At 33.9% G+C, this 72,089-nt stretch overlaps 1 long non-coding RNA gene across 1 annotated transcript; it reads left to right on the plus strand.

The window, feature by feature from the left end:
• The first annotated feature begins 10,385 nt into the window (after positions 1-10,385).
• LOC148956815 (uncharacterized) lies at positions 10,386-44,440 on the plus strand. Its single transcript, XR_016141608.1, has 2 exons — positions 10,386-10,617; positions 44,246-44,440. It is a non-coding gene; the product is annotated as an uncharacterized LOC148956815 (long non-coding RNA).
• Positions 44,441-72,089: the final 27,649 nt, after the last annotated feature.

Consider the following 72,089-nt stretch of genomic DNA (forward strand, 5'->3'; position numbering starts at 1 on the left):
CCATGCGCCTCTAAAAATGGTCCTTTTGGATGCCATACACGGAGTGGATAAGCCAAGGACGCCAATTCACGAAAATGTTGGGGGGACAAGGTTTCTGTTTATCTCCATTTTTAAATGGAGATACAAAAAAAAAAGAATGACTAATATTACATTTACCAGTTGTTGAGTTCAAAATATAGTCTTTGATACAAATGAAAATAAATGGCTTGACTTCCCTTGCTTCGAGCACTGGTTTTAGATTGTGGAGATTTTAATTCTAGGATATCGCGTAAAGAAAACGATTCTAACGTGTTTATGCTCAAGTGGTTCCATTCGTTATCATTTCTCAGGTTTTGGAGTGTCTTGTATGTCCCAGAAATCAGTACAAATGCCTGATTAAAGTTGCTCTGTCTACCAATTTACAATTTTTTCCATTATATGCAAAGTTGAGACAAGGGTTGCGTTGATTTTGCCCAGTAGTCCTTTTGGTTCACACGCTGCCTTGCTGTCGGACCTATTAGACACTGTGGCTAACACAGCAACAGCACAATTGCTCAATATTTGGTCACCACCTTGGAAATAGAACTGACTGCGTAAAACCAGCGAGTCTTGACGGCCCTCTCAAGATCCAAGATTTTGTGCCCGCTCAGTTTTTGACTGAACCCTACTCAGAGGCGTTTAGGTGTTAAATTCCAATTAATAGGCACGTAACGCTTGAAACTTCCGAAGTAGGGTTTTTTCATACGCTGAATCGAACGGTATGATTTTGATTAAAGTTCTATGACTTCTAATGGAGATACAAAAAAAAGAATGACTAATATTACATTTACCAGTTGTTGAGTTCAAAATATAGTCTTTGATACAAATGTAAATAAATGGCTTGACTTCCCTTGCTTCGAGCACTGGTTTTAGATTGTGGAGATTTTAATTCTAGGATATCGCGTAAAGAAAACGATTCTAACGTGTTTATGCTCAAGTGGTTCCATTCGTTATCATTTCTCAGGTTTTGGAGTGTCTTGTATGTCCCAGAAATCAGTACAAATGCCTGATTAAAGTTGCTCTGTCTACCAATTTACAATTTTTTCCATTATGTGCAAAGTTGAGACAAGGGTTGCGTTGATTTTGCCCAGTAGTCCTTTTGGTTCACACGCTGCCTTGCTGTCGGACCTATTAGACACTGTGGCTAACACAGCAACAGCACAATTGCTCAATATTTGGTCACCACCTTGGAAATAGAACTGACTGCGTAAAACCAGCGAGTCTTGACGGCCCTCTCAAGATCCAAGATTTTGTGCCCGCTCAGTTTTTGACTGAACCCTACTCAGAGGCGTTTAGGTGTTAAATTCCAATTAATAGGCACGTAACGCTTGAAACTTCCGAAGTAGGGTTTTTTCATACGCTGAATCGAACGGTATGATTTTGATTAAAGTTCTATGACTTCTAGGGGGAGTTTGATTGGTAAAACTAGAGTGACAAAAACATTTTTCTTGGGTTGATCTAGGTTCACTTAGAGTCGCGCACTAAGCTATGTCTAGCGATAAACTTATTAGAGTGACAAAAAACATTTTTCATGGGTTGATCTAGGTTCACTTAGAGTCGCGCGACTCTAAGTGAACCAAGATCAACCCAAGAAAAATGTTTTTTGACCTTTTTGGTCAAAAAACATTTTTTTGCCTTTTTTTTTTTTTTTGACTTTTTTTGACTCAATAGTGTCCCTGTGTTCTTCAAAGTAAAAAAGTGTCCAAAAGCCTTTAACTCAACTCTCGTGCAACTGAACCCCTTTTGTATAAGTTTCAAATATTTTATATTATTATAATGAATACATCGAAGAGTCATATTTTGCCTTTTTGCTTAAAAGGATCCTTTCTAAATATAATACTGCTAGGAACTTAGTTTTCAGCAATTTATAACGGTAATGGAATTGATCCTTAGCTTTAAATTACATGATCAGATACCTTTTGATCCTAAGCTTTAAATTACTTGAATAGATATCTTAGCGTTTTAAAGATGAAATTTGAGTTGCATATGCTTGAGTGAGTCGCATATGCTTGAGATATTAGGCGTTTTGAATCTGATAAGAACAAAAAATTCTTGTTTTAGATGTTAATGTATTCAGTTTCTTTAGTATATAATGTAGTTTCAATTTGGATTTTTAAACAGTTTTGAATGCCCATTCTATCAATATAAGTTCAAAAATGTATGGCGTTTTTGATTGTGAGTACATTGGGGTGAAGAAATCAGCGTGTGGTGTGATTTTTGAGTGCTCATTTCTACTGATGACTACTGATCTTCAAGAGGTCTCTTGTTATCACTGGTTTATAAACTATAATATGTATGCGTACAATGAAGAGAGCTGGCGGAGTACACTTTACTTTATAAACAAAATGGGTTTGTATAATAGAACGATTCATCCATCGTATAACAACGGGAAGGATTTATCCCATGTTCAGGAGGAAGTTAGAGAGATATGCTGTTTTTTTGGCGTAACTGCACTGTATGCAAAAGGGAATGTACCCTCCAACAAACTTTTAATTGAGAAATGCAAGTCAGATATACCATTATTCAACCTAAAAGATTTTGGTTGTGAGAAATTTCCGGGTAAGATACATAACCCCGAGGATGAAGTTCGATTTTTTAGTAAATGGGTACCAATACATATTCCTTCTCGGAATATGTTTGTCAGATATTCTAAGAAGAAGACGAAGCAAGTCCCTAATATAGATTGGAATCATACTGAGTGGACGACAAACAATGATGAATTATTACAATAGTCATCACACTCATGACTAACCAACGGTCTTTTTAAAGACCACCAATTCTATAAACACTTCGTAACTATGGTAATATAAATCTTTTAGTTTCAATGTTTGAAGCTAGCTTCAGCTGAAGCTTAGGATAGTAGCGGACATCCTACTGTAGGGCTCATTTGAATGACAATTAAAAGTTCTAGTGCTCTGTTTAAGTGACAAAAAAAAAAAAAAACTGAAAGGGTAACTATGCTCCATTCAATGTTCAATTTCCCCAAAGTTACACAATCCAAATTTTTAGAAAGCTATTTTGTTCAGCATAGTCGAAATATCTAATATCTATGTTAGTCTTGTGTGTGTGTGTGTGTGTGTGTGTGTGTGTGTGTGTGTGTGTGTTTTTGTGTGTGTGTGTGAGTGTGTGTGTGTGTGTGTGTGTGTGTGTGTGTGTGTGTGTGTGAGTGTGTGTGTGTGTGTGTGTGTGTGTGTGTGTGATGTGTGTGTGTGTGTGTGTGTGTGTGTGTGTGTGTGTGTGTGTGTGTGTGTGTGTGTGTGTGTGTGTGTGTGTGTGTGTGTGTGTGTGTGTGTGTGTGTGTGTGTGTGTGTGTGTGTGTGTGTGTGTGTGTGTGTGTGTGTGTGTGTGTGTGTGTGTGTGTGTGTGTGTGTGTGTGTGTGTGTGTGTGTGTGTGTGTGTGTGTGTGTGTGTGTGTGTGTGTGTGTGTGTGTGTGTGTGTGTGTGTGTGTGTGTGTGTGTGTGTGTGTGTGTGTGTGTGTGTGTGTGTGTGTGTGTGTGTGTGTGTGTGTGTGTGTGTGTGTGTGTGTGTGTGTGTGTGTGTGTGTGTGTGTGTGTGTGTGTGTGTGTGTGTGTGTGTGTGTGTGTGTGTGTGTGTGTGTGTGTGTGTGTGTGTGTGTGTGTGTGTGTGTGTGTGTGTGTGTGTGTGTGTGTGTGTGTGTGTGTGTGTGTGTGTGTGTGTGTGTGTGTGTGTGTGTGTGTGTGTGTGTGTGTGTGTGTGTGTGTGTGTGTGTGTGTGTGTGTGTGTGTGTGTGTGTGTGTGTGTGTGTGTGTGTGTGTGTGTGTGTGTGTGTGTGTGTGTGTGTGTGTGTGTGTGTGTGTGTGTGTGTGTGTGTGTGTGTGTGTGTGTGTGTGTGTGTGTGTGTGTGTGTGTGTGTGTGTGTGTGTGTGTGTGTGTGTGTGTGTGTGTGTGTGTGTGTGTGTGTGTGTGTGTGTGTGTGTGTGTGTGTGTGTGTGTGTGTGTGTGTGTGTGTGTGTGTGAGCCGTTACCAAAGCCTAAAAGTAAAGTACAAATTAAAAGCAGTCAAAAAAAAAAAGAAAATAAAGACATTTGGTTTTGATTTTGGAAAATGTCCAAAAAGTGTCCTTTTTTTTCAAAAAGTTGCCTTTTTTGACTCAATAGTGTCCAAGTGTCCTTCAAAGTAAAAAAGTGTCCAAAAGCCACTAAAAGTGTCCATTTGGCATCCCAGCTAATTGGTTTTTTCCAAATTTTTAAAGAAAATACGCAATTGAAAAGGGGATTTTGCACCCAACTTATTTTAATTTCTGCTCGTTTTGAGTTTGACTCAATTATTTCCTACAAGTCAAGTTAGAATGAAAATCAAGAAATTAGTATATTTTAAGTTTAAAATGAAAAGTATTCATATGAAAGAAAATTAAATTGGGAATACATAAGGAATTTGCTCGTTTTGAGTTTGCTTTAATTATTTCCTACAAGTTGAGTTAGAATGAAAATATTCGCAAGTTTTTTTTTATTTATTTATTTATTTATTTATGTAAAAGATCTAAAGTCTGTCTCATCCTTAACTCCTTACTCTTTATTGTGAAGTTGGCTTTTTTCCAAATTTTTAAAGAAATTTGGGGGTCCCTCCCTTGTATACAAAGTAGCTTCAATCTGTTATGAGTTTTAAACTTGCTCCTTACTTTAGTTGAAAAATCTTTTATATTTGTTTAATTACAATGATCTCTGTTTCCATTTCAGGAAATAAAAAATGACAGAAAGATGTTTCATTAGCCTCGCTGAAATACCTGGAATTCGGAGACAATTGAAGTCCTCTAGAGTAGTGATAAACAAATTAACAGAAAGTGAGTTAAAGTCCTGTGCTCTGCTGGCATCAGGATCTTTAAATCCTCGTTATGACGAATTGGACTTTCATTCCAAGTGTGAAATAAGCGAACCAAAGAAGGAAATTCCACTTGATATGAAAGATGAAGCACTTATAGGAAAAGTAGAAAAGAAAACCCAGTAAAAGCTGAAAAGAAAACTTAGAAACTCTGAGGCTACGGAAACGACGTGGTCGGTTGAAAAAGGAAAGATAGATGGTAATGAAGGAGACAGAAGCCCTGTAAAGAACCTGAGGCTAAAAATAAGTTCCACAAGCGATACATCTTCAATGGCACATTCTAAAAAACCGTATTCCAATATCGGATAAACCTCTTGAAACAGAAATCTTGCCAGTTAATTCTACTTGTATAAGTGAAGTAGATTTGTCTAATATTTGTTCAATCAAAGTTTAACATGAATGGGAAGTTATATTTTTTATGTACCCAAAAATATCGTAGGAATTTGCCAGTGAGAAATGGGTTGAATTTGTTTACTTTTTAATTTTCTTTTAGAAGAGATTAAACTTTGTTAAGATTATTTGCTTATGGTTTCTTTTTTTCAATTCGAAGTGTTTCTTTTAAAAGAATCTTTTCATAGGTGACATTGAGCGACACGACTTAATAGTAACCGAAACTCTAAAAACCAATATCCCTACTTTGGAAGTTTCAAACTCCTATCTGCAAAAATGTGGAATTAATTTCTTGAAGTAATTGATACTTAATGAAGAAAAAGGTGAAAATTATAGGTTTTATGAAATTGATCATAAGACTTAAATTATTCTATCAGATACATTGGCACTTTAAGATGAAATTTGACCCGCGTATGCTTGTGGGTATTAAGCGTTTACAAAGCTCCTGGTTAATACAAAAAATCGCGAAGACTAAAAAAGTTCAACTTCATAGCAATGTCTCTTGTAAGCGTCAAATCAATTAAGTATCTGAGCTTATTCTTTGTATTGTTAATGCAAGCACCCCATTCTTTAATTACCCATGAGGCATTCTTAACCATCGCAATACCTTTACGCATGTATCTTTTCGCAAAAAATTCGCAAATCTCGCAAACTAAAGCTGGTGATTATGACGACCACAGAGTAACTTCGCTAATCCATGGGTTGGGATGGGGGGATCGGAGTCCTTTGGGGGTGTGGTAGGGGACCTCACAACACTGTTCAAATGGAACTTGTGTATTATAACGACCACTGACCCCATGTAACTGAACCCCTGTATAACCGAAACCCCGTACAACTGAACCTCCGTGCTACTCGATCCCATTTAACTAATCCCCGTGTAACTGAATCCGTATGTAACTGAACTCTCGTGCAAGTCAACCCTCGTGCAACTCAACTCCCTCAAAACACTTTTCAGCCATTTCTTGTTAATTTTTTATTTCTAAACTATTTAAAATTGACAACACTGTGCAAATCATCATTTGTGTATTATACAATACACATTCATTCCATCTCCTCCAAAACACTTTTCGGTCATTTCTTGTTAAAATTATCCAATCGCTAATTACCCCTTTTTTTCTCCACCTTCAAATGTTCCTTTAGTCATTGCCCAGTTAACACTAAGATGTAAATTGAGTAATCCTCTCGCAATAACAAACCTAACCAGATTATACCCACTTAACCAGATCAAGAATGGCGGAAAGGTGTAATGACCTGTAGAATAGGACTACCAGAAAAAACCTGTTTGTACGGGGGCGCAAGCAAAATGGTACCTCTTAGTCTACTGGAACCTAGTTGTCCTCCAATCTTTTTTGTTACTTAAAAAGGGTACTAGAACTTTTTCTTGGGCCGAACACTTTTCTCGTGCCTCATTTGAGCAGTATATATATTTCTTAAGGTTTCATTTATATAACACAAATATGTAAAATGTCGACAATGGTCAGTTCCCTCTGGAGGGGGGAGAAATGGAAATTGGTATTCCAAACTGTCTCTCTCGGAGGCACGTTACGGCTCTGGCTGCATTGCTGGGAGCTTTATTCAACTAACTTAACTTCTTTCCAAGATCGGAAAAATTCATAGTCTAGAATTTTACTGATTTCTTTTTTTTTAGCACAAACAACCCCTTCCCGAAAAAAAAGTCCTTTAATATTTTAAATAAAGTATTGAAGAGAATATGGAAAGCGATAATTGTTACGTTATTGTCCACTTTTTCGTATAATCTAAAATAATATCTATATCTACAATTAAATTGCTCTTTTCATACTCTGTAAAAGTTATACTATCTGCAGTTTAAACCACGGAAGCCTATATCATCAAAGACTTGCTGAGGTATCACAAAATAAACTAAAGGCGAAATATATCATTAGGTGGGAACTACACCGTAAGAACAGCAACTATAAGATTTAGAAATAGCTTCAATTAAGGATTCTAATGACGTTTGTATAGCGTGTTTTGTTTGTTTGTTTGTATTGAGGTTTGTTTGTATCAGAAAATCCATGAATAGTATAAAATTTTGCCCATATATATATATGTAATCGTTGGGGAAATGTGGGGGTAGGGAGTAAAAGGAGATTGAACTGTTTTATGAATCATATAGCCTAAGTAAGCTTTTTTAGATTTCTTTTTCTTTTCAGAATTGTATAATGTTTCATTGTGGAGGAACCAGGCACTAGAATGGAACCAAAACAATATATTTTTTTAATTTAATATAATAAAACTGCGGCACTATAAATTAATACAGTATTCATGATTTCTTTTTTCCGGAGGGGGATGTTTACAAAAATAAAAATAGAAAGTGATTTAAATAGACTTTTTAATCTATTTACGAGTCTAAAATAAATTCCAGAGAGGGGGGGCGGGGAGAGGTAAAACAGTTCATAGTAGCTAAAAGTGTAAAAATACGCCTTGACTTACTTGACTTGTGTCTCGGACGTCCTCAAGGCTCGCGTTGAGGACGCGACGATATATATATATATATATATATATATATATATATATATATATATATATATATATATATATATATTATATATATATATATATATATATATATATATATATATATATATGTGTGTGTGTGTGTGTTATATATATATATATATATATATATATATATATATATATATATATATATATATATATATATATATATATATATATATATATATATATATATATATATATATATATATATATATATATATATGACGATATATATCTCAGGGAGGCGGGAGTGGGGTTAAAGTATAATAGGTCTGTATGCAAAATGTGTTAGGTACAGTTATTCTGCATATCATGATGTAAGAATTGTTTTCTTACTTCACACTGTCCAAATACTTGAAGATACTCCTCATTCAAACTCAAGGGACCATATGTTTTAGCAGTCTTTCTTAAAGAATTGTAAAAAATTTCAAACTTTGCCATAAAGAGCGAAGCTGAGGAAGGGATAACCCCCCTCACAAACAAAATAAGTTTCAGTCGGTTTTCTATTGTGAAATTACTCCTTACTTTCAGTTGCATATACTTGCTCTTGATATTAAATTTCTGACCGTATTTTAAATCTTGCTAGGAAATTCTCCTTCCTCGTAGAAAATTTTCCCTGTAGACCCCCCCCCCCCCGAGAAAATTCATCCTTCAATGGTCCAATAGTCAAATTTGATATGATATTAAAGAAATTCCAATCTACTGTTGAAGTCTAAACCCTTTTTATTAATATAACCTATTTGCGTCGAAAATTACATTTTTTCCAAACTTCACAAACTTTACAGTAAAGAGTAAGGAGCAAAGGAGGAGACAGCCACCTTCATATAAAGAATAATTTGTTCAAATAGGTTTCAAATCTTGTCCATGCTTTCAGTCAAAAAGCTCTTTTTTTTATTTCTGATTGTTCTGATTGTTGTCCAAATCATACCCAGGCCTAACCAAGGTATAATTTGAGGTACCTGTCCCTTAACTCCCTGATTAAGTGCTTTTAAAGTGTGCAAATCAATAACTGCAAGTGTATTAGTATCGTCCTACGTTTAAATTTACAATTTATAACTCTTTTTTTTCCATTAGCAAAACGCTTAAAATACCAATGTAATTACCATCAAAAGTATTACTACTGTCATAGCAAAGAATTCGCTTCACTATTTATCGTACTGTTTTACTTTCATACTTATGCACTCGTAGTGCCAACCATTGTCTGCGGTTGCAGATAAAAGTTCTTTTTTTTTAAATTAATTAATTTTTTTGCGAGAGATTATGGTTTCGTGCAGACAGGAGTTCTTACATCCTTCCCTCTGGGGTTTGATGTTTCCTATAACACCAATATTTAAAAACATATATAATCAATCCCATAATCATTAAAGCAGTTATGAAATATCCCCAAGTTCAGGCTAATAAGCCTTTATAATAAGTGGTTCTTTCCACTACCGTCTAGGTTTGTATTTTTTTCCGGGGAGTAATTTATTGTTCATTTCTTAGTAACACGAGTTTGCAAATATATTTATAGTTCTATGCACTATGATGCGCAAAAAAATCACCCTACGTCTATGCGCTAAGCACTAAGTGTGCTCATTAAATTAGTTACACGTGCTCGAGGGTTGTCAAAAACCTGAGACAAGTTTTTTTTTGCATAATACTAGGTTTAACTGTAGTAATTCACATATTCAAGGTTTATTCTTTTCTAAAAGAATATATATCTTTTTTTTCAAAATTATATTCAACAATAGCTAAATTTGTAGTTTGAAAATCAGTTTGAAAAAGCTTGAGATGGAATTTTCTGACTTTTTGCCTTCTTGTTGTGCCCTCACCTCAGTAATGTCTATTTGGTTCTTGATCACCTTAAAAAGAGTCTGGTAGGCCCTACATCAGTTTCCCTTGTGATTCTGCTTAGTGTAACAGGTGTATGAAGATCAAGAGGCAATCCAAAATATTATGTATAACTACACTTTTTATTTTTAGCTACAATTTACCCATAGGCTCTTCCCTTTAGTGAAAAGGTGGTTGTTTTCCAAGGAATATATCCTTATCTCCATATTTCTTTTTTTTACGTACGGTAGTTTTTTTTTCATACATATAAGCGAACATAAAAGTTTTCGCTTTAAATTCCCAACTTTAATTTGTCTTCTCTTAAATTTCGACTTAAAATTGTGTACTTTTGTCACCCAATTCTTTTACTTCGCTTCCGTCTGGCTATATTTTTAACTTAGACGATATGTCTAATTTTTGCAACCTGTATTTGTCTGAAATTATTTAAGTTTCTCCGTCCAAAAGTGTTTGTATTCTAAAAGCATTGTATTTTCCAGTTGATTTTTAGAGCACTTTTAGTTAAGTTTTGCGCCGCATTTTTAGCCCTCATTTGTTCATAAAAATGCAATTTTTACGATATACTGGTTTCAAATTTTATTCTAGATTTAATTACGATCCTTTTTGCCAAAGAAAGAAAGAAAATAATCCCATTGGCAAGGCTGAATAGCTTTGAATACGTTTTTACTTAGTCTGTGGTTTACTGATAAGCTTGAATTTGGTAGAATTACTAGAATGAATCTATGCTCATTACGGCGAGTTTTTTTCTGTTGTGAAAGGTTATGTTTTATTCTTAAATAAAAAGTGGATATTTTTAGTTTCTGTTAGGGTTTGACGTCTTGGGATTTGGGTGTTTGGGTTGGCACAGGTAAAAACCAATTGTTTAAACTAGGGATCTCCTGTGCCAATTCGTTTTCTCAGATCCAATACATCGCTAGAGTTAAAATTATTATCTTGAACAATGAACTGTGGTTTGCTTGTGACGATGGGGTTAATTTTTGGCTGATTTTTAATGGATTTTGTTGTTGGCTTTTACCTCCAGGTAAGTTTTTTTTCTTAGGTTATAATTTTTTTTTCGCGTTTCGTTTCCTTTACCTAGCATTCTTTTTGCTTTCTAAGCTTATTCTAAGTTTTGCTTAAACCTTTATAGCGCTTCTTTAAAATTTCTTCTTTTTTTTCTTTTTACCATTTGTAACTAATAAAAAAAATATTATATTAGACTATGACTCATTACAATAAGATTACAGCTAGCTTGTACATGTAGTGCACTTAATGTAAACTCTTGCTGTTTTTCTTATTAATATTATTTTTCAAAATTCTCAAAAAAAAACAGATTTTTTTTTTTTTAAATTATTCCCCAAAATAATTCTTTTCAAAATACATACTAAACGAATTGCCTTTTAATGCGGATTTCAAATATTTATAATTTAATTAGTTTAACTACACCTATTAAAAGTTACAAGTCAACTATTAACGCCACTGTGTAAGTGTTCCTGTGCTAAAGTTTTTGTTGGCTTCCTAGACACGATCTATTTGTAGACTAATTGGGATATCAGGGACTATTGGCTTCACTCTATTTGATTTCTACTGTCAGACCGTATTTATCTGATATACACTATCTGATATTTGACTAAACTGTACTGATTTATAATTAGACTAGACTTCAGGATGGTTTGTTATTGAGTAACCGTAAAAGCGGACCAGAATTATCAATATTAGCTATCCCAAAAGGATGCATTACCTTTTCTGTTTATCCTATTGTGGGCTTATATTCCTTGTAAGCAAGCATAACAGTTTTCATACACTGGTAGCTTTACATCTATATGGCTCAAAAGCAGCCATGGTTTAAAATTCAAATTTGAACTTTGTTCTGACTCATTTCGCGCAGCTAATTCGGAATTTGAACTTTTTATAACACCATTATTCAAATGAAGGTCCTCTGTGTAGGGAAAGGAGGCCCTTTTAAGACCTATATCCATGCTTCCATTTTCTGTGATTAACGGTTTCTTTCACCGAATTTCTCGCCTTATGCAGAGTTCCCATCAGAGCTGGGTAACAACTCTTTTTTGCTTCCTTCGGCGACTTTTGCTAAGCTTCCACATTTGTTTTCTTACTTATAACGTTACTTTTCTCGTTTTTTTCATCCCTTTCCTCAAGTACTTTAATTATATATATTTATATATCTTTTCCTTCCCTTTGCTTGTGAAACTACATAACTAACCTAGTATTTGTTAGCTTTAACAAAGGTAAATCTATTGCTTATTACGTCGTAAGATGCCATATTTTCGAAGCATCTCTAATCCTAAAACACTCGCAAATGGCAGCTTCTAACCTATGATTGTTTGGACCACAATTTATGTGCTTTCTTTACTAAATTGTAGCAATGTTATCCTTGAACAATAAGTCTAGCCTCTACCTGTAGTATGGCTGACTTAGGACCCTATTCGCTACTATTATGTCTAAAATTCTTTTATTTCTACCAACGTTTCATCGGTCCAATTAGAATTTTTTTTCTTTACGTATTATGTTTTATTTTATTCTTTTAATTCGCGGTACAAATACTTTATTATTTAGGTATATACGGCCCTACTACCCTGCAGTTATTACTAACACTAATAAAACTACTAACAATACGCATACTTCTAATTGCTAAATACTGAATACTATTTTTTTTTTCATTTTACAATTCTTGATTGAGGCTTTTCTCCATTTTTTTTATTGTACCCAACTCTTTGGAGGGATAAAAATCGATTTCTAATAGCCAAAGTTCGAGCAAAGCTGCTTGAAGTTTTGCTAATTCGAGCACCGCTAAAAGTGAAGTCCATTTACCTTCCTCTTTTGACAAAGCCATTTTATTTCAATCTACTATTTTTATCTAGCCTTCTCGACCCAGTTTTTCTAGCGACCACCAGTTGTTGTGAAGTATTATTTATGGTATTTGGGGGTTGTAGTCGTAGATGCCTTAATACTTCCTTTATAAGGGAGATAAACTCGGGCCCTAAGTTAATTAAACTTTTGGTAGCGTGCCTTAGGCTATGACCGAACCAATGAGGCGTACCGACTGGGGATGTTCGAGAGGCTAAAAATAGATCGTAGAGAGGTCGTCTAAAATACAATACTGTTATTCATTTACCATATAATAATCGGATATAATCTGTCTACTGGGACTGGCTGTCCCAAGTAGCCCACAAGTCTCAATAAAACAACAATAAAATATAAATAAGATACTTAGACACTTACAATGATAAGACAAAGTCCAAGGTATTTCTAATGAGAAAATAAACGGGCAGAGGTTCACCCGGCAAGTCAAAAGCTCTGCCTTCAGTCTCAAAAATCGGGGTATATATATGAAAAACCTAACCACGTCCTTCCGGTAAATTGACGCATTTAGCCAGGAAATTGGTTATTGAGCAAGTTCCCTCCAAGCCCAAACATTCCACGATTTGTGTCCTTATTTTAAAAAGTGGTATTTTGAAAACTTTATATTTGCGTCATATATATTTTTACTAATTTAATAATTAACTCAATTAGAAAGCTTTACCACATAAATGTATTGAAATACTTCATATAAATAGAAAAAGATAATAACACCACTTAAAATTACTGAAAACTAAGTTCCTTGCAGTATTTTTCACCCAAAGAAATTGCCTGGTGGGGTTGATGATGACCTGCCTTGCTTTTTCCACCTCTCTGCTGGTAGAAATCGGAACGTAACATTTTAGCTGTATAGAGAAAAAATTTAATTAATTCCTAGTTTTATAACGTTTAATCCTTTTCTTTCTTGTCACAATGGGTTCTTATTAAACATATCTGCTTTAAAGCTTATAAATAAACAAACAAATAAATCTTATAATGAGTAAAAATTAAATTGAAAATTCAATTTCAACTGAAAAAGAACTGAAATTACTTTAACAGAAGCTTGGCTACAGCCTTTTTCCCTCCGCAGGATTGATGGCCATGCGCTGGCATGATATATTCTGGGTCCCTTTAAGGCACATGTTTTCAAACGGTAGGATACGTTTCTCCAGTTGGTAGGTTAGTAACCACATTGGTATTCATGAGACCAAGTTTTAAGGGCATAGATTGTTTTTTCCTGTGCCTGACTGGTTTCAACTTTTAAATGTCACTTTCTCCATACTCTGTATCTTAGTGACATATACTTTACGTCCCACTGTTTTGGTCTTTTCAAACAGTTCGTGGTAACGTGGTAACGAACTCTAGGTAAGGAGCGACCCGGCTCAATAGTAACCGAAACTCTAAAAACCGGAATTTTGAGACAAGTAGATACATCAAAATAATTGGATTTTAATGCTGATTTCAAATATATAAGTTTCACCAAGTTTAGTTTTACCTATCGTGTTTCTTTGTTTGTTTGTTTGTTGTTGTTTTTTTCCAGTGGTGGTTATATCGATCCAGTAGTCCTAGATTATCGGGAGAGTGCTCATTGGAACGAAAATTTAAAGTTCTAGTGCCCTTTATAAGTGACCAAAAAAATTGGAGGGCAACCTTGCCCCCTCTCATGCTAATTCTTTTCCTGAAGTCACCCAATCAAAATTCTAATACAGCCATTTTGTTCAGCATAGTTCAAAATCTAATAAATATGTCTTTGAAGATGACTTAAATCCCCACAGTTTCCGGGGGAAGGGCTGCAAGTTATGAACTTTGCCCATCGTTTACATATAGTATTGGTTATTGGGAAGTATATAGACGTTTTCAGGAGGGTTTTTTTCTGGTGGGAGGGTCGGAAGTGGGGGTTACTTGTGAAGATCTTTCCATGGAGGATGTTTCCTTGGGGGAAGGGATATTTCTATGAAGGGATGCCTGATTTCCTGGCATTATTTAAAAAAAGATTAGAAATTAAATTAAAAAAACAAGTTTTTTCAACAGAAAGTAAGGAGCAACATTAAAAGTTAAAACGAACAGAAATTATTTCGTATATGAGGGGGTTCACCCCCTAGTCAATACCTCTTTCTTTACGCTAAATTTTTTTTTTTAGTACTTTCAAAAGAGCTATCTATTCTAATTAAACCTTTGTGATTCAGGGGTTTTTGATTCGAACAAAATTTGAACTTTAGCGTAAAGAGCGAGATATTCACTAGGGGTTGAGCCCCTTCATATACGTAATAATTTTTGTCCGTTTTAATTTTTAAGGCTGCTCCTTATTGTCAGTTGAAAAAATTTTTTTTTTTAGTTTAATCATCTACAGCGTCGAGTAGCAATGCTTCTTCGAGAAAAACAAAGCTTTCAGCTGTGTCCAGATCAAAGATCTGTTGGCTGCTAATTTTCTCTCCTTATCCTAAAGACTGTTGCAGAATGTTGTCCATTACAATAACAAATAGGCACGGTAATAGGATACATACTTGTTTGCGCCCTTATCTAAAAAAAACGCGTGTCCTCATTTTTTGTGCACACACAACATTCATTATTTCCATAGAGATCGGTTTTCATTTTAAGTAGATTATCACGTAGATTATCACGTATTTCGTGATGTTTCCACATCTTCCATAAAGCGTGTCCAATGGCATAGATAATTTTTGTCCCATTCCTGGATTCTCCAACCGCCAGTCTAAGAATGAAAGAAAACATCATAGGAAGATTTACCAAGTCGAAACTTGTGTTGTTCTTTCCTGAGGTATCAGTTTTAGACTATTCTTAGGCATTACAATATGACTGTGGCTAGTGTTTTAGTTGGCACAAATGTTAAGTTGATGCCTCTCTAGTTGAAACATATTAGCACATCACCCTTCTTGGAGAGTTTGCCTAGTATGTCGCTGATACAACCTTTTAAGATTTTTCCGTTATCCCACATGACCACTAGGAGAACAGTCCAAACATATATAAAGGCTCGAAAGGATTCCTTCTGCAGGTCTTCCATAATCCCATTACCATCGAATCCAGACGCAAGTTCATTTAAAAAAAAATTCAGAGCTTTTGTCACTCTTTCGGTGCTGGAGGGGGGTCGTGGGTAGCACTTACGTTAATTTGTAAGAAAAGTATATCCTGTACTTTTTCTGGAACATCAGGTCAGAGTCTGTTAAGAATTACTCTAAATGTAAAACCCATCTCACGTTATCTTTCTGTTGGTCTGAGATTATATTTCCATTTTCATCTTTTATAAGGAATGACCAATTTGTTTTCCTTCAAACTATTTGTTTGTTAGTCGATAGATCAATTTTGAGTCTGCTTTCTTAATAGCTTCTTCACCAAGGGCTGTTTCTTTCTTGATCACCGTTCTGTTCTCTTAAGTAGCATATCGTTTCACTCCCTTGTCCTCTTTTTTTGTGACGGGGATGTAACTGGGCTTTTTATTCAGAGTGCGAAGTATTCTGAATAGGTATTTGTGTCCCCTTGCACTTACTGATGTGTTTTTAGGTGTTATCCAATATCCATTATTCTTTTTTTCGTTTCTTGAAGCGAAGGATTGCCTTAACAACATCGTGATAGACACTCTTGACTGAGGTCCACAAGTTTTCAACATTAGAGGCATCAGCTCCGTCAAGCAGGTTTAACGCTTCGAATCTGTTGTGTAGTAATGTGCAGACGTTTTTACGGATGTCATGATCCTTCAACTAATCGGTGTTGTATTCTTTTTGTGTCGTAACATAAGCTTTTTGCTTCTGAGCTTTGAGTGTAATTTTGTTTTGGTTATCATCAAGATGCGATCCGAGTTGACATCCGCTCCTCGAAAGCCCTAACGTCGAATAGGCATTTTTTAACGTCTAGATTTTAGGGAATGGTAAATCTTTTTCTTTGTTCGGCCGTTGGGGACACCCCTGAGTACTTGTAAATTTTTTGTGTTCGAACAAACTCCAAACTAGCAGTGTTCCAATTTCGTTTATCTCCAATGCCGTGTGGGTCCAGAATTTCAGACCACTACTGGCGCTTTGCATCAACTTTAGCATTAGGTCGCCAGCTGCACACGGTACAACATGCCTGAGAATATATTTGGCGGCTGTTTACAGAACTGTAAGAAAACAACTTTCTCTTCATCATCAGCTTAGTTGTTCGGAACATAGCAGGCGACAATAATCATTTTGGCATGTTTAGATGTGAAGTGGGTGGTTATTTTACGTTCTGTCAATTGGGTTCCAATTTGTTATTGCTTTGCGTGCAAGTGGTGACATAAAAAGTCCCACTCCAGTAAGGTGGACGGAAGAGTGATTGCTCAAAACCATAGCATATTCACCACCAAACTTCCCTAATCAATTTCCGTCCACCTTTTTTCACTTATTTCACTAATCTCACCTCTTCATTAAATTGATCTGTCTAGTTTATCGTTTTCATATTCTGAAAGCCCGTCTTTAAATTCTATTTCTCAATCAAAAATTTGGTCTCAGGGCATGTGAGTGTTTTTTAGGGGCTGTGTCTTGAATGATGTATCTGGGCTGTTGTAGACATTTTGGTTGCAGGTGTTTTCCCTGAGGGTTGCCGCTCAAGATATTGGGTGTAGTTTGTAAGCCCAGAGCCTAACCCTCCTCATTTGCGAACTTTTGATTAGGATCGTCTTGCTCCCCCAGCCTATGTGAGGCAAGGATCCTTACATGGCCTTTAATACCGGGAAAAAGAAAAAAATGTAATTAAGGCTTTTGACACCTCAAAATCTAAATTATTTATAGGTTAACTTTGAAAATTATTCTGCTATATTTAAAAAGAGAAGTTTGATCTAAATCGAACTAGGTAACATTAGACATCTTGAGATTTGCTAGACAAATCGAGTTGAAACTTTCAGGTGTGTTGGAGGGAGGATGTTAAACTAACTCAATAGATTATTATGCGTTCAGGTTTCAAAGGAAAGTAAAGAGTAATGTGGAAACCTAAAATGAGCAGATATAAAGCATCCTAGGGACCTCCACAGCCACCTCTTAAGACAAATCCAATTTATTTTTTTTTTATTCTGAGCATTTTAGGTTAACTCTACAATGCAACCTTCCTCCTAAAAAAAAAGAAATGTGTTTCAAAGTGCAGTTTCTAAAAATTGTATTCTCGTCTGATTCAATACATAATCAAAAATACTATAAAATTTATAGTTTAACCTTAAAACTCAGTATTTATGCTTCAACTTTAAAAAAAACTCTTCTTCTCGTCTTAACGAGTAAAAGTAAAATCCTCGGGGGACCTCCGAAGCAATCACTACGGGTAAACCCCCAATTATGTTTTATGCTGTTTTTTTCGGCAAACAAATCAACCTTCTCCAAGTATATTTTCTCTAAGAATATTTTTAAATTCGTAATTTTTCTAATTTAATAGATAACCCCAAATGCTATTATATTTTATTTTAACTTTAAAATTCAATATTTATGCTTACAAAATCTTAGCAAAGGCAACGCTGTAGCGTTGCCTATAGTAAAGGCCATACGGCTCCAATGTTTTATTATTTATTTATCATTATTTTTTTATCCAGAGGCACTTCATATGAAAGGGGTCGTCGTAGAAACTTCAAAGGGGGCTCATTCGATTGGAAATCGATATTACTAGTGCCCTTATTAATAGTCTAAAATGATAGGAGGGCAACTAGCCCCCCCACGCCCATCATTCCCCCAAACACATCCAATCAAAGTTTTGAGATAGCCATTTTGTTCACTAGTTGATTTCAAGATAGAAAATATATTTTTGAGGAGGACACTCCCCCATAACCCTCAGGGCAAGGGTTTTAAGTTATGCCCTGGGGGCATATAATTTTTTATAGAAGGCGTTGTCGTAGAAACTTCAAAACTGGCTCATTCAATTGAAAATTCAAAGGGTTAGTGCCCTTTTTAATAGTCGAAAGTGATTGGAGGGCAAATAGCCCCCCCCCCCCGCCCATCATTTCCCCAAATACATCCAATCAAAATTTTGAGATAGCCATTTTGTTCAGCGTAGTTGATTCCAGATAGAAAATATGTTTTTGAGGAGGACACTCCCCCACAATCCTCAGGGAAAGCCTCCTCTCCACGTCCATCAATCCCCCAAACACATCCAATAAAAATTTTGAGATAGCCATTTTGTTCAGCGTAGTTGATTCCCAGATAGAAAATATATTTTGAGGAGGATACTCCCCCACAACCCTCAGGGCAAGGGTTTTAAGTTATGCCCTGGGGGCACATAAGGTTTTTATAGAAGGCGTTGTCGTAAAAATTTCAAAAAAGGCTCATTCGATTAGAAATTCAAAGGGCTAGTGCCCTTTTTAATAGTCGAAACTGATTGGAGGAAAACTAGCCCTCTCCCCACGCCCATCATTCCCCCAAACACATCCAATCAAAATTTTAAGATAGCCATTTTGTTCAGCGAAGTTGATTTCGAGATAGAAAATATGTTTTTAAGGAGGATACCCCCCCCCCCCCACAACCCTCAGGGCAAGGGTTTTAAGTTATGCCCCGAGGGCATATAAAGTTTTTATAGAAGGCGTTGTCGTAAAAACTTCAAAAAGGGCTCATTCGATTAGAAATTCAAAGAGCTAGTGCCCTTTTTAATAGTCGAAAGTGATTTGAGGGAAACTAGCCGCCCCCCCCCACGCCCACCTTTTCCCCAAAGACGTCCAATCAAAATTTTCAGATACCCATTTTATTAAACGTAGTTCTAAGATCTGGAAATTAGGTCTTAGAGGATGACAACTCCCCCAAGGCCCTCACGGCAAGGGTTGTAAGTTATTTCCTCAGAGCATATTAGGTTTTGTTCAGACAGCGCCGTTGTAGAAACTTCAAAAAGGGCTCAATCAATTTAAAATGTAAGGGGATTGTTCCCTTTTTAATAGTCAAAAGTAATTCTAAGGCAACTGACACCCCTTCCACGCTCACCATTTCCCCAAACACATCCAATCAAAATTCTGGCATAGCCATTTTGTTCAACGTAGTTGAAAGTTCTGGAAATTAATGCAGAACACTCCCCCCACGGTCTTCGGGGGCAAGGTTTATAAGTTATGCCCTGGGGGCATATATGGTTCTTATGGAAGGAATGTTCGGATAAACTTCAGAGTGGGCTCATTTGAATGGAAATTGAAAGTTATAGTTCAATTTTTAAGCGTCAAAATGTATTGGAGGGTAACCAGCTTCCCCCCCCCCCAAACCCTTTTTTCCCAAATGCATCCAATAAAAATTTCAAGATAGCTATTTTGTTAAAAATAGTCCAAAGATCATATAACAAAATTCCGGTGTTGACACAACCCCGCAGGGGCCGGGGGCGGGTGCTGTTGCTTATGCCTGGTGGTCGAATGTGGGTCTTGTGATTGAGATTCTCGTACTAACCACCATGGGAGCTCGCCTGTATTCATACTGAAAGTGTTAGCTCACTTTTAAGATTTAAACGAGTTTGGAGGGCCCCTATCCCTACCCCTTCCACGCCCTTTTTTCCTCAAGCCCATCACATAAGAACTTTGAGATAGCTTTTTTTAAAAATAGTTTAAAGACAATATAACGGAAACTCAGGGGTCAACAGAGCCCCCCAGGGCCCAAGGGCAGGTGTTGTAAGTTATGCCCTTGGGGAATATATGGTTCTGATTCAAAAGATGCTCGTAAAAAATCCAGAAATAGTTCATTTGATTGTAACTTGAATGATCTACGTAAGTTTTTTCCATTGAAGTGAGATTGGAAAGCAACTAGCCCACCCAAGCCCACATTCCCCCAAATACATCCAACAAGCATTTTGAGGTAGATATAAAGTTAACAATTTAACAGAATTACGTTAAAAAAAACTCAGGTGTCATCACAACCCCCCAAGACCTGGGGGCAGGAGTTGTAAGTTATGCCCTGGGGCATATGTTGTTCGTATGAAAAGGATGTTCGTATAAACTTCAGAGAGGGCTCATTTGATTGGATATTGAAAGTTCGAGCTCACTTTTTAATAGTCAAAAGAGATCCGAGGGCAGCTATACCCCAACCCATCTGATGAAAATTTTGAGATAGACATCTTGTTAAAAATAGTTCAAAGGTCGATAAAGATAAAATACAGTGTCAATATAACTCCCCAGGGCACAGGGGAAGGCGTATGCCCTAAGGGCATCTATGGTTCTTATGAGGGGATGCTCGTATAAACTTCATAGAGGGCTCATTTGATTGGAAGTTGAAAGTTCTAGTTCACTTTTTAAGAGCCAAGAGAGTTAAACTAGCCCCCCCCCCCACGCTCTTTTCCCCCAAATCAGTCCCTTACAAATTTTGAGATAGTCAGTATTTTGGAAACTTTTCAAAAATTAGATAACAAAAACACCGCCCAGAGCCCGTGGGATAGGCGTTGTAAGTGTTGTCCTGGGGGCGTTTACGGTTCTCATGAAAGGGATGCTCGTATAAACTTCAGAGGGGGCTCATTTGATTGGAAATTGAAAGTTCTAGTTCACTTTTTAAGAGTCAAAAGATAACCGAGGGCAACTGGCCCCCCCCCAGACACCCATTTTTCCCCAAGCCTATCTCATAAAATTTTTATATAAGCCATTTTATTAAAAATAGTTCAAAGGCCAGATAAGAAAAATCCTTTGTTAAAGGAACCCGCCGGGCCCGGAAGAGGGCGTTGTAAGTAAGGCTCTGGGGCACATATAGTTCTTAATGATGGAATGCTCGTATCAGCTTAAGAAAGTATTGATTTGACTGGAAATTGAAAATTGTAGTTTACTTTTTAAGAGTCAAAAGAGATCGGAGGGCAACTAGCCCCACCCCTCCTCCACGCCCTAAATGCATCAGATAAAAATTTTGAGATGGACATTTTGTTAAAAATGGTTCAAAGTTCTGATAACAAAAAACTCTGGTGTCAACACAGCCCCCAGGGCATGGGGGTAGGCGTTGTAAGTTATGCCCTGGGGGCATATATGGTTGTTATGGAAGGGATGCTCGTATAAAATTCCTAGGTGGCTCATTTCATTGGAAATTGAAAGTTGTAATTCACTTTTTAAGAGTCAAAAGTGATTGGAGTGCAGCTAGCCTCCCCCTGCACTCCATTTATTTTTTTTTCCCAGAGGCACTTCATATAGAAGGGGTCGCCGTATAAACTTCAAAAGGGGCTCATTCGGTTGGAAATCAAGAGTTCTAGAGCCCTTTTTAAGAGTCAAAAGTGATAAGAGGGAAAATGGCCCCCCAAGCACTTTTTCCCCAAATACATCTGATAAAAGATTTGAGGTAGCCATTTTGTTAAAAAATAGTTGAAAGATCATATAACAAAAACTCCTTTACGTGTGGTCATTTCGTTAAAAATAGTTCAAAGATCTGATAAGAAAAATTCCTGTGTAAAAATCTCCCCCCTCAGGGCCGAGGAAGGCATTGTAAGTATTGCTCTGAGGGCATATATGGTTCTTATGGAAGGTATGCTCGCATAAACTTGAGAGAGGGTTCATTTGAAGGGAAATTAAAAGTTGTAGTTCATTTTGTCAGAGTGAGGAAGATCAGAGGGCACTTAGCCCCTCCCATCTTCAACATCTTTGGGTGTATCGGCTGGATACAACAAGCCTACACAACTGACTTGTTACCATTTTGTTAAAAAATGGTTAAACCATAATATATTAAAAATCCAGGGTAAACATAACCCCCCCGGACCCCGGGATCGGCGTCGTCCTGTCTGCTCTGGGTATATATATGGTTCTTCCAGACGGGATACTTGTATAAACTTCAGAGAGGGCTCATTTGATTAAAAATAGAAAATTCTAGTTCAATTCTAAAGAGTCAAAAGCGAACGAAGCTTAATCTAGTCCCCCACGCCCTTTTTCCCCGAACCCATCCGATAAAAGTTTTGAGATAGCAATTTTGTTAAAGATAGTTCAAACATCAGATAATAAGAACTCCGAGGTCGACACAAACCCATTTTTTTACTTTGACATTGTTACTTTGACATCAGTTTTGATACTTTGACGAACATTTGATTTTTTTTTTAAGTTTGATTTTGAAACAAGGAATTTTTAAAAATTTGAAACTTTTTGCAGTCAAAAACGAACAAAAATCAATTAAAAAAAAACTTTCCAAAAAATAAGTTTTTAAAAGAAAAGTAAAGGCAATTTTAAACTTAAGCTCAGCAGATACAAATACCTTTTAAAATTCAAACTCAAAACGACCAGAAATTACTATTAAAGAATACCTGAAACCCAAAACGAACAGAAATTAAATAAGCAATCATAGCAAAAACATACAACAAGTAATTACATAAATGAATAAATAGATCTTAAAGCGAGTAATGCTTTGATTGAATATGAATATCAAGCTTAAAATAAAAAAAAAAATATTTTCCTATTCAAGTGCAAATGAAACTTAAAACGAATAAAAATTAAATAAACAATCAATGCAAACAAACATACAATAGATATTAATGTAAATTAATAAATAAACCTTAAAACGAGTGAAACTTAAATTGAATATGCAAATCAAGCTTGAAATTAACAAAAATCACCACAGACAAGGGTTTGGGTTTGACCTCCTTCTCTCATTGTAAAAGTCTAAAACCTACTGCGTCATTGGCGCTTTATGGAAAATCAATTTTATCACAAATATTTTCTTTTGTACTTAATATTGAAAATAAACATTAAAATTATAGCAAAATTTTGAACTGATGAGCTTTCAGCAATTAGCATCATTATACATAAAATATTCAGTTTAATTTATTAGTTCTTTTTAAAGTTGCTAAAGACGAATATAGTTTCCCTACAGACAAGTGTTTGGGTACTGCCTCCTTTCCTAACTGTAAATAAAAACCAAAAGCCTAATGCGTCCTTGGCGCTTAACTGAAAACGGATTATATTACAAATATTTTCTTTTCCAGTTCTTACAGTATTGAAAATAAAATCCATTTACAGTGAAATAAATTCTTGAACTGATGGATCTTTTAACAATTAATATCATTATTCATCAAATATTCAATTTGATGTTGTTTACACTTCCCAAGACTGTTCAAGATGCATATAGTTTTCAGTAAAGCGCCAATGACGCAATAGGCTTTATACTTTTACAGTGAGAAAAGGAGGTCATACCCAAACTCTTGTTTGTGGTAATTTTTGTTCGTTTCAAGCTTGATTTGCATATTCAATTTAAGTTTCACTCGTTTTAAGATTTATTTACTAATTTAAGTAGAAGGGCCTTATTGAGTCGTGACCCTACACCATATATGGGCATAGACTCCGACGCCCACACCAAATAAGGGCATAGCCTCCCTAGGGAGAACACGTGGTTAATGGGGTCAATGACCTCTTTTTCCAAGGTCGATTTGTTTGTTGTTTCTATGTGTAATAACTCCGGAACGAAGGTTGCACATGCGCATTGAATTCTAACGGGAACAATGTTATTGATCTAGAACTCGAGGGGGAAGTGAATTTCCGAGAACTTGATTGCATAATCGATCGTGAATGTCATAGTGTCCAGAAATAGTATTTGTTGTTGTTGCTCGAGCCAAATGTTATGACTTTCCAGGAAACAGTTAGATCACGTGTTTCCTTCTCAGCCAATCAGCGAGTCGGTTACATCCCCCTTCTCAGCCAATCAGAGGGCTGGTTACATAGTAGCGGTGGAGGGAATATAAAGAAAGGATTTTTTGTTATAGTTTTATTAGTCTGTGAATAGAATTCACTAAGTTTTTAGTTAACAGTATAATAACATGAGTGAACAAGTTGAGTTAGAAATATCCTTTTATTGCAACTGTTCTATTTGTAAAGGACATTTTCATGATTTTGAGTATTCACATGAACCTACTGAATGTTTAGATAGCTTAGAGGCAGAGACAGATGAGCAGAATCTGGAGGAAACGAGAAGAAAAATTATATGTGACATGGAGAGAAATTTATACCGATTGCAAGTAAGCTCAGATAAAAGAAGGATGGTTATGATAGAAAAGGAGGATCAAAAGAAGAGACTGGTAAAGGAGGACTTTCTCTATAGTGTAAAAGACAGCAGTGAAAACCCAAAGAAAAATGTGTATAGTGCAAGATATAACTCGGATTATTATGATGATTATGCTCCAAGAGAAGAGAAAAAGTGGCCCTTTAAGAGACAACATAAGACGTTATTCTATGGAATGGATTTTAAACAACGAAAACCGTGGTGGAAGAGTTCTCATAGATCATTTAACGATAAATCCCATTTTTGTTATGTATAATGAGTTTTATATTGTAATCATACAATAAATTTATTTCTGCTATTTTTATTTTCTCCTACTAGATATGTATAGAATAAGGACACCAGCAGAGACTTCTGTACATGAAGATTTTAGTTTGATTAGATCACCCAATGAGTACTATCAATCCCCAGTCTAGTTTTCTATTAAAGATAAAAAATAAATCATTCTTCTAATCATTTACTCATTTGAAAAATCAATATTTACAACGCTTTTTAAATATATGACCTCATCATCCTCCACTAACTCGTCCTCAATGGTAATTTCTTCAATGAGATGACGGTATTATAAGTAGTTGAATGCTATCATCATCATCATTGTATGTTTCGATATTACTCAGAGTGGGCTTATTAGCATATAGACGATCACCATCTTCGACACACAGTCTACCTGAGGGTCCCCGCCTCACCAAATCATCTGATGTATACGATAGTCCAGATGATGTATAATGAACTTCTACCACGTCGTCATCATTATCTGAACTAACAATCTCAGATTTACACAAAAGAAGCTCCTCACTTTCCGTGAGCTCCCACTCGCTCCATACATCCTAAAAAGATTGAGAACACTATGATCAAAAGCTCTGTGGAAAGGTATAGTCTTCATGAATATACTGAGGGATGTTCTATAAATGTAATAAACAGGGTTTACTTATTATTTTTCATTTTATCTGTAATTTGTATGTCTAAAATTCATCAATTAGCCAGTTGTGGGTTTTTTTTTTATTATTATTTTTTAAATAAGGAGCGAGATTTAATGTCATTTATAGAAGCCTGTGTGAGATTTAATGTCTGTGATAAAACCAGGAAAAAAAACCTTTCCAAGAACTTTGTTTTTCAAAGAAAAATAAAGAGCTACGATATTAAATCAAAGAGAGCAGAAATAAAGTTGAATAATTACTTAAACGTAAATTTTCTGTAAACATACTTCTAATTAATCACTCCTAAAAAGGTAAGTATAGACCGCTCATCCTCTATGGTGGGGGGGGGGGGCCTGCACAGATGTGTCCTTCTCGGTCGACTAGGTGCTGTAGTGAGTTGTTTTTAATAGGAGTACATTATTTTTGAAGATTTAAATGAATCAGATTAGTTAAACAAAGCTTAGAAATAAAAATTCTATTAACAGTTAATTTTGTACCGACTACATAAATATTTAAGACCAAGTGTACCACGATGCACCATTATGGTCTGAGAAATTCAAAAAACTCAAACTCAATACATAGTTTTCGATAATTTCAAGTCGATTACTATCTAAGAATTTTATCTCTACAACACTTAGACCTTCCTTAGGTTGAAGTGCTGTTTTACACCACAAAATGGTAGAAAATCCCGCTTTACTTGAGTACATTATACGTTTTGCCTCTTACAATTTGCCCCATTAGCTTAATATGTTATCTCGTGAGAAAAAAAACTATCAAATAAACATGCAGACTAAACTTGATGAAACTTATATATTTGAAATCAGCATTTAAAGCTGATTCCTTGATGTATCTATTGGTATCAAAATTCCGTTTTCTAGAGTTTCGGATACCATTGAGCTGGCTCGCTCCTTACTTACACTTCGTTACCACTAAATGTTTTATTGATTAAAAAAAAATTTCCACAAAATAAGTTTTTCAAAGAAAAGTAAAGAGCTACTACATTAAATCAAAGATGAGCAGAAATAAACTTAAATAATTGTTCAAACGTAAACTTATGACCAATGCCATACTAGTTAAAGTGACAAAAACTCTTTCCCACAAGAGGACACTTTTCGAGTAAAAGTAAAGAGCTACTAAACCAAAGATATGATGAAATAATAACGAATAATTGTTCAAACTTAAATTTTCTGTATTACGGGAATAGTTTATTTTCGAACCATTATATCTACCAAAGGTACAATACCTAAGTGTTTTCGATAATTTCAAGTCAATTACTATCTAAGAATTTTATTTCTACAACACTTAGACCTTCCTTAGGTTGAAGTGCTGTTTTATACTACAAAATGGTAGAAAATCCCGTTTTACTTGAGTACATTATACGTTTTGCCTCTTACAATTTGCCTCATTAGCTTGATATGTTATCACGTGAGAAAAAAAACTATCAAATAAACACGCAGACTAAACTTGATGAAACTTGTATATTTGAAATCACCATTTAAAGTTGATTCCTTGATGTATCTATTGGTATCAAAATTCCGTTTTCTAGAGTTTCAGATACCATTGAGCTGGCTCGCTCCTTACTTACACTTCGTTACCACGAAATGTTTTATTAATTAAAAAAAACTTTCCACAAAATAAGTTTTTCAAAGAAAAGTAAAGAGCTACTACATTAAATCAAAGATGAGCAGAAATAAACTTAAATAATTGTTCAAACGTAAACTTATGTCCAATGCCATACTAGTTAAAGTGACAAAAACTCTTTCCCACAAGAGGACACTTTTTGAGTAAAAGTAAAGAGCTACCAGACTAAACCAAAGATATGATGAAATAATAGCGAATAATTGTTCAAACTTAAAATTTCTGTATTACGGGGATAATTTATTTTCGAACCATTATATCTACCAAAGGTACAATACCTAAGTGTTTTCGATAATTTCAAGTCAATTACTATCTAAGAATTTTATTTCTACAACACTTAGACCTTCCTTAGGTTGAAGTGCTGTTTTACACTACAAAATGGTAGAAAATCCCGCTTTACTTGAGTACATTATACGTTTTGCCTCTTACAATTTGCCCCATTAACTTAATATGTTATCTCGTGAGAAAAAACTATGAAATAAACACGCAGACTAAACTTGATGAAACTTATATATTTGAAATCAGCATTTAAAGCTGATTCCTTGATGTATCTATTGGTATCAAATTCCGTTTTCTAGAGTTTCGGATACCATTGAGCTGGCTCGCTCCTTACTTACACTTCGTTACCACGAAATGTTTTATTAATTAAAAAAAACTTTCCACAAAATAAGTTTTTCAAAGAAAAGTAAAGAGCTACTACATTAAATCAAAGATGAGCAGAAATAAACTTAAATAATTGTTCAAACGTAAACTTATGACCAATGCCATACTAGTTAAAGTGACAAAAACTCTTTCCCACAAGAGGACACTTTTTGAGTAAAAGTAAAGAGCTACCAGACTAAACCAAAGATATGATGAAATAATAGCGAATAATTGTTCAAACTTAAATTTTCTGTATTACGGGGATAATTTATTTTCGAACCATTATATCTACCAAAGGTACAATACCTAAGTGTTTTCGATAATTTCAAGTCGATTACTATCTAAGAATTTTATTTCTACAACACTTAGACCTTCCTTAGGTTGAAGTGCTGTTTTACGCCACAAAATGCTAGAAAATACCGCTTTACTTGAGTACATTATACGTTCTGCCTCTTACAATTTGCCCCATTAGCTTAATATGTTATCTCGTGAGAAAAAAAAAACTATCAAATAAACACGCAGACTAAACTTGATGAAACTTATATATTTGAAATCAGCATTTAAAGTTGATTCCTTGATGTATCTATTGGTATCAAAATTCTGTTTTCTAGAGTTTCGGATACCATTGAGCTGGCTCGCTCCTTACTTACACTTCGTTACCACGAAATGTTTTATTAATTAAAAAAACTTTCCACAAAATAAGTTTTTCAAAGAAAAGTAAATAGCTACTACATTAAATCAAAGATGAGCAGAAATAAACTTAAATAATTGTTCAAACGTAAACTTATGACCAATGCCATACTAGTTAAAGTGACAAAAACTCTTTCCCACAAGAGGACACTTTTCAACTAAAAGTAAAGAGCTACTAAATCAAAGATATGATGAAATAATAACGAATAATTGTTCAAACTTAAATTTTCTGTATTACGGGAATGCTTTATTTTCGAACCATTATATCTACCAAAGGTTCAATACATAAGTTAAACTAAGAGGTTTCAATTTCAGGAAAAAATTACATTTTGACAACATTTGACAATTTACCAAATTTAAAGTTTTGTTTAGTTTCAAAATGTTTTCTGTCACTCATCATCTTTTAATCATTCACAAACAATACTAAATAAAACCACTTCCCACGGTTTATTGATTTTAAATTATTAAGAAGACTATTATTTCATTTAAATATACATTTTACATTTTTAATTTTCATGCTTTTGATAAGTATCTTGTCCTTTTGGTGTAAATTGCAGCTGAAGGCTTATCGCAAAATCACTGTTTCAAGTTTTTTCATAATTAATGGATACGAATTAGAACCATGGGAACGTATTTTCGTCGTATTTTGCTTATTTTCGTTGGAAAAAAAAAACACTGAAAAACCATATTAAGAGCTATATTTATGAGTCTTTCACTGAAAATTCCTTTTTCGTACCAAGTCCTGACCCCCCTAATTAAAGGATATAAATTAGAACCATGGGAACGTAATTTCGACGTATTATGCTTATTTTCGTTGGAAAAAAACACTTTTCGAGTAAAAGTAAAGAGCTATCAGACTAAACCAAAGATATGATGAAATAATAACGAATAATTGTTCAAACTTACATTTTTTTTAATATCTCTGATACAAACTTTTACAGTGTTGAAAAATAGTGAAAAAGAAAAAACATTGGAAGAAATAGATAGGTAGGTAAAAATGCTCACATTTTTATATCCCGGCTGCACTTGGATGCCATATGGCCCGGGTAGCGCGTGTTGGAGGGCGGACGGGGTGGCGGCGCTATGTTCTTGTGCAGCTGGGCCAACAATGTTATGGGCTTGCATAGATGAGCCAGCAGGGTTCTCCGTCCTTATGGCCCACTCTCTCTTTAACTTTCTGACAGGCTGCATTGGGGCTGCCTCGTCATCTCTGGCTTTCTTGGAAGGAGGGGGCACGCATTCTTCATAATTTGCCTTAAAAAAGAAGAGAAAAAAGTTAGTATGATAAATAATTTCCCCCCTTATTACAGAAAGAAAGTTAGTACCCTCATCCATATAATTTTGTATTTTGCATTTCCCACAAGAGGACACTTTTCGAGTAAAAGTAAAGAGCTACCAGACTAAACCAAAGATATGATGAAATAATAACGAATAATTGTTCAAACTTAAATTTTCTGTATTACGGGAATGGTTTATTTTCGAACCATTATATCTACCAAAGGTTCAATACCTGAGTTAAACTAAGAGGTTTCAGTTTCAAGAAAAAATTACATTTTGACAACATTTGACAATTTACCAAATTTAAAGTTTTGTTTAGTTTCAAAATGTTTTCTGTCACTCATCATCTTTTAATCATTCACAAACAATACTAAAGAAAACCACTTCCCACGGTTTATTGATTTTAAATTATTAAGAAGGCTATTATTTCATTGAAATATACATTTTACATTTTTTAATTTTCATGCTTTTGATAAGTATCTTGTCCTTTTGGTGTAAATTGCAGCTGAAGGCTTACCGCAAAATCACTGTTTCAAGTTTTTTCATAATTAAAGGATATGAATTAGAACCAAGGGAATGCATTTTCATCTTATTTTGCTTATTTTCATTACAAAACACACTGAAAAGACATATTATTGAACTCACATCAAACATTGCAGGGCTTGCATTTGAAGAACCTTCCATTATTTTCTATCTTGTCCTCTATTTCAGCATATACTGACTTTTAAAGCTTTTCAAAGCTCTTAAATATACTTACCTAACGGTTATTTATTTACGAAATTGTGCAAACTGTTGATTTAGAACAATTTTTACCTTTCTATATATCAATTAACACTCACTAGAATTGCCACTTTTCACTCGCGGAGAATGGTTTCGAAACAATACTTCTTACATCGCATAGACTAATTGCGTCAAACGAGACATCTTCAATGCAGATTAATTAATTGTTACGTTCGATTTTGTTTTGGACATAGGAGAGCATCAAAGGGAAGTGAGAATTTCTGTAAAACTATCAAAGATTGATCAACTCGGTGATTTCACACTTCTTGTGTAATCAGAAAGAAAAAAGAAGAAAAATTGATAAAAGATATTTTGAAATATGTCCCAAAATCAGAGCTATTACAACTTAAATGACGCGAGGGGGCGTGAAAACTATGGTTTTTAACTTTGATATGTAAGACTAGACAGAAAAGTCTATAGGAGTGGGGCTGCCACCCGCCTCAACCCTCGCTCTCGAAATCCCCACCACCCTCGTCCCCCCAACTCAAATTTTCCAGAGTATTTTAAAATCTCCCCTACCCCCCAAACTCAAAATTTTCTAGTAACGAATTTTCATCGTATTTAAATTTTTTCGTTGGAAAACATGCTTGCCGAAAATATAAAAAAAACGGAACTTTAGTAGCTAGTACGTATTTTCATCGTATTTTTTATAGTTTCGATGGAAAACACACTGAAAAGCCATATTAAGAGCTATATTAGGAATAACTGGTTAGGTTAGGTTAGGTTACCCTCGCTCTTGAAATCCCCCCCACCCCCCATCACCCCAAACTCAATATATATATATATATAAACTGTAAAAAAAAACGGAACTTTAGTAGCTAGTACATATTTACATCATATTTTAAATACTTTCGTTGGAAAACACACTGAAAAGCCATACTAAGAGCTATATTTGTGAGGTTAGGTTAGATTAGGTTAAGTGACCGATCCCCACCCCAGGGGCCACAGGCCGAAGGCGGCACAGTCGGGGTATCCATCCCCAGGATAGGTTAGGTTAGGTTAAGTGGTCTTAACCTAACCCAGGTTAGGTTACCTAACCTAACTAGGGTTAGCAGGTTAGGTTAGGTTAGGTTCGGTTAAGTGGCCGAACCTAACATAGGTTAGGTTAGGTTAAGTGGTCTTAACCTAACCCAGGTTAGGTTACCTAACCTAACTAGGGTTAGCAGGTTAGGTTAGGTTCGGTTAAGTGGCCGGCCACTTAACCGAACCTAACCTAACCTAACCTGCTAACCCTAGTTAGGTTAGGTAACCTAACCTAACCTGGGTTAGGTTAAGACCACTTAACCTAACCTAACCTATGTTAGGTTCGGCCACTTAACCGAACCTAACCTAACCTAACCTGCTAACCCTAGTTAGGTTAGGTAACCTAACCTAACCTGGGTTAGGTTAAGACCACTTAACCTAACCTAACCTATCCTTGGGGTGGATACCCCGACTGGGCCGCCTTCGGCCTGTGGCCCCTGGGGTGGGGATCGGCCACTTAACCTAATCTAACCTAACCTAACAAATATAGCTCTTAGTATGGCTTTTCACTGTGTTTTCCAACGAAAATATTTAAAATACGATGTAAATATGTACTAGCTACTAAAGTTCCGTTTTTTTTATAGTTTATATATATATATATTGAGTTTGGGGTGAGGGGGGTGTGGGGGCTTTCAAGAGCGAGGGTAACCTAACCTAACCTGTTATTCCTAATATAGCTCTTAATATGGCTTTTCAGTGTGTTTTCCATCGAAACTATAAAAAATACGATGAAAATACGTACTAGCTACTAAAGTTCCGTTTTTTTTATAGTTTCAGCAAGCAGGTTTTACAACGAAAATATTTAAATAAAATTAAAATTAGTAACTAGAATTTTTTGTGGGTGGGGGGCCGGGGAGAGTTTAAAATACTCTGGAAAATTTGAGTTTGGGGGAAGGGGGTGGTGGGGATTTCGAGAGCGAGGGTTGAGGCGGGTGGCATCCCCACTCCTATAGACTTCTCTGTCTAGTCTTGCATATCAAAGTTAAAAACCATAGTTTTCACGCCCCCTCGCGTCATTTAAGTTGTAATAGCTCTGATTTTGGGGCATATTTCAAAATATCTTTTATCAATTTTTTCTTCTTTTTCTTTCTGTTTGCACAAGAAGTGTGAAATCACCGAGTTGATCAATCTTTGATAGTTTTACAGAAATTCTCACTCCCCTTTGATGCTCTCCTATGTCCAAAACAAAATCAAACGTAACAATTAATTAATCTGCATTGAAGATGTCTCGTTTGACGTAAATAGTCTATGCAATGTAAGAAGTATTGTTTTGAAACCATTCTCCGCGAGTGAAAAGTGGCAATTCTAGTGAGTGTTAATTGATATATAGAAAGGTAATTATTGTTCTAAATCAACAGTTTGCACAATTTCGTAAATAAATAACCGTTAGGTAAGTATATTTAAGAGCTTTGAAAAGCTTTAAAAGTCAGTATATGCTGAAATAGAGGACAAGATAGAAAATAATGGAAGGTTCTTCAAATGCAAGCCCTGCAATGTTTGATGTGAGTTCAATAATATGTCTTTTCAGTGTGTTTTCCAATGAAAATAAGCAAAATAAGATGAAAATGCATTCCCTTGGTTCTAATTCATATCCTTTAATTATGAAAAAACTTGAAACAGTGATTTTGCGGTAAGCCTTCAGCTGCAATTTACACCAAAAGGACAAGATACTTATCAAAAGCATGAAAATTAAAAAATGTAAAATGTATATTTCAATGAAATAATAGCCTTCTTAATAATTTAAAATCAATAAACCGTGGGAAGTGGTTTTCTTTAGTATTGTTTGTGAATGATTAAAAGATGATGAGTGACAGAAAACATTTTGAAACTAAACAAAACTTTAATTTTGGTAAATTGTCAAATGTTATCAAAATGTAATTTTTTCCTGAAATTGAAACCTCTTAGTTTAACTCAGGTATTGAATCTTTGGTAGATATAATGGTTTAAAAATAAACTATTCCCGTAATACAGAAAATTTAAGTTTGAACAATTATTCGTTATTATTTCATCATATCTTTGGTTTAGTCTGGTAGCTCTTTACTTTTACTCGAAAAGTGTCCTCTAGTGGGAAATGCAAAATACAAAATTATATGGATGAGGGTACTAACTTTCTTTCTGTAAAAAGGGGGAAATTATTTATCATACTAACTTTTTTCTCTTCTTTTTTAAGGCCAATTGTGAGGAATGCGTGCCCCCTCCTTCCAAGAAAGCAAGAGATGACGAGGCAGCCCCAATGCAGCCTGGTAGAAAGTTAAAGAGAGAGTGGGCGGAGAACCCTGCTGGCTCATCTATGCAAGCCCATAACATTGTTGGCCCAGCTGCACAAGAACATAGCGCCGCCACCCCGTCCGCCCTCCAACACGCGCTACCCGGACCATATGGCACCCAAGTGCAGCCGGGATATAAAAAATGTGAGCATTTTTACCTACCTATCTATTTCTTCCAATGTTTTTTCTTTTTCACTATTTTTCAACACTGTAAAAGTTTGTCTCAGAGATATTAAAAAAAATGTAAGTTTGAACTATTATTCGTTATTATTTCATCATATCTTTGGTTTAGTCTGATAGCTCTTTACTTTTACTCGAAAAGTGTTTTTTTCCAACGAAAATAAGCATAATAAGTCGAAATTACGTTCCCATGGTTCTAAATTATATCCATTAATTAGGGGGGTCAGGACTTGGTACGAAAAAGGAATTTTCAGTTAAAGACTCAAAAATATAGCTCTTAATATGGTTTTTCAGTGTTTTTTTTTCCAACGAAAATAAGCAAAATACGAAGAAAATACGTTCCCATGGTTCTAATTCGTATCCATTAATTATGAAAAAACTTGAAACAGTGATTTTGCGATAAGCCTTCAGCTGCAATTTACACCAAAAGGACAAGATACTTATCAAAAGCATGAAAATTAAAAATGTAAAATGTATATTTCAATGAAATAATAGTCTTCTTAATATCTTAAAATCAATAAACCGTGGGAAGTGGTTTTCTTTAGTATTGTTTGTGAATGATTAAAAGATGGTGAGTGACAGAAAACATTTTGAAACTAAACAAAACTTTAAATTTGGTAAATTGTCAAATGTTGTCAAAATGTAATTTTTTCCTGAAATTGAAACCTCTTAGTTTAACTTATGTATTGAACCTTTGGTAGATATAATGGTTCGAAAATAAAGCATTCCCGTAATACAGAAAATTTAAGTTTGAACAATTATTCGTTATTATTTCATCATATCTTTGATTTAGTAGCTCTTTACTTTTAGTCGAAAAGTGTCCTCTTGTGGGAAAGAGTTTTTGTCACTTTAACTAGTATGGCATTGGTCATAAGTTTACGTTTGAACAATTATTTAACTTTATTTCTGCTCATCTTTGATTTAATGTAGTAGCTCTTTACTTTTCTTTGAAAAACTTATTTTGTGGAAAGTTTTTTTAATTAATAAAACATTTCGTGGTAACGAAGTGTAAGTAAGGAGCGACCCAGCTCAAGGGTATCCGAAACTCTAGAAAACGGAATTTTGATACCAATAGATACATCAAGGAATCAACTTTAAATGCTGATTTCAAATATATAAGTTTCATCAAGTTTAGTCTGCGTGTTTATTTGATAGTTTTTTTTCTCACGAGATAACATATCAAGCTAATGGGGCAAATTGTAAGAGGCAGAACGTATAATGTACTCAAGTAAAGCGGGATTTTCTACCATTTTGTGATGTAAAACAGCACTTCAACCTAAGGAAGTTCTATGTGTTGTAGAAATAAAATTCTTAGATAGTAATCGACTTGAAATTATCGAAAACACTTAGGTATTGTACCTTTGGTAGATATAATGGTTCGAAAATAAATTATCCCCGTAATACAGAAAATTTAAGTTTGAACAATTATTCGTTATTATTTCATCATATCTTTGGTTTAGTCTGGTAGCTCTTTACTTTTACTCGAAAAGTGTCATCTTGTGGGAAAGAGTTTTTGTCACTTTAACTAGTATGGCAGTGGTCATAAGTTTAAGTTTGAACAATTATTTAAGTTTATTTCTGCTCATCTTTGATTTAATGTAGTAGCTCTTTACCTTTCATTGAAAAACTTATTTTGTGTAAAGTTTTTTTTAATCAATAAAAAATTTAGTTGCAACGAAGTGTAAGTAAGGAGCGAGCCAGCTCAATGGTATCCGAAACTCTAGAAAACGGAATTTGATACCAATAGATACATCAAGGAATCAGCTTTAAATGCTGATTTCAAATATATAAGTTTCATCAAGTTTAGTCTGCGTGTTTATTTGATAGTTTTTTCTCACGAGATAACATATTAAGCTAGTGGGGCAAATTGTAAGAGGCAAAACGTATAATGTACTCAAGTAAAGCGGGATTTTCTACCATTTTGTGGTGTAAAACAGCACTTCAACCTAAGGAAGGTCTAAGTGTTGTAGAAATAAAATTCTTAGATAGTAATCGACTTGAAATTATCGAAAACACTTAGGTATTGTACCTTTGGTAGATATAATGGTTCGAAAATAAATTATTCCCGTAATACAGAAAATTTAAGTTTGAACAATTATTCGTTATTATTTCATCATATCTTTGGTTTAGTAGCTCTTTACTTTTAGTTGAAAAGTGTCCTCTTGTGGGAAAGAGTTTTTGTCACTTTAACTAGTATGGCATTGGTCATAAGTTTACGTTTGAACAATTATTTAAGTTTATTTCTGCTCATCTTTGATTTAATGTAGTAGCTCTTTACTTTTCTTTGAAAAACTTATTTTGTGTAAAGTTTTTTTTTAATTAATAAAACATTTCGTGGTAACGAAGTGTAAGTAAGGAGCGAGCCAGCTCAATGGTATCCGAAACTCTAGAAAACGGAATTTTGATACCAATAGATATATCAAGGAATCAGCTTTAAATGCTGATTTCAAATATATAAGTTTCATCAAGTTTAGTCTGCATGTTTATTTGATAGTTTTTTTTTCTCACGAGATAACATATTAAGCTAATGGGGCAAATTGTAAGAGGCAAAACGTATAATGTACTCAAGTAAAGCGGGATTTTCTACCATTTTGTGGTGTAAAACAGCACTTCAACCTAAGGAAGGTCTAAGTGTTGTAGAAATAAAATTCTTAGATAGTAATCGACTTGAAATTATCGAAAACTATGTATTGAGTTTCTGAGTTTTTTGAATTTCTCAGACCACAATGGTGCATCGTGGTACACTTGGTCTTAAATATTTATGTAGTCGGTACAAAATTAACTGTTAATAGAATTTTTATTTATAAGCTTTGTTTAACTAATCTGATTCATTTAAATCTTCAAAAATAATGTACTCCTATTAAAAACAACTCACTACAGCACCTAGTCGACCGAGAAGGACACATCTGTGCATGCCCCCCCCCACCATAGAGGATGAGCGGTCTATACTTACCTTTTTAGGAGTGATTAATTAGAAGTATGTTTACAGAAAATTTACGTTTAAGCAATTATTCAACTTTATTTCTGCTCTCTTTGATTTAATATCGTAGCTCTATTTTTCTTTGAAAAACAAAGTTCTTGGAAAGGTTTTTTTTTCCTGGTTTTATCACAGACATTAAATCTCATACAGGCTTCTATCAATGACATTAAATCTCGCTCCGTATGTAAAAAATAATAATAAAAAAAAAACCCACAACTGGCTAATTGATGAATTTTAGACATACAAATTACAGATAAAATGAAAAATAATAAGTAATCCCTGTTTATTACATTTATAGAACATCCCTCAGTATATTCATGAAGACTATACCTTTCCACAGAGCTTTTGATCATAGTGTTCTCAATCTTTTTAGGATGTATGGAGCGAGTGGGAGCTCACGGAAAGTGAGGAGCTTCTTTTGTGTAAATCTGAGATTGTTAGTTCAGATAATGATCACGACGTGGTAGAAGTTCATTATACATCATCTGGACTATCGTATACATCAGATGATTTGGTGAGGCGGGGACCCTCAGGTAGACTGTGTGTCGAAGATGATGATCGTCTATATGCTAATATGCCCACTCTGAGTAATATCGAAACATACAATGATGATGATGATAGCATTCAACTACTTATAATACCGTCACCTCATTGAAGAAATTACCATTGAGGACGAGTTAGTGGAGGATGATGAGGTCATATATTTAAAAACCGTTGTAAATATTGATTTTTCAAATGAGTAAATGATTATAAGAATGATTTATTTTTTATCTTTAATAGAAAACTAGACTGGGGATTGATAGTACTTTATTGGGTGATCTAATCAAACTAAACTCTTCATGTACAGAAGTCTCTGCTGGTATCCTTATTCTATACATATCTAGTAGGAGAAAATAAAAATAGCAGAAATAAATTTATTGTATGATTACAATATAAAACTCATTATACATAACAAAAAAGGGATTTATCGTTAAATGATCTATGAGAACTCTTCCACCACTGTTTTCGTTGCTTAAAACACATTCCATAGAATAATGTCTTATGTTGTATCTTAAAGAGCCACTTTTTCTCTTCTCTTGGAGCATAATCATCATAATAATCCGAGTTATATCTTGCACTATACACATTTTTCTTTGGGTTTTCACTGCTGTCTTTTACACTATAGAGAAAGTCCTCTTTTACCAGTCTCTTCTTTTGATCCTCCTTTTCTATCATATCCATCCTTCTTTTATCTGAGGTTACTTGCAATCGGTATAAATTTCTCTACGTGTCGCATATAATTTTTCTTCTCGTTTCCTCCGGATTATTCTCATCTGTCTCTCCCTCTAAGCTATCTAAACATTCAGTAGGTTCATGCGAATACTCCAAATCATGAAAATGTCCTTTACAAATAGAACAGTTGCAATAAAAGGATATTTCTAACTCAACTTGTTCACTCATGTTATTACACTGCTAACTAAAAACTTAGTGAATTCTATTCACAGACTAATAAAAATATAGCAAAAAAACCTTTCTTTATATTCCCTCCGCCGCTAATATGTAACCAGCCCTCTGATTGGCTGAGAAGGAGGATGTATCCGACTCGCTGATTGGCTGAGAAGGAAACACGTGATCTAACTGTTTCCGGGAAAGTCATAACATTTGGCTCGAGCAACAACAACAAATACTATTTCTGGACACCATGACACTCACGATCGATTATGCAATCAAGTTCTCGGAAATTCACTTCCCCCTCGAGTCCTAGATCAATAACATTGTTTCCCGTTAGAATTCAATGCGCATGTGCAACCTTCGTTCCGGAGTTATTACACATAGAAACAACAAACAAATCGACCTTGGAAAAAGAGGTCATTGACCCCATTAACCACGTGTTCTCCCTAGGGAGGCTATGCCCTTATTTGGTGTGGGCGTCGGAGTCTATGCCCATATATGGTGTAGGGTCACGACTCAATAAGGCCCTTCTACTAATTTACATTAATATCTATTGTATATATGTTTGCATTGATTGTTTATTAAATTTATGTTCGTTTTAAGTTTCATTTATATTTCAATAGGAAAATATTTTTTTTCATTTTAAGCTTTATATTCATATTCAATCTAAGCATTACTCGCTTTAAGATCTATTGATTTATTTATATTATAACTTGTTTTATTTTTTGCTATGATTGTTTATTTAATTTCTGTTCGTTTTGGGTTTCATTTATTCTTTAATAGTAATTCCTGGTCGTTTTGAGTTTGAAGTTTAAAGGTATTTCTATCTGCTGAGCTTAAGTTTAAAATGGCCTTTCCTTTTCTTTGAAAAACTTATTTTTTGGAAATTTTTTGAATTAATTTTTAAGAAAGAGGACTAAGAAAGTAGTATATTTTCAGACATTTTTGACCTTTCATGCATTTCATAAAAATGCTTAGTCAAAATGTTGGAAATGATTTATGTGCCATTTAAAATTATTTAAACGCAATCGCAAGATATACTCAATCTACTATGTTTTTTTTTACTGCATGAATACTTTCCTTGGTTATGTTCCCTTCATTGACGTTTCTACCTGATTCAGGTTTTTAGATTAAAGATATTGAATATTATTTTTTATGTTAAGGAGATTTATTTCATATCAGAGTGAATTGCACTATCTTAGATTACACTTCTTTGTTGAAGACAATACACAATCATGAATTTGGACACACCTAAGCTATTGTAGACAGTTTTTTAAGATAAAAAGATCCAAGTGTCATATTAGATCGAAACAGGAATCATGGGTGTTTCTGCTTATTTATGTAATTTACTGCATTTACTTGATTAGCACTTTTGTACGTGACGGCTTCTTGTTTGAGGCTATTCATAGTCAGAAATTAGCAGCTCAGCTATCATAAGCCATTAAGGACACTCATGAGGTATATTATGGTCTTGTACGTAATTTACTATATTTATTTTACTAGAATTAACACTTTCTTTGGTGATATCGCCTTAATTTGAGACTATTCATAGTCAGCATTTTAGTAAATCAGCTGTTATACAATTACTTGATGTTTTGTATGTCATATTAGAGAAACAGGTACTTATCTAGAATCTGGATACACACGAAAGAAAGACCTTATCGAAATCTCAAAGCCGCTATTGATATACTTGTTTGTGAGGTGTTGCTCACTCTGTGACAAAGATGTAAACTTTATTTTTTGGGGGTTTACGGGGACTAAAAGGTAGCTAGGTTAGGTTAGTACAATATTGGGAATAACCTAAAATCACGATATTTTTGCCAGTGGGACCTTGGAACTACCTCAAAGTCACCTTCTGTTTACGTCCCTGTCCCCTTCCCAGTTGCAATATTTTCCAAGATTATTTCTAATAATTTTCTTCGTGCTTGTTTTTTTTTCAAATTTTTTAACCTCCCCTGAAAAACTATTCTTTATTGCCCATGAACCTGAGAATTAACATGTTTTTTTTTGCAAATTGGCTTAGCCATGGGAAGGCTTATAAAATCAATCCCTCTCAATATAAAATATTGATATGAACAATAATTTATAATAAGCAGCATAATAGAATGGGTTAATCATGTCACATAATTATATCAAAAGTAGATATATCACCACAAAGATCATAAATTGTCCATATAAATTCAAGCCGACTAGTAAATAGGCTTTGACTGTCTTTGGCGAGGTAATGTAGGTTATAAAATGTAACAATCGAGTATAATAAATACAGTAGATTACATATAACAGATAATATACCTGTCCACATGTCATTGTTATGGAGATCCATTGTTATGGATCTAGGCAAACAGAACGATGAACTCACTTTTGAGACAAATGCTACTAAAGCACAAAAAATAAAGACCAAAAACAGAGAACTTGGAAAAGAGAAAAACTTGTATACAAAATCAAAAACATAACTAAATCTCACAAGTCAGTAGAAAAATTTATATATCTTAAATCACGAAAAACCCCCACTAACAATATCAAACAAATAACTAAAGAATAAACGAATAACACCAATTACTCATCACCTCCAACTGACACAGACGGGGAGGGAACCACAGATACTGTATAACTAGATAGTTTAAAGGGATCGAAACACGAGTCGTCAATTCGTAGCCAAGTCCTTCTTTTAGAAGACATTTTCGCTTCTATCCATGCACTAATCCCTTTCGTTATCACTCGGGTTTCAGCAACATCTGTAGAAGTATCAGATGACGTACGCTTATTGTAGCCAAAGATAGCAGTTCTTTTCTACGGCGTGCCAATTCACGCGGGAGATCAGCAGTGATGCTTTTTCCTGATCCTTTCAGTTTACCACAATTTTTCATAGGATTGGCTTTATCTGCTAAATTAGCCAAAGTCACGAAAACTGCCCCGGCTTTTGCTGTAGACCTAGAGGTTGCCCTTCTATTAGAGCCTGATCGTTTATTTCCATTCAAAAGATAGCACTTAACGAAGGACACTGAATTCGCGTTACTTCAGCGAGAAGCACACGGGCAGCATTTTCTGAGTTACTACCTTGAACAGTTGGTATGCCGTGAAGTAGAATGTTCTGCCTTTTTGAAACAAGTTCAACTTCAGTACAAGACTTTTTCAGATTTATTACTTCGGCTTTGAGAACCGTATTTTCTTCTTTAAGCTTCAAATTCTCGTTTCGCAAAGCCTCAATCCCCTTTTCCAGGCTAAGAATCTTCGTCATAAGCTCAGTATGTTTCTGATCAAAGTACGACTTCGTGAGAGAAATCATAAAACTATTCAATAATCTCCCCTAGATTGGCTAATTATCAAAATTGATTAAACAGACACTTACTGGCAAGGGCCCCGCGTATTACTGAAATAAATCCAGAGAGGCCCGTGTTCAAACAGCACAAAACAACTAACAAATATCCTAGATATGCAATAGCATCCACCAGCGTGCACTAGCTCCGAACGGAATGAATAGCATTGACACTGCTATAGGAACACTATTAGTGAACCAAAATTGTTCCATTCTAGCTAATTAAAACGTTCTAGGTCTATATACTGATACATTCTTATTATTATCTAACGATTAATGATACTATGTTTTTCTACCCTAATTTTCAAGACAAATATGGCTTATCAACCAATAGAGTTGTTTTTTTGTTTGTTTTTTTCAATTCGTCAAGTTTTAATGCAATAGTTTTTTTATAGCTAAATTTTAAATTATAGTTTATAGCCAAGTCAATTTTAATATAAGATGTTTTTTTTCTGTTTACAGAGTTTTATTTCTAATCGTTTTCATACAGACTAAATTTTAACACAAACTTTTTATCCCCAAAATTTGATACATCTTGTTCGTTTTTTTTTCACAAGGCTTTATTACAGCTTTTTTACTGACTGAGCTTCAATAAATCTTTTTTGCTAGATAAGATCTAATAATCGTTTTTGTTCTCGTTAAATTTCAATATTGTTCATTTTTTTGTCCCTTATTGTTTTAATACAACTAGCGTCTCTTAATACCTAAATTTTTAATATTCATTTTTCCTACTTGTATTATTTTTTCCATTTATCAAAAGTTAATCCAACAGGCTTTTTACTGCATGAATTTTCAATACTTTTTTTTGTCAAATAAATTATAATGTAAGATGATTTTTTGGTTCATAAAGTTTTTCTACTTCCTTTTATTTGTAAATAAACTTTGAGCACAACTTGTTTATTTACTAAATTTCGATACAACTTGTTTGTTTTTTATTTACTAAGGTTTAATACAACATTTATAGTAATTAAATTTCAATATTATTTTTGCTAACTAAATTCTAATGAACGTGTTCTGTGTTTTTCTTAACTAAACTTCAATACAACTAAATTTTTAGTAAGCTTGTTCATTCGGCCATCCAGTTTAATACAAGTCTTTATTTTTTAACTTAAGTTTAACACACCTTTTTTTTTCATTCGCCAAGTTACAGTGCAAATAGTTTTTTTTTCTATGAAAATAGCAATTTCTTTATGCCAACTAAATTTTAAAACAGGATATTTCTTCATAAGGTTTTAATACAGGTTGCTTTTTTACTGACAAAACTTTTTTATAGCTTATTTTTTGTTCACTAAATATTAATATAGCTTATTAAATGCAACATTTTGTTAACTAAATTTTCATCAGCCTTTTATGCTAACTAAATTTTAATAGACGGGTTTTATATCTATTACTAGCTAAATTTTAATACAATTCGTAAGATTTGTACACCACGTTTTAATACTAGTAGCTTTTTTCAAAGTTAATTATAATGTAACTGCTTTTTCTGCTAACAAAATTTTACAACTTTCGTTATATATATTTTCCCAACTTTAAAAACATCATCTTCTTTTATGCTAACTTAAATGCAACGTTTTTTTGTTATCACTAAGTTTATTACAAATTCCTTAGGCAACAGAATATAAAAAAGTAGTAGCAATTTTATTTTTGAACATTTTGAAAAAGAATTATCTTTGAAATTCTCTATTTATCTATAGAAAACAGATCGCTAATATGTTCATAAAAGCATGAGGTATATTATCTGTTATATGTAATTTACTGTATTTATTATACTCGATTATTACATTTTATAACCTACATTACCTCGCCAAAGACAGTCAAAGCCTATATACTAGTCGGCTTGAATTTATATAGACAATTTATGATCTTTGGTGACATATCTACTTTTGATATAATTATGTGACATGATTAACCCATATTATGCTGCTTATTATTAATTATTATTCATATCAATATTTTATGTTGAGAGGGATTGATTTTATAAGCTTTCCCATGGCTAAGCCAATTTGCAAGAAAAAAAAAACATGTTAATTCTCAGGTTCATGGGCAATAAAGAAAGGTTTTCCAGGGGAGGATAAAAAATTTGAAAAAAAACAAGTACGAAGAAAATTATTAGAAATAATCTTGGAAGATATTGTAACTGTGAAGGGGACAGTGACGTAAACAGAAGGTGACTTTGAGGTAGTTCCAAGGTCCCGCTGGCAAAAATATCGTGATTTTAGGCTATTCTCAATATTGTATTGTATATCCACATGTATTGGTACTTATCTATTATATCAAACACAGTCGAGAAGTTTGCTAAATATAAAATTTGAGAAAACCGGTTTCACAACCACAAAGACAAATGACGGGTGGCAGAATACAATGGACTTGTATAATTTGGGCTATATATTTACAATGAAGGTGGGGGGGGGTAAGCTTAGGTTACTTTACCACAAACTCCCTCCCCCAATGTGCAAATACATAGCCCAAATTATATTATTTTATAAACTAAAGTATTATATTTTCATCATATTTTGGTTTATTTCGCTATGATTAACCTAACTTCACATCTTGAGTGTTTTTGGTACAAAACAATAAGTACCCGTGTATTGCCTAGTTTTGTGTTTTGATTGAACTTCTTAGCCCTTTCATAAAACCCCTCCTCCAAAAAAGAAATTGCACGTGCGTCGTGTGACGGGGCTTAGTTGAAAATCCTCTTTGCAGATAGGCCTGATAATCTTGGTCAACAAAACATTAACTTTTTGCTTTCCTTTCTAGGGTACAACGTACAAAATTTGTGGAGCTCGACTGCAACAATCCCATTTACGCACTGCAGGATCTTTTCTATATCGCCTTGTGTCTGGTATTCACGCCTACAATCTTCTCAGGAAAAGCAGTGAGCTATCTACAATCTCAACAGATTATATAAAAACACAAGAAAATCTAGTTTTATTTGTAAATAGTCATTTATGAGAATATTTTATAGTTTCATTCTTTGCAAAATATATATAAATGGTCTTTTAAATTGCACAGTAAATGATATAATAAAATTCGTTAAATATAGGATGAGAAGGACTTTCCAACAAGGGTGCCCGCAAAAATTTTCCGGGAGGGGCCAGGTACCAGAATAGCAGTGTTGAATGGGGGGCACGGGAACATATTTTATGATAAATTTTCTTAGAATTAAGTCTATTTTAAATACATTTAGAAAAACGTTCGCAAATAAAAACGGTAACTAAAGTGCCTGGAAAATGAAACAAGATTCAGCAAATTTTAAATGGTGAAGGTTCCTGGCAAAGGGTTCCTGGAAGTTTCATTTATGTTCCTTCGATCAACAGGCTTCTAAGATCCCGAAAGCCCATAAAGTGGGGCGTTGCCAAGATCTTTACATTTCTAAGGGCTCGTACTCAACACTTACCCTGTGTCTACAGATACCGAGTTTCGATTTTTGTTCGAACTGAGGCTCGAGTTTCAATATAAAATATACCTCTTTCATAACAGGACAATTCCTTTCCTCGAACTAAAATATATATCTTGGGACATTCGAAAAAAATTACAGAATTGTGAAAGGAAAACTAAATTTAAACTTACAATTCAACTTTCAAATTGACTCTCTTTCTTTCGGTGCTCAAATTTATATAAATAAAATAAATACGTTCAAATAAATTGTTGGTCACAAGAGAATCTTATAGAATATTCACCAAAACAGAATTTTGGTGACAGTTGATACATCAACAGAATTAGCTTTTTATGCCGCTTTAAATATGTGAAATTCATTCAGCTTATTTTTGCCTACCAAAAGCGAAAAATCTGAAAAAATTTGTCTGATTTGTCAAAAAATAGCAAAATACCCCCCAAAAAGCAATCAATCTTAGTGAAAATCACTTTATTATAACTTATTAAACAGTTCGTGGTAACGAACTGTAAGTAAGCAGCGACCCGGCTCAATGGTAACCGAATCCTCTAGAAAACGGGATTTTGATACCAATTGTCAGGGATTTCGTCAATGTGTACTTTAATTGAGAGTATGATCTATTAAAATTATGCTAAGAAAAACTTGTGTTTCTTTTCGGGCTATTAGTTATATGAATCTTGACGAAAATGTGCTTTGAAATTTACTTGAGCTTTCTGAAAAAGAAAGTCCAAACCTAAATTTCTTTGTGAAACTTAACGTAAAACCCATCGGTATGGCTCAATACTGGTCATAAAGGCTCTTAACCTTAAATAGTTCTGTTCAAAATTCATACTTACTGCGTTGAGTAGTATCGTTAACCATTCATAGTTACTGTGTTGCAAAAAGCTTGCACTGAAGAATATCGGCTTTAATGACTTCACTGTGACCAAAATGCACAATTTCTGGGTAAATACTAAACTTTTTTTTATTTTTATTTTCAAGAATAATACTCATGCTGTTATCTTTCAGGATTTGGAAATTTAATTTATAGGACGATTCGAAATGTGTTAAATACCGCTAACGATTTCAAACACTGATGAAAAATCATTGAAGATTTAAAAACTTAATTGATGCTTCCCAACATGCTTTTAATGAATATAAGGATAATATTTCATTTTGTGCATAGTTGTAATGGATTATATTTTCAATGAAGAAGAAAACAACATGAAAAATATAACATGAAAGAAAACAACAAAAATATATTTTGTAAAATTTTATTACTCTTGCAAAACCCAAATAGTCTTGACGCCCATGCATCCATAGAAATCATTTTATGGCATTTCATCAGAGTAGTTGACTTTCATATGCAAAATGCGATGTCAAATAAGGAATAAACCATGGGGTGTAAGGTCAATCCAGGTTTGGCTGAGTGAGGAGTTTTGCTTGTTTTTGTGTAGTTTCTCCAAATTTGCATGAATTTGTTGAGAAGAAAAAGAAACACAAAAATGGTATGAATTTCACCTTAATATGTTAACATATTAAGGTGTTAACATATTTTTTTTCTATAAAAGAATATATTTTTTTTTCTATAGAATATATAATGTTAACATATATTTTTTTTTAAATTAATATGTTACAGGTGACATTCTGCAAATTCTGCTAATATTATTAAATGATACGTCCATGGTTTATACAATTTATGTTAGGAATCTAAAAGTTTGAATCTACTTGTTTTTATGCTTTCTCTCTCCTCGAAATAAATGTCTACGTGCATGACTAACAAGACATAAATATTTTGGAAGGAGCGTGAAACGGAGCGAACGGTATCCTTTCTTAAAGGAGCAAATGAATCTCAGTAGGTTTAAGAGCCTTTACGTCGGCACAGAATTAATATAGAACAGACGATATAGAAAGTGACTATTCATCACTTTGGTTTGTTCTTTTCTTCTTCTTTTTTCATACGCATTAGACTCTCAGATATATTCCATTCACACTGCTCAATTTCCATCACATAAGCAGTTTTTGAACTTCTTAATGAGAAACTTTATTATATTATATTTTTATTATTATATTTATATATTATTATTATTATTATTTATTATTATATATAAATTATATTATATATATTATATATTTTTTTATTATAGATAAATGCTTCTCATTAAATTATTGATTACACTAATAGGAGCATTTATCTATCACTAATTTTATATGAAGATATGACTTTAAATTCTTCGCAAACGTTATCCAGAATGTGTAATGATTTCAGAAGCCGCAATAGGCACAAAGAATAAAAAATAATATTTTAATTAGACTTAAAAATATAGCAACATAATATTTTATGTATATATCAATATATACATAAAATGTATATATTGATACATTTATACATCATATGATATATGATATATGATGATATATACATCATATGATATATGATGTATATATCAATATATACATCAAAAGAATCAGACTTTAATGTCAATTTCAAACATAAGTTTCATCAAGTTTAGTCCTACGAATCAGAAGTTACTCGCCTGAAAAAATTTGGCTGATTTTCGAAAAAAGGAGGAAAGACCCCCTAAAAGTTATAAAACCTTAATGAAAATCACACCATCACATTCAGCGTGTCAGAGAACCCTACTGTAGAGGTTTCAAGCTCCTATCTAAAAAAATGTAGAATTTTGCATTTTTGCCAGAAGAGAAATCATGGATGCGTGTTTATTTGTTTTTTTTTGTTGTTTTTTTTCCCCAGGGGTGATTGTATTGAACCAGTGGTCCTAGAATATCGTGAGAGGGCTTATTGGAACGGAAATTAAAAGTTGTAGTGCCTTTTGTAAGTGACAGAAAAATGGAGGGCAATTAGGCCCCCTCCTACGCTCATTTTTTCCCAAAGCCACCCAATCATTGAGATTTTGAGATTGCAATTTTGTTGAGCATGGTTTAAAATATGATAACTAAGTCTTTTAGGATGACTTAGTCCCCCGAAGTCCTCGGGGGAAGGGCTGAAAGTTATGAACTTTACCCAATGTTAACATATAGTATTGGTTATTGGTTAGTATACAGACGTTTTCAGGGGGTATTTTTTTTCTGGTAGTGGGGGGGGGGTGTAGCTCGGGGGTTATATGGGAGGATTTTTTAATGAAGGAAGTTTTCATGGGGGAGGGGACATTGCTATGAAGGGGACGCCGGATTTCCCAGCATTATTTAAAAACAAGATCAGAAATTAAATATTAAAAAAAAGCAAGTTTTTCAACTGAAAATAAGCAGCAACATCAAAAATTAAAACGAACAGAAAGTATTCCGTAGCTGTTGTGGTCCACCCCATTTTCAATACCTCTCTCTTTAAGCCAAATATTTTTTTTTACTTTAATAAGAGATTTTTATTATAATTAAGGGCCAACAAATTTTGAACTTTCGATTAAAGAGCAAGGTATTGACTAGGGGGCGAACCCCCTAATATACGTATTACCTCCTCAACGCCTCGTTCTTTACGCTAAAGTTTGACTTTCTCACAACTCTATTTTTTTTTAATAAAAAACTTTATCGTAAAGAGCGAGGCGTTGAAGATGGGACAGCCCCTTCATATACGGAATAATTTCTGTTCGTTTTAAGTTTTAACGTCGTTCCTTACTTTCAGTTTTAAAAAAACTTGTTTTTTTTTTATTTAATCGTTAAAAGAACTGAATTTGGTAAATACATGAACTAAGCACAAACAAGGTGTTCCTTAAAAATCATTATTTCAGTGAAATTTTAAAGGTATGAAAGAAATGAAAAAAAAAATAAACCCTGTTTAAGTTTTTCCTTCAGTGAATGATGGCAACTTTAAAATCTCGTGTGAACAAAACGGCAATTTAAATTACTCATTGATATGGTTGCCGAATAACTTTCAATTGCAGTAATTTTTCTAAGTGAACCAAGGGTGATTAATAAAAAAGAACAAAATGAAAAACATCGAATATGTGGGTTAAGTGAAGACTATTTGAACTCAGATAACAAACCTAGTAAAACAAATGACCCCAACTAAAACTAAAATCTTAGAACATGATGAAACTGGTGCAGTAAAAGCCCAGAAAAAGCATGCTATGTCAATAAATCAATCCTCTACACGAGAGAAACACTTATTTAAAAACAAATCTTGCTAATCTAAAGTTTAGCTTGCAAATCCATTTGTAAGAGCGAAAACACTTTAAGACGGTAAGCTGCCCTCTCCAAATTTTTCCTCTTTCTTCCACTGTCAAATGGTAAACTGTTGGTTCCACTGTCGAAAGCAATTCGTCAATTGTCTCATCCAGATTATACATACAAAAATTACGATTACGAGTTTGCGATATCCATGACTTTATTCGTTTTGCAACTACTTTTTCACTCTTTTCCAAGTCTTCCAGTCTTTGACATTGAAAATTCCCCGTGGAATTCCAGTCCACACATATCAAATCATGTGGATAATCCTTATCGTAAGTACATTCATCTCTTCCTGCTTTTTCACTTTTTAGTGCCGTTCCATCAGTTGCATCAACATCACTATTTCTAATTGGCTCAGAATCCAGGACATATTTCTGTCATGGACCAAGGAATATGTCTCCTGATGGTACGATCCCTATCGTAAGTACCATCAGGGGACATATTCCTTGGTCCATGGAGACATTAAACCCTGTTTGATATAATTTATATATAAACAATATGTACATTCAAGTATATTACGTATGTATTTGTAGGTAGGGGAGAAATTGAAAAATTATATTATATTTAATATATAAATCCTGGTGTAAAGCCTTTATTGGCCCTTCAAAAGCTAGGAAACTTCAAAAACCAAAATGTTTTTTTTTTTTAATAAATCTTCTCAACGGAGAAAGAGCGGCAATCCAATAAAAAGAGCGAATTAAACTCCATAGTAACTGAACGCTCAAAATCATTTCTAAAAAAAAAAAAGAAAAAAAAACAGCCTATCATGTTAGAAAACCAAAAACGTTTTCTGTTGGGAAAATGTTTGAAAAAAAATTTTTAACCTAAAATATATGTATTTGTTTTTAAGGGAAAAATAATATTTAAAGAAAATATTAAAAATTTATTTATATTCTAAAAGGTCAATAGAATTACAATAAGTAAAATTAATTCTAGATACATAAAAATTAATGTAAAGTATATTGTTATTTTAAATTTATTTGTGGGGTTCGGTCCATTTTCCCGTAAGGAAATCAATGATATGATAAAAAAACGAATGCATCCTATTTCGTTTTTAATCTTATCAAAGTCCAAGTGAGATACTATTATTTATAAAGTAACAAAGAAAAGCGATACACTACAATAAGGTAGAATCAAAGAAAAATTAAAGAAGAAACAGAAAATCCAAATAATACATTTATCATAAACGTTTCAAATCTAAATCATCAATAAGGGTTTGGAGCTAAAAAATCGTTACACCTTTCGCATACTCTTCCTATTTACTTTCCCTAGATTTCTCCAGGTGCCTATTTAGAGCTGGGTCGACTCTGGCTGAGCTTGAAGAGTCACGCCACCGACCCCCGTTCAAACTAATTAACCGGTGACGCCAGGAATCAAATCCTGTCCTCACGGACAAAGAGTCTCAAGTCTAGCGCTTATATTTAAAACTGATATTTTTAATCAATGTAACTCCCAAGACACAGGTCACGGCAGGAGGGGGGGGGGGGTCTGTTAACCCCAGAAGCATAGTTAGTTGACTTTTAAACTATTCCGAACAAAATAGCAATATCAAAATTTTGATTGTATGCATTTGGGAGAAAAGGGAGTTGAAGGGGAGTGAGCTGGATGCCCTCTGATCATTTTATACCCTTAAAGCTTAGGTTAAAGGACACTAGATGTTTTGATTTCTAATGAATTGAGCCCCTCCGTAGTTTATATGATGACCCCTTTGTCACAAAGTGCCTCTGGTAAAAAAAAAACATAATACATTGAAAACTATAGCCCCCCATAGGCAACACTATAGTATTGCCTATTTATGTTATCCCCCATATCATGAAACTACGCACTGTTTGTGCAACCCCAAGTATAAATTGATTTTCAGATAAAAACGAAATAGGTGAATTTTATCGATTCAAAAGTAATTGTATTGATTACCCATAGCATCTTCATATAAGTCCATAATACTTTCTCCTTTTTCTTTGAAACATTCCGAGCGATACAAAAAAAATTTAGGAAACACTTACCCACTAGTAGTCCCCGAAGCCGCGCGACGCCGAAATGACGGCGGCGAACGTGTGATTCAGTATCGGCGGCGGCCAAAATTTTTTTGGCGGCGCGCCGCCGATTTAAGACTGGCGGCGCGCCAAGGCGCACCGATTTTTCTGATTAAAAATAATAATAAAAATTCCACTTCACCAAGCACGTTCAACCTCGATTTTAGTAAGGATTTTTAAATGGTTGGCTAAAAACATACAAGAACAATATGACAAAACAGGAATTTGTTGGGCCGTGCGGAAAGTGTTTATGTTCACCATCGATCAGACCAAGTAGAATTCTCATTTCTAGCCACTAGACCCAGGGAAACCTATGTTGTGTTTATGTTTAGCATCGTATTGCTCCTATAAAATCCCTTGTTTTGTCATTTCCCTCTTGTTAATCATTTGGGCTAATGTGTGTATAACTTTCAAAGTTTGAAGTTCAAACATCTCCTGTTCATCAAATACATACGAAAAGGAAGTGAAAAAAAAAAAAAATAACAACATCGAAAAAACACTGTAAACAAGTCAGATACCATGGCTTAACAACACCAACAATTTTAAATCAGCGGTTACATCACTTCAGTTACAATTGATGTAACGAAAGTGAGTTTGTTCACTCTGCCTGGAGCCATTGATATTTTTGCAGTTACTATCAGTCCTGTCGTGCTAAAAAGCCGTTTAGCCGGGGCACATGTGGCCGGTACAGCCAGAACTTGGCGAGCGTAAACTGCCACTCGTGGGATCTGATACTAGTATTGGACCTTGGGGTCCCACAGAATGCGGCAAATGGGCTTCTTCTTTGTATCTGCTGAAATAAGTTGTTTTATAAGGGAGAACAAACCTGCACCTTCACCATGGGGCTCCTGCGCTCTACACTACAGGAGGAACTAAACTGCACCTTTATCCTCTTTTCTTATTGACACGGAATACCCCTCCAAAATTCTTTTTGGAAAGAAGTGGTCAAGTTACAACGTTTCAAGTCAAAGTTTAAGGCTGCTTCAACTTCAGTATGCTCTGCTAACTCTGCAAAAAAAAAAATGTAATTCATTTCTATAGATATATTTCTATACTAGCTTTAGATAATCTACCAAGCGGGAAACTACCGTAAATCAGCATCGATAAATAAATGAAACCCAAAATGAATAAAAATAACAATAAATAACTGAGTCAAACTCAAAACGAGCAGAAATTGACATAAGTTGGGCTCAAAACCCCTATGCCTTCCCAATGCAAGAACATAATTTTCACTTTACTGAAAAAATATAAATGTTCTTACTTTTATAACTTTAATAAATCAAATAATATTAAAATTTTGATTACTAAACATCAGTATACCTATATTAAATTGACAATGCACATTCATTTGTATTTTTTTCAGTAAAGTGCAAATTATGTTCTGGCCATGGGAAGGCATAGGGGTTTTGCGCCCAACTCATGTTAATTACTGCTCGTTTTGAGTTTGACTCGGTTATTTATTGTAATTTCTGTTCGTTTTGGGTTTCATTTATTTATCGATGCTGATTTGTGGTAGTTTCATGCTTGGTAGGTTATTTGATTTTATTTTTGCTCATTTTTGGTTTAATGGAGTTCTTTACTTTTCTTTGAAAAAACTTATTTTTTGGAGATAGTTTTCTTAATTAATTTCTGTTCTTTTTATATTGAAATAGTCTTTTAAGAGAAAAATCAAATAATACTTTAAATACTTTTGTTTTTTTAAGAATTTATAGTTTGGCCTGCTGTTTGCGTGCTGAAACGCAATTTTCAGCAAAATTTAACAACATAGACCCTTATAAAAATCTGGACACAAATAATAGTGTTTAATTTAGCTTCATACCTCCTCTAGTTGATCTGAAATAGAAAAATTGATAACATTCGCAAACAAATTTGTTTACTTTCTTTGATAGCTTGGATACACTTACGCTATTTTGATTTGGTCAAATTTTAAGAGCAGAAGAAGCCCTGAAAGTTTGAACATAATACCCTCTGTCGTTCTTGGGATACTGCTGAGATGCCTTATTGGGAATTAGCATAAACACAGTGCATTTTGACTTAATCTTAAGGCAACATTTACTTTTTAAACATAAAGGCAAATATATATATATATATATATATATATATATATATATATATATATATATATATATATATATATATATATATATATATATATATATATATATATATATATATATATATATATATATATATATATATATATATATATATATATACATATGCTTGGGTTATAAGCATAACCCAAGATTGATTGTAATTTTTATGGGTGATTTTGATTGGTATTTTGTTCTAAGGCGCACAACAGAGGCGATGGGGAGAACGTGTTGTTAAAGGGAAGATAAGACTCCCAGACTTAAATTATGTGGAATGTTTCGTGAGTATTTTCCGTGGGGGGGGGGTATTTTCCGGGTAGCATTTTCTGCGGGGGGGGGTAGGGGTATTTTCCTTGGGGGGGGGGGCTAAACGCCTAGAACCTAATAGCATTGTATACCCCAGGATCGACCCTATTGTTGGTGCTACCCAAGTCGATATCAAACTCACAACAGACTCGTTCCTAGTAAGAAGTTAGACTTTTATTTCATTTTGATATCCAAAAAGTCACAGTTTTCCAAAAAGATCATTTAAAATTTTTCATGAAAAATTTCTTTGTCAGCTTCATGGCTACTTGATATTCTGTTCTTGAGTTGACTAGTTGAGTTGTAATAATTCCGTAATCTGATACTTTTTTTCAAATTAATTTGAGATTTTGTTCAAGAAAATAAAAATAAGGAACTGTAAGACAGGAAATTCAAAGTTAATGTTTGCGTGGGTAGAAATATGAGCAAGGCTACATGACTAGTCATATTGTTTTACTGAATTTTTTTTTGGAGAAAAGTATAAGAACCATAGTCTCGTGTGATTCTACATTATTTCTTAGTCAAGACGCAATGAGCACGACAATGTTTAACGTAATTTCGGAGTCACTTAGGAAATTCATTCAGCAAACAAAATTTAATGAGGACATATTAGATATAATCAATACTAAACTCATCCAATCATTAGTTTGTTAAAACAATCATAATGCCTGGTTAAAATATGTCACTGGCATAGCAAATATCAAACGTATCTTTCAGTAATTGATAAAAAATTACACACTACAAAGTCATGCTGGGCCTGGGCTGTCAGAGGTTGTGGCTAGCCCTTGAAGGATTGTTGACTTGTCAGAATCAGGAAAACGTTTGCGATGCTCTTTAACTACTTGCAGAGCAAATTGCATCTGGTCTTCATTTTTTGTTAGCAGCAAATTGTAGTCCTGCATAAGGGCAACTCCACGTTCGGCTGTGTCATTCACTACTCGTAGTTCTCTGACGATTGCTTCAGCCTTCACATAGGATTCATTATCCACCCAAGTCTCAGGATATGTAGACAAGAAACTATCTTGAATGGAAAGGATATGGAAGAAGTTCCTTGTATTGTGTGTAACAAAGTCCTGTAGATTCTTGTTGGTGACTGTAGTTTTGTCCACAGTGATGCACTTCGGTGGGTCTTCCGTTCCTTCATGGCAGAGTGCTTCGACCATTGCTCTTTTTTCAGTTGCATCAACACCCCTGTCAAAAAATGCCAATCCTATCAGTTCTTCGCTAAGATACCACATCTGTTGATACTGAAATCCGGAACGTTGTGACCTGTCGCTTGAATTATTGGGGCAATGATCTGAACTGCTTGCCTTTCACTTGTCTTTGTGCGGTCTAGGGATGACAGGGGTGCAGGAGTTAAAATGTCAGTTCTTCCACGTTTTCGTTTTGGTGTACATGGTTGTTCGGTGGCTTCACTGCCGATTCTTTGTAATGCTTCCATGCATCATCATTACTAGAAGACGAATCAGAAGACTCCAACAACACAGTTTGATCCAGATTTGCTATGTCAAGTTGCTGTTTCGTCTTCAAGTGAAACTGGCTTTTTTGTTTATTTTCGTGTACTTTCTCCTTTTTTGTAAGTGACATGTCAACCCCTGCCATAACCCCTCGCCTTCCTTTTTCCCGCTGGGCCAACAAGAATTGCTTGTCTTCCTCAATTTTGATGAGCTGTAACGCTTCTTGGTGAGCTACGTCAAAGAGATCATTGAAAGCTTCCTTGAATTCTTCTGCATTGGCTATCTGAGTTGCTGTCCTTCGCTTTGTTTTTCTTCAACCCTTCCCATCTCTGCACTAAAACTTCAAGTTGGGCAACTGCATGATCGCTCCGGCGCATGGGTATTCTGGCTTTCTCCCAGAACATTTGAACGTCCTTAATTACTGATACTGCTGCCTCATGTTTAGTCTTGGCTACTTTCAGCTTTGTGACTTAGAGCCTGAGAACATCACCAATCGATGGCAATTTTGAACCATATAGATCTTCCAAAGCTGAACCAAGCAGGTACACTTCCTGTTTACTGCGTGTGGATGTGGAAATCGCCATGACCGACTGTAAAACAAAACATTTTATGTGCACTTTAACAATTGTCCAATCTTTCAGAAAATTACATAGCAGACAACATTGAATCAAAAATAGTTTTGTTCTAATAGCAAATTAATAACAAGTCAATTTCAAATATGAATTTATTATATCTGACAAATGACAAAATTTCAGTTATAACAACACACATTAAATGTAAATTGATATATTCAGTAATTCAACTGATATTGCCTTATCAGCTTGGTATCCTATGTATTTATAATCAATCTTTCTCTAAGAAAATAGAAACTAAACATTACTAAAGATGTTTGCTGCAACAATATTTAATCAAATGTAATAATTAACCATTGATTGATTCAGTAAGTAAATGTTGAAGTTAATTTTAAATAGTGACATAAACTTCTGTAGTTTTACACGAATATATCTGCTTAATTTGCAAGAAAATACACAGACGCCTAATTGATTATTAATATATTACCCTCAATTCCTTTAGTTATCTCTTTATATAATACATAACACCTGTTTTGTGTTAGAATTCACAATAAATACACAATTAACTAATAAATATATGCCCTGAACCAATGATTTTCTTTATATACACCCGATTTCTATAACATTTGAGTATAATCAAAATTCGGGTGCCTTGAGCATACCCCAAACATGAAGTTATCCTAAAAATAAATGACAATTTTTTTTCTATCATAGAAGAATAGTTTAGGATGGTGGGAGGCAGGAAAAACAAAAAATATTTTTTTGATATATACATAAGGACCACCCTACTAAACACTACTGAAATATTCCAACTCTCGCATTTCAATGAAAGAAATTTAAAATGAACTTTGAAAAATCAAGAGAATGTATCTGTGACAATGTAAACCACATCAAAACACTACTGAAATATTCCAACTCTTGCATTTCAATGAAAGAAATTCAAAATGAAATTGAAAAATCAAGAGAATGTAACTGTGACAAGGTAAACCACAACCAAACACTACTGAAATATTCCAACTCTTGCATTTCAACGAAAGAAATTCAAAATGAACTTTGAAAAATCAAGAGAATGTAACTTTGACAAGGTAAACCATGACAAAACACTACTGAAATAATCCAACTCTTGCATTTCAATGAAAGAAATCCAAAATGAACTTTTAAAAATCAAGAAAATGTAACTCTGAAAAAGTAAACCACGACAAGAACACTACTGAAATATTCCAACTCTTGCATTTCAATGAAAGAAATTCAAAATGAACTTTGAAAAATTAAGAAAATGTAACTGTGACAAGGTAACCCACAACCAAACACTACTGAAATATTCCAAATCTTGCATTTCAACGAAAGAAATTCAAAATGAACTTTGAAAAATCAGGCCTTTGGGGCGCCGGGGGCCCTTTGGGGGACCCGGGGGACCCTTTGGGAGCCGGGGGGAACCTTTGTGGGCGGGGGGGTTCGTTAGGATTTGGGTTAGGGGTTACGGAGCCCTTTGGGTGGGGTTTTGGGTATCGGGGCTCTTTGGGGTTTGGGTAGGTGACCTCACAACACTGTTTAAATAGAACTTGTGTTGTATAACGACCAAACTCAGAACCTCATCTAAAACATCTTTTAAAATCATCTCTTAAAATGTCTCTATCTGTTTCGCCAAAATAATTCCCTAAAATGTCTGAAACGGTTTCGCCCAAATAACCCCTAATCGTAGCTTCAGCGTATTCCTTTGGTTTTGGCATCTCTGCGCTGTCACGTTTGAAATTACTAAGAAACCTGATTCCCGTGTTAATCTATTCATCGCTAAGATCCTAACATCCACTCGGAAACAATTCTCTTGGTAGAACTCCAAAGACATTAATATAGACATTCGCTCGGAAACAATTCTCTTAGGAAACAACAAATTAATTCCCCTTTCGGGAATCAATAATTCCCCTTAGAAACAACAAATTAATTCCCCTTTCCTGTCAAAACAATCAATCATGACATCAGATGTCACGTGTGATCTAAACTTTGCCCTGGAAACAATTCTGGTCGAACTCCAAAGACTTTAATTAACTTGATGTCATGTGTCAGACGTTAATTAACTTCCCCGGAAACAATTTGATTAATGACTGACAGCACAGGTGTTCCATGTCATTGACCCCATTAACCACGTGTTCTCCCTAGGGAGTCTATGCCCATATTAGGAGTCCCGTCCGCGCTGGTACCCTCTCTACTTATGAAACTGATATATTTAAAATCAGCTTTAAAATTTGATTCTTTTGATGTATCTATTGGTATCATAATTCTATTTTCTAGAGTTTCGGTTACCATTGAGCCGGGTCGCTCCTTACTTACAGTTCGTTACCGCGAACTGTTTGATATATATATAAAAACCTGGGTTACCAAAAGTTGTTTTTTCTTTCATTTTGCTTTAGTTTCTTTAAAAAATTTTATTTTGTTAAAATTATTGAATTTAGGCGGAGGAAATATTGATCAACGCATTCCACTGGAAATTTATTCCAGTCCAAATGTGGAATAAACACCCAGAAGAAACGTCCATAGAAGGTCCTCTTAAAAAAAAATTTAACCTAAAATATTTCTTATTAGTTTTTAAGGGAAAAATAATATTTAAAGAAAATATTAAACAGGTTATTTTCGTTTGAAAACATTGATGTCCGTGTTTACGAATCAGTGCATTATTTTTTTTCGATTTATGGACTCGATTCCCCATCGAAGGGGATTCTCGGGGGGTAGGGAGTTTCCGCATTGCGATGGTTCGACTTTGTCAGCAATGAGAAGCTGCTGCAGCTCACCAAGCAGTCTCGGTTTTCGACCCAAGCAGCCGAGCGAACACTACGATGGTTCGGACACCTACTTCGAATGCCTCCACACATACCTACGAAAACGATCCATGACTTCGACCCTGTCAAAGCCGGTTGGGAGCGACCTCGCGGCCGACCGAAGAAACGATGGTCTGACAGCCTGTCCGAGTTCCTGGTGATGGCAAATATCAGGTTGAGCGATGTGCAAACGCTCGCCATGGACCGAAGTGGATGGAGGAGGCGGACGTCACTCTCTACGCCGAGCAGCGCCCGGCAGGAGACATAAGTCAAAGTAAGTCAATCGTTATTAATACGCGGGGAAGAATTTTCCGTAGAGGTTTGAGTTTCCCGCTTAGAGGACATTTCCTTGGATTTCTGTATTTTTAGATCATAGCGACGCGTGACGGGTAAAGTAGTATCCAATAAAAGTCTTTACAGTAGTTTCTTCGCAAGTTTAAATATTCAAGTAGATAGTAAGTTAACTCCTTGTTGGATAGTGTATTCTAAACATTATGACAGGTATAAATTAGATATACTAAATTAGAAAGATTACACTTTTCTTTTAGTTATTACTCGCCTTCGACTGCAAACCTGATTGATCTAAAATCTAGCCCCTGATCTCTCAAGACCATCATCCGAGGATGGTTTAAAGGAAAGTTACTTAAAATTACCTTTTTTTCTTTTATGGTTTATTCGTGTATGGCTTATATGTATATATATACTAATATATATATATATATATATATATATATATATATATATATATATATATATATATATATATATATATATATATATATATATATATATATATATATATATATATATACATATACATATATACATATACATATATACATATATACATATATACATATATACATATACATATATATATATATATATATATATATATATATATATATATATATATATATATATATATATATATATATATATATATATATATATATATATATATATATATATATATATATATATATATATATATATATATATATATTGCCCCCTTCCTCAATACCTTGCTCATTATGCTAAAGTTTCGACTGTTTGTCCCAACTTTTTAAGAACGACTCCTGAAATACAAGGGCCATTTAATTAGAATAAATTTTTTTTTTAAGTGTTAAAAATAACTTAAGCGTAAAGAGCAATGTATTGAGGAGAGGGCAACCCTTTCCTATTTTTGAATCTTAATGTTGCTCTTTACTTTCTGTGGAAAAAACTTACCATATAAACATTCCACATAATTTAAGTCTGGGAGTCTTATCTTCTCTTTAACACCACGTTTTCCCCATCGCCTCTGTTGTGCGCCTTAGAACAAAATATCAATTAAAAATCACCCATACAAATTGCGATCAAGCATAACCTCAAGATTGATCGCAATTTGTATATATATATATATATATATATATATATATATATATATATATATATATATATATATATATATATATATATATATATATATATATATATATATATATATATATATATATATATATATATATATGTATATATATATATATGTATATGTATATGTATATGTATATGTATATGTGTATATATATATATATGTATATGTATATGTATATATATGTATATGTATATGTATATATATATATATAAATATATGTATATATATATATATATGTATTATATATATATATATATATATATATATATATATATATATATATATATATATATATATATATATATATATATATATATATATATATATATATATATATATATATATATATATATATATATATATATATACATATATATATACATATACATATATATAATATATGTATATGTATATGTATATGTATATTATATGTATATGTATATATTATATATATGTATATGTATATGTATATATATGTATATGTATATGTATATATATATATAAATATATGTATATATATATATGTATATATATGTATATATATGTATGTATATATATATATATATGGTATATGTATATATATATATATATATATATAGGTGTTGACTATATATATATACTTGAAATATTTAAACTTTCGAAGAAACTACTGTATAGACTTTTATTGGATACTACTTTACCCGTCACGCGTCGCTATGATCTAAAAATACAGAAATCCAAGGAAATGTCCTCTAAGCGGGAAACTCAAACCTCTACGGAAAATTCTTCCCCGCGTATTAATAACGATTGACTTACTCTGACTTATGTCTCCTGCCGGGCGCTGCTCGGCGTAGAGAGTGACGTCTGCCTCCTCCATCCACTTCGGTCCATGGCAAGCGTTTGCACATCGCTCAACCTGATATTTGCCATCATCAGGAACTCGGACAGGCTGTCAGACCATCGTTTCTTCGGTCGGCCGCGAGGTCGCTCCCAACCGGCTTTGACAGGGTCGAAGTAATGGATCGTTTCCGTAGGTATGTGTGGAGGCATTCGAAGTAGGTGTCCGAACCATCGTAGTGTTCGCTCGGCTGCTTGGGTCGAAAACCGAGACTGCTTGGTGAGCTGCAGCAGCTTCTCATTGCTGACAAAGTCGAACCATCGCAATGCGGAAACTCCCTACCCCCGAGAATCCCCTTCGATGGCGAATCGAGTCCATAAATCGAAAAAAAATAATGCACTGATTCATAACCACGGACATCAATGTTTTCAAACGAAAATAACCTGTTTAATATTTTCTTTAAATATTATTTTTCCCTTACAAACTAATAAGATATATTTTAGGTTAAATTTTGTTTTAAAAAGACCTTTTATGGACGTATTTTCTGGATATTTATTCAACAGTTTGACAGTAATAAATTGACAGTGGAATGCAGTGATAAATATTTACTCAGCCAAAATTAAGTGATTCTAACAAAATAAAATTTTTTAAATAACAGAAATAAAAATTATATAAAAAACAACTTTTGGCAACCCAGGTTTTAAATGTATATAAAATAGATCGCGATAATTAACTATAAGATGGGAGCAACCCGGCTCAATAGTAACCGCAACTCAAGAAAACGGAATTTTGATGCAAATAGGCACATCAAAAGAATCAAATTTTAAAGCTGATTTTAAATCTATCAGTTTCATAAGTAGAGAGGGGGGTACCAGCGCAGACGGGAGTCCTAATATGGGCATAGACTCCCTAGGGAGAACACGTGGTTAATGGGGTCAATGACCTGGAACACCTGTGCTGTCAGTCATTAATCAAATTGTTTCAGGAGAAGTTAATTAATGTCTGACAGATTACATCAAGTTAATTTATGTCTTTGGATTTCGTCCATAATTTTTTCCAAAGCAAAGTTTATATTACACGTGAAGGCTGATGTCAGGATTGATTTATGTGACAGGACAGGGGAACTAATTTGTGGTTTCTAAGGGGAATTATTGATTCCCGAAAGGGGAATTAATTTATTGTTTCCAAAGAGAATTGTTTCCGAGCGAATATCTATATTGATGTCTTTGGAGTTCTACCAAGAGAAATGTTTCCGAGAGAATTGTATGATCTTAGCGATGAATAGATTAATACGGGAATCAGGTTTCTTAGTAATTTGAAACATGACGTCGCAGAGATGCCAAAACAAAAGGAATACGCTGAGGCTACAATTAGGGGTTATTTGGGCGAAACCGTTTTAGACATTTTAGGGAATTATTTTGGCGAAACAGATAGAGACATTTTAAGAGATGATTTTAAAAGATGTTTTAGAAGAGGTTTTGAGTGTGGTCGTTATACTACACAAGTTCTATTTAAACAGTGTTGTGAGGTCCCCTACCCCAACCCCAAAGGGCCCTGATACCCAAAACCCGACCCAAAGGGCGCCGATACCCCTAACCCAACGCCGAAGGAAGCCCCCCGCCCACAAAGGTTCCCCCGGCTCCCAAAGGGTCCCCCGGGTCCCCCAAAGGGCCCCCAGCGCCCCAAAGGCATGATTTTCAAAGTGCATTTGAATTTCTTTCGTTGAAATGCAAGATATGGAATATTTCAGTAGTGTTTGGTTGTGGTTTACCTTGTCACAGTTACATTTTCTTAATTTTTCAAAGTTCATTTTGAATTTCTTTCATTGAAATGCAAGAGTTGGAATATTTCAGTAGTGTTCTGTCGTGGTTTACTTTGTCACAGTTACATTCTCTTGATTTTTAAAAGTTCATTGTGGATTTCTCTCATTGAAATGAAAGAATTGGATTATTTCAGTAGTGTTTTGTAATGGTTTACCTTGTCAAAGTTACATTCTCTTGATTCTTCAAAGTTCATTTTGAATTTCTTTCGTCGAAATGCAAGAGTTGGAATATTTCAGTAGTGTTTGGTTGTGGTTTACCTTGTAACACTTACATTCTCTTGATTTTTCAAAGTTCATTTTGGATTTATTTCGTTGAAATGCCAAAGTGGGATTATTTCAGTAGTGTTTTGATGTGGTTTACATTGTCACAGTTACATTCTCTTGATTTTCCAAAGTTCATTTTGAATTTCTATCATTGAAATGCAAGAGTTGGAATATTTCAGTTGTGTTTAGTAGGGTGGTCCTTATGTATATATCAAAAAAATATTTTTTGTTTTTCCTGCCTCCCACCATCCTAAACTATTCTTCTATGATAGAAAAAAAATTGTCATTTATTTTTAGGATAACTTCATGTTTGGGGTATGCTCAAGGCACCCGAATTTTGATTATACTCAAATGTTATAGAAATCGGGTGTATATAAAGAAAATCATTGGTTCAGGGCATATATTTATTAGTTAATTGTGTATTTATTGTGAATTCTAACACAAAACAGGTGTTATGTGTTATATAAAGAGATAACTGAAGGGATTCAGGGTAATATATTAATAATCAATTAGGTGTCTGTGCATTTTCTTGCAAATCTAGCATATATATTCGTGTAAAACTACAGAAGCTTATGTCACTATTTAAAATTAACTTCAACATTTACTTACTGAATCAATCAATGGTTTATTATTACAGTTGTTTAAATATTCTTGCAGCAAACATCTTTAGTAATGTTTAGTTTCTATTTTCTTAGAGAAAGATTGATTATAAATACATAGGATACCAAGCTGATAAGGCAATATCAGTTGAATTACTGAATATATCAATTTACATTTAATGTTTGTTGTTATAACTGAAATTTTGTCATTTGTCAGATATAATAAATTCATATTTGAAATTGACTTGTTATTAATTTGCTATTAGAACAATACTGTTTTTGATTCAATGTTGTCTGCTATGTAATTTTCTGAAAGATTGGACAATTGTTAAAGTACGCATAAAATGTTTTGTTTTACAGTCGGTCATGGCGATTTCCACATCCACACGCAGTAAACAGGAAGTAAACCTGCTTGGTTCAGCTTTGGAAGATCTAGATGGTCCAAAATTGCCATTGATTGATGATGTTCTCAGGCTCTACGCTACAAAGCTGAAAGTTGGCAAGACTAAACATGAGACAGCAGTATCAGTAATTAAGGACGTTCAAATGTTCTGGGAGAAAGTCAGAAAACCCATGCGCCGGAGTGATCATGCAGTTGCCCAACTTGAAGTTTTAGTGCAGAGATGGGAAGGGTTGAAGAAAAACAAAGCAAGGACAGCAACTCAGATAGCCAATGCAGAAGAATTCAAGGAAGCTTTCAATGATCTCTTTGACGTAGCTCACCAAGAAGCGTTACAGCTCATCAAAATTGAGGAAGACAAGCAATTCTTGTTGGCCCAGCGGGAAAAAGGAAGGCGAGGGGTTATGGCAGGGGTTGACATGTCACTTACAAAAAAGGAGAAAGCACAGTAAAATAAACAAAAAGTCCAGTTTCACTTGAAGACAAAACAACAACTTGAAATAGCAAATCTGAATTGAACTGTGTTGTTGGAGTCTTCTGATTCGTCTTTTAGTAATGATGATGCATGGAAGCATTACAAAGAATCGGCAGTGAAGCCACCGAACAACCATGTACACCAAAACGAAAACGTGGAAGAACTGACATTTTAACTCCTACACCCCTGTCATCCCTAGACCGCACAAAGACAAGTGAAAGGCAAGCAGTTCAGATCATTGCCCCAATAATTCAAGCGACAGGTCACAACGTTCCGGATTTCAGTATCAACAGATGTGGTATCTTAGCGAAGAACTGATAGGATTGGCATTTTTTGACAGGGGTGTTGATGCAACTGAAAAAAGAGCAATGGTCGAAGCACTCTGCCATGAAGGAACGGAAGACCCACCGAAGTGCATCACTGTGGACAAAACTACAGTCACCAACAAGAATCTACAGGACTTTGTTACACACAATACAAGGAACTTCTTCCATATCCTTTCCATTCAAGATAGTTTCTTGTCTACAGATCCTGAGACCTGGGTGGATAATGAATCCTATGTGAAGGCTGAAGCAATCGTCAGAGAACTACGAGTAGTGAATGACACAGCCGAACGTGGAGTTGCCCTTATGCAGGACTACAATTTGCTGCTAACAAAAAATGAAGACCAGATGCAATTTGCTCTGAAAGTAGTTAAAGAGCATCGCAAACGTTTTCCTGATTCTGACAAGTCAACAATCCTTCAAGGGCTAGCCACAACCTCTGACAGCCCAGGCCCAGCATGACTTTGTAGTGTGTAATTTTTTATCAATTACCGAAAGATACGTTTGATATTTGCTATGCCAGTGACATATTTTAACCAGTCATCATGATTGTTTTAACAAACTAAAGATTGGATGAGTTTAGTATTGATTATATCTAATATGTCCTCATTAAATTTTGTTTGCTGAATGAATTTCCTAAGTGACTCCGAAATTACGTTAAACATTGTCCAAGCAGAAGTATAGCGATTGTATGCTAAACTTCACTTTAATTGAGCATACCCTAAATATTGACCAATTTGGAAAATTTTTTGCCCATGTTGTTAACTTTTGATGTAGACAAAAATGGCAGGGTGGGAGGTTTATAATTCTGAAGTGAAAAATAAGGACCACCCTAGTTTAGTCATGGTTTACCTTGTCACAGTTACATTCTCTTGATTTTTCAAAGTTCGTTTTGGATTTCTTTCGTTGAAATGCAAGAGTTGGAATATTTCAGTAGCGTTTTTGTAGTGGTTTACCTTGTCACAGTTACATTCACTTGATTTTTCAAAGTTCATTTTAAATTTCTTTCATTGAAATGCAAGAGTGGGAATTATTTCAGTAGTGTTTTGTCGTGGTTTACCATGTCACAGTTACATTCTCTTAATTTTTCAAAGTTCAATTTCGATTTCCTTCGTTGAAAAGCAAGAGTTGGAATATTTCAGTAGTGTTTTGTCATGGTTTACCTTGTCACAGTTACATTCTCTTGATTTTTCAAAGTTCATTTTGAATTTCTTTTGTTGAAAAGCAAGAGTTGGAATATTTCAGTAGTTTTTTGTCATGGTATAACTTGTCACAGTTAAATTTTCATGATTTTTTAAACTTCAGTTTGAATTTCTTTAATTGAAACGCAAGAGTTGGAATATTTTAGTAGTGATTTGTTGTGGTTTACCGTGTCACAGTTACATTCTCTTAATTTTTCAAAATTTATTTTGAATTTCTTTCATTGAAATGCAAGAGTTGGATTATTTCAGTAGTGTTTTGTCGTGGTTTACCTTGTCAAAGTTACATTCTCTTGATTTTTCAAAGTTCATTTTGAATTTCTTTCGTTGAAATGCAAGGGTTGGAATATTTCAGTAGTGTTTGGTTCTGGTTTACCGTATCACAGTCACAATTTCTTGATTTTTCAAAGTTCATTTGGAATTTCTTTTGTTGAAATGCAAAAGTTGGAATATTTCAGTAGTGTTTTGTCGTGGTTTACCTTGTCAAAGTTACAATCTCTTGATTTTTCAAAGTTCATTTTGGATTTATTTCGTTGAAATGCAAGAGTTGGAATATTTCAGTAGCGTTTTGACGTGATTTACCTTGTCACAGTTACATTCTCTTGATTTTTCAAAGTTCATTTTGAATTTCTTTCATTGAAATGCAAGAGTGGGATTATTTCAGTACTGTCTTGTCGTGGTTTACCATGTCACAGTTACATTCCCTTGATTTTTCAAAGTTCATTTTGGATTTCTTTCATTGAAATGCAAGAATGGAATTATTTCAGTCGTGTTTTGTCGTGGTTTACCATGTCACAGTTACATTCTCTTAATTTTTCAAAGTTCATTTTTGATTTCCTTCGTTGAAATGCAATTGTTGGAATATTTCAGTAGCGTTTTGTCGTGGTTTACCTTGTTACAGTTACATTCTCTTGATTTTTCAAAGTTCATTTTGAATTTCTATCGTTGAAATGCAAGAGTTGGAATATTTCAGTAGTGTTTTGTTGTGGTTTACCTTATCACACTTACATTCTCTTGATTTTTCAAAGTTCATTTTCGATTTCCTTCGTTGAAATGCAAGAGTTGGAATATTTCAGTAGCGTTTTGTCATGTTTTACCTTTTCAGAGTTACATTTTCTTGATTTTTCAAAGTTCATTTTGAATTTCCTTCGTTGAAATGAAAGAGTTAGAATATTTCAGTAGTGTTTTTTTGTGGTTTACCTTGTCACAGTTACATTCTCTGGATTTTTCAAAGTTCATTTCGGTTTTCTTTTATTGAAATGCAAGAGTTGGAATATTTCAGTAGTGTTTTGTCGTGGTTTACCTTGTCACAGTTACATTCTCTTGATTTTTCAAAGTTCATTTTGAATTTCTTTCATTGAAATGCAAGAGTTGGAATATTTCAGTAGCAGTTTGTTGTGGTTTACCTTGTCAAAGTTACATTCTCTTGATTTTTCAAAGTTCATTTTGAATTTCTTTCATTGAAATGCAAGAGTGGGATTATTTCAGTAGTGTTTTGTCGTGGTTTACCATGTCACAGTTACATTCCCTTGATTTTTCAAAGTTCATTTTGGATTTCTTTCATTGAAATGCAAGGGTTGGAATATTTTAGTAGTGTTTTGATGTGGTTTACCTTGTCACACTTACATTCTCATGATTTTTAAAGTTCATTTTGGATTTCTTTCATTGAAATGAAAGAGTTGGAATATTTCAATAGTGTTTTGTAATGGTTTACCTTGTCACACTTACATTTTCTTGATTTTTCAAAGTTCATTTTGTATTTCTTTCATTGAAATGCAAGAGTTGGAATATTTCAGTAGTGTTTTGTTGTGGTTTATCTTGTCACAGTTACATTCTAATGATTTTTCAAAGTTCATTGTGGATTTCTTTCATTGAAATGCAAGAGTTGGAGTATTTCAGTAGTGTTTTGTCATGGTTTACCTTGTCAAACTTACATTTTCTTGATTTTTCAAATTAATTTTGAATTTCTATCGTTGAAATGCAAGAGCTGGAATATTTCAGTAGTGTTTTGTTGTGGTTTACCTTATCACAGTTACATTCTCTTGATTTTTCAAAGTTCATTTTGAATTTCTTTTATTGAAATGCAAGAGTTGGAATATTTCAGTAGTGTTATGTCGTGGTTTACCCTGTCAGAGTTACATTTTCTTGATTTTTGAAATTTTATTTTGATTTTCTTTCGTTGAAATGCAAGAGTTGGAATATTTCAGTAGTGTTTTGTTATGGTTTATAATGTCTCAGTTGCATTTTCTTGATTTTTCAAAGTTCATTTCGGTTTTCTTTCGTTGAAATGCAAGAACTGGAATATTTCAGTAGTGTTTTGTCGTGGTTTACCTTGTCACACTTACATTTTCTTGATTTTTCAAAGTTTATTTTGGATTTCTTTCATTGAAAAGCAAGAGTTGGAATTTTCCAGTAGCGTTTTGTCGTGGTTTACCTTGTCACAGTTATATTCCCTTGATTTTTCAAAGTTCATTTTGGATTTCTTTCATTGAAATGCAAGAGTTGGAATATTTTAGTAGTGTTTTGTTGTGGTTTACCTTGTCACACTTACATTCTCATGATGTTTCAAAGTTCATTTCGGATTTCTTTCATTGAAATGCAAGAGATGGAATATTTCAGTAGTGTTTTGTCATGGTTTACCATGTCATACTTACATTCTCTAGATTTTTCAGAGTCCATTTTGAATTTCTTTCATTGAAATGCAAGAGTTGGAATTTTTCAGTAGTGTTTTGTCGTGGTTTACCTTGTCATACTTACATTTTCTTGATTTTTCAAAGTTCATTTTGGATTTCTTTCATTGAAATGCAAGAGTTGGAATATTTCAGTAGTGTTTTGTCGTGGTTTACCTTGTCACAGTTACATTCTCTTGATTTTTCAAAGTTCATTTTGGATTTATCTCGTTGAAATGCAAGAGTTGAATTATTTCAGTAGTGTTTTGTCGTGGTTTACCTTGTCACAGTTACATTCTCTTGATTTTTAAAGTTTATTTTGGATTTCTTTCGTTGAATTGCAAGAGTTGGAATATTTCAGTAGTGTTTGGTCATGGTTTATCTTGTCACAGTTACATTCTCTTGATTTTTCAAAGTTAATTTTCGATTTCCTTCGTTGAAATGCAAGAGTTGGAATATTTCAGTAGTGTTTTGTCGTGGTTTACCTTGTCACAGTTACATTCTCTTTATTTTTCAAAGTTCATTTTGAATTTCTATCGTTGTAATGCAAGAGCTGGAATATTTCAGTAGTGTTTTGTTGCGGTTTACCTTGTCACAGTAACATTCTCTTGATTTTTCAAAGTTAATTTCTGTTTTATTTTATTGAAATCCAAGAGTTGGAATATTTCAGTGGCGTTTTGTCGTGGTTTACCTTGTCACAGTTACATTCTCCTGATTTTTCAAAGTTCATTTTGGATTTCTTTCGTTGAAATGTAAGAGTAGGAATATTTCAGTAGCGTTTTGTTGTGGTTTACCTTGTCACAGTTACATTCTCTTGATTTTTCAAAGTTCATTTTGAATTTCTTTCATTGAAATGTAAGAGCGGGATTATTTCAGTAGTGTTATGTCAGGGTTTACCTTGTCACAGTTACATTTTCTTAATTTTTCAAACTTCATTTTGAATTTCTATCATTGAAATGCAAGAGTTGGAATATTTCAGTAGTGTTTTGAAGTGGTTTACCTTGTCATACTTACATTCTCTTGATTTTTCAAAGTTCATTTTGGATTTCTTTCGTTTAAATGCAAGAGTTGGAATATTTCAGTAGCGTTTTTACGTGGTTTACCTTGTCACAGTTACATTCCCTTGATTTTTCAAAGTTCATTTTGAATTTCTTTCATTGAAATGCAAGAATGGAATTATTTCAGTCGTGTTTTGTCGTGGTTTACCATGTCACAGTTACATTCTCTTAATTTTTCAAAGTTCATTTTTGATTTCCTTCGTTGAAATGCAATTGTTGGAATATTTCAGTAGTGTTTTGTCGTGGTTTACCTTGTCACAGTTACATTCTCTTGATTTTTCAAAATTCATTTTGAATTTCTTTCGTTGTAATGCAAGAGCTGGAATATTTCAGTAGTGTTTTGTTGTGGTTTACCTTATCACAGTTACATTCTCTTGATTTTTCAAAGTTCATTTTCGATTTCCTTCGTTGAAATGCAATAGTTGGAATATTTCAGTAGTGTTTTGTCGTGTTTTACCTTGTCACAGTTACATTTTCTTGATTTTTCAAAGTTCATTTTGAATTTCCTTCGTTGAAATGAAAGAGTTGGAATATTTCAGTAGTGTTTTGTTGTGGTTTACCTTGTCACAGTTACATTCTCTTGATTTTTCAAAGTTCATTTCGGTTTTCTTTTATTGAAATGCAAGAGTTGGAATATTTCAGTAGTGTTTTGTCGTGGTTTACCTTGTCACAGTTACATTCTCTTGGTTTTTCAAAGTTCATTTTGGATTTCTTTCGTTGAAATGAAAGTGTTGGAATATTTCAGTAGCAGTTTGTTGTGGTTTACCTTGTCAAAGTTACATTCTCTTGATTTTTCAAAGTTCAATTTGAATTTCTTTCATTGAAATGCAAGAGTGGGATTATTTCAGTAGTGTTTTGTCGTGGTTTACCATGTCACAGTTACATTCCCGTGATTTTTCAAAGTTCATTTTGGATTTCTTTCATTGAAATGCAAGGGTTGGAATATTTTAGGTGTGTTTTGATGTGGTTTACCTTGTCACACTTACATTCTCATGATTTTTTAAAGTTCATTTTGGATTTCTTTCATTGAAATGCAAGAGTTGGAATATTTCAATAGTGTTTTGTAATGGTTTACCTTGTCACACTTACATTTTCTTGATTTTTCAAATTTCATTTTGGATTTCTTTCATTGAAATGCAAGAGTTGGAATTTTTCACTAGTGCTTTGTCGTGGTTTACCTGTCACAGTTACATTCTCTTGATTTTTCAAAGTTCATTGTGGATTTATCTCATTGAAATGCAAGAGTTGGAATATGTCACTAGTGTTTTGTCATGATTTACCTTGTCACAGTTACATTCTCTTAATTTTTCAAATTAATTTTGAATCTCTGTCGTTGAAATGCAAGATCTGGAATATTTCAGTAGTGTTGTGTTGTGGTTTACCTTATAACAGTTACATTCTCATGATTTTTCGAAGTTCATTTTGAATTTCTTTTATTGAAATGCAAGAGTTGGAATATTTCAGTAGTGTTATGTCGTGGTTTACCTTGTCAGTGTTACATTTTCTTGATTTTTGAAATTTTATTTTGATTTTCTTTCGTTGAAATGCAAGAGTTGGAATATTTCAGTAGTGTTTTGTTATGGTTTATAATGTCTCAGTTGCATTTTCTTGATTTTTCAAAGTTCATTTCGGTTTTCTTTCGTTGAAATGCAAGAACTGGAATATTTCAGTAGTGTTTTGTCGTGGTTTACCTTGTCACACTTACATTTTCTTGATTTTTCAAAGTTTATTTTGGATTTCTTTCGTTGAATTGCAAGAGTTGGATTATTTTAGTAGTGTTTGTCTTGGTTTACCTTGTCAAAGTCACATTCTCTTGATTTTTCAATGTTCATTTTGGATTTATATCTTTGAAATGCAAGAGTTGAATTATTTCAGTAGTGTTTTGTCGTGGTTTACCTTGTCACAGTTACATTCTCTTGATTTTTCAAAGTTTATTTTGGGTTTCTTTCGTTGAATTCCAAGAGTTGGAATATTTCAGTAGTGTTTGGTCATGGTTTATCTTGTCACAGTTACATTCTCTTGATTTTTCAAAGTTAATTTTCGATTTCCTTCGTTGAAATGCAAGAGTTGGAATATTTCAGTAGCGTTTTGTAGTGGTTTACCTTGTCACAGTTACATTCTCTTAATTTTTCAAAATTCATTTTGAATTTCTTTCGTCGAAATGCAAGAGCTGGAATATTTCAGTAGTGTTTTATCGTGGTTTACCTTATCACAGTTACATTCTCTTGATTTTTCAAAGTTAATTTCGGTTTTCTTTTATTGAAATCCAAGAGTTGGAATATTTCAGTGGCGTTTTGTCGTGGTTTACCTTGTCACAGTTACATTCTCCTGATTTTTCAAAGTTCATTTTGGATTTCTTTCGTTGAAATGTAAGAGTAGGAATATTTCAGTAGAGTTTTGTTGTGGTTTACCTTGTCACAGTTACATTCTCTTGATTTTTCAAAGTTCATTTTGAATTTCTTTCATTGAAATGTAAGAGTGGGATTATTTCAGTAGTGTTATGTCAGGGTTTATCTTGTCACAGTTACATTCTCTTGATTTTTCAAAGTTCATTTTGATTTTTTATCATTGAAATGCAAGAGTTGGAATATTTTAGTAGTGTTTTGATGTGGTTTACCTTGTCACACTTACATTTTCATGATTTTTCAAAGTTCATTTTGGATTTCCTTCGTTAAAATGTAAGAGTTGGAATATTTCAGTAGTGTTTTGTCATGGTTTACCCTGTCACA

The sequence above is a fragment of the Artemia sp. Qi Xiang Cuo genome, chromosome 1 (genome assembly GCF_049724085.1).
Source record: "Artemia sp. Qi Xiang Cuo chromosome 1, ASM4972408v1, whole genome shotgun sequence".
Lineage (NCBI taxonomy): Eukaryota > Metazoa > Arthropoda > Branchiopoda > Anostraca > Artemiidae > Artemia > Artemia sp. Qi Xiang Cuo.